The 72,089-nt window shown below is 40.4% G+C and overlaps 1 protein-coding gene across 3 annotated transcripts; it reads right to left on the bottom strand.

Moving 5' to 3' along the window:
- Positions 1-18,259: 18,259 nt before the first annotated feature.
- Positions 18,260-48,225, bottom strand: IWS1 (interacts with SUPT6H, CTD assembly factor 1). Of its 3 annotated transcripts, XM_080920029.1 has the most exons (15): positions 47,978-48,225; positions 45,718-45,833; positions 37,615-38,518; positions 34,648-34,840; positions 34,059-34,116; positions 33,547-33,644; positions 32,098-32,248; positions 31,470-31,552; positions 30,181-30,310; positions 29,264-29,381; positions 28,423-28,534; positions 27,767-27,823; positions 25,762-25,873; positions 25,288-25,447; positions 20,144-20,264 (listed from the first exon to the last, which is right to left on the bottom strand). In XM_080920029.1, exons 1-14 carry the CDS (start codon positions 48,009-48,011, stop codon positions 25,319-25,321), a joined length of 2,295 nt encoding a protein of 764 aa, XP_080776155.1. In that variant the 5' UTR covers positions 48,012-48,225; the 3' UTR covers positions 20,144-20,264; positions 25,288-25,318. The 3 variants fall into 3 exon arrangements, with proteins under 3 accessions (XP_080776154.1, XP_080776156.1, XP_080776155.1); XM_080920028.1 differs by lacking the exon at positions 25,288-25,447 and having other exon boundaries at positions 18,260-20,264; XM_080920030.1 differs by lacking the exon at positions 25,288-25,447 and having other exon boundaries at positions 18,260-20,264; positions 34,648-34,837.
- Between the last annotated feature and the right edge of the window lie 23,864 nt (positions 48,226-72,089).

Genomic DNA, 72,089 nt, shown 5'->3' with positions numbered 1-72,089 from the left:
GTCTATGCCCTCTGGTTAGTCTGGCTAAGGGTTTATCTATCTTGTTGATTTTCTCAAAGAACCAGCTCCTGGTTTTGTTGATTCTTTGTATAGTGGTTTTTGTTTGTTTGTTTGTTTGTTTGTTTCTACTTGGTTGATTTCAGCCCTGAGTTTGATTATTTCCTGACCACTACTCCTCTTGGGGCTATTTGTCTCTTTTTGTTCTAGAGATTTCAGTTGTGCTGCCAAGCTGCTAGTGTATGCTCTCTCCAGTTCCTTTTTGGTGGCACTCTTAGCACTTTCCTTTTAGCATTGCTTTCATTTTGTCCCATAAGTTTTGGATTGATCTCCTGGGAGTCAAGCTTCCTCTGTGATCCTGTTGTCCTTTGATCCTGGGCATTTCAGAGCACCAAGGGGTCAGGCTCGCTCTGGGTATTGTAAGAGTGGATGCAGAGCTAGCACCCCAGGTCTGTTCTGGGTGCAGGTTCAGACCAGAAGGAACCCATGTGACTGGCTGGGTGAGAGTTGCTGGATCCTGGGGCACCCAGTTACTCCAGGTGTTGGGGTAGATGTTGTGGCCTCCTCACCTGTGATCCTGGGCATGTTAGAGCACCTAGGAGCCAGGCTTCCTCTGGGTATTGTGGGAATGGGGGTTCAGAGCCAGTGCCCAAGGTCTGCTCAGGGCACATGTTCAGACCAGAACGCAGGGTTCTATTTTGAAAGACCAAGACCAACACTCAAGTTGTTTCTGGAAGAGGCAGATTCTAGGTCTACCTGGAGGAGACCTGTAGGACAGGACCATCGGTCATAGCTTGCTAAGCACCAGGTAGGAAAGATATCTTGCCAGAAGATTCTATTCTATTCTATTCTATTCTATTCTATTCTATTCTATTCTATTCTATTCTATTCTATTCTATTCTATTCTATTCATAATATAAGGGTCAAAGTTAACCTCTAAGGCCTACTTACCCAGGAACAAAATAACTTCCCAGAATGCTGGGAGCTAGTTCTTGGGAAATAACAAGCCATGTTTTCACCCTAAACGAATTTGTTTGAATCAACTACACTGAATGTACTTGATCATATGTAGGGGAGAGAAGATTGATGTTGGCTCAGGGTTTCAGGCTATTTCACTCCACCATGATGGGAAAGGTATGACATTATTTATGACAGTAAGAGCATGTGGCAGAGGCTCCTCACATCACAACAGACCAAAATTCAGAGGACAGTGGAACCAGAGGACAGTCTGTAACTTTCCAAGTCATACTTCTAGTGAGTCACTTCCACCACTGAGGCCCCATCTCTCAAATAGTGCAACAGCTCAGGAATTGTTTGAGATGTGAGTTATAGAGCAGGCACTCAACTGTGTGACTGTATCATATTCTTCTATAGTTGTCCTCTGTGTGTTGAGCAATGTGTGAGATTCTCAGGTCATCAGTGTGCCTATTTTACTTTGGCATACATAGTTAGGACTCCTGAGAATTCTGCCTGACATCCTTGACAGCCTAACCTTTGGTTTAGTTGTATGCAGTATTACTCTTAGGTCTTATCTGCATAACCCTGATGGTCCATCAAGATGTGTATCTCACTGGGCTTGATGCTTAATGATGTATTCCTTTAAAACCAGGATTTAGGAGGCAGCAGCAAACAGATCTCTGTGATTTCAAGGCTACCCTGCTCTACCTACACATTGAGTTTCAGAACAGCAAGGGCTATGTAAATAGCATCTGTCTCAGAAAACTTAAAAAAAAAAGTTATGGGTCTGGGCTCACTCAGAGATTCACCAAGAATAGAAATAAATTTTAGTAAGAGGAAGCTTTTTGTTTTTAGATACTGGCACTCTGAATGATTTGGGCCAGGTCTTCCCCTGAAAGCACTCCCAAGTCTTAGCCACAAGCTATACTTGATTACCCAGTGTCACCTACTGTCATGGCAACAGACCCGAATTGACAGCAGCATCCACTGCTGTCATGGCAACGGACCTGAACATTCTATTACCCAGAGTTCCCTGTTGTAGCAACAGAGCAGAAGACTCTATTGCTGTAACAGCAAGAGATCTGATGTACTCCCTAGTAAATCATTAGTCCAAGGCTTATAAAGTAAAACTCATGGGACTCCATTTTTTTCTGCCTACATGTTTTTAACATATATGTCTTGCAGTTATCCTAGTCATTTAGCAGAGTAAGCAAATTTAATTACAAAAGTAGACATTATGACCTATTATCTTGCAAAAACAGCAAAAATTTTAATATAGTCAGTTTAAGAATAGTTTTCTTGGGGCTGGAGAGATGGCTCAGCAGTTTAGAGCACTGTCTGCTCTTCTAGAAGCCCTGAGTTCAGTTTCAATATCTATCTTGGGCAGGTCTTTAGTGCCTCTAACACTGGTTTCAGAGGATTTTATGTCCTCTTCTGGTTTCCATGAGCACTTGCATTCACAGCACAGATATACACATAATTTAATAAAACCTTTTAAAATAGAATTAGCCAGTCATAGTGGCACATCCTTGTAATCCCAGCACTCAGGAGGTAGGAGGAGGACAAGGAGTTCAAGCCCAGCCTCGGCTACATAGAAAGCTAAAGGCCAGCCTTGGCTAATGAAAACCAGCTACAAAACCAAACAAATGCAAAATTATTCTAACTAGATATTCATACCTAGGAAGGCCATTGTTATGCTTTTGTCACAGGAACCTCCTGCTGGGTTTCATCAAAAGCTTTATTTATTTATTTATTTATTTATTTATTTATATCAGACAGGCCTATCTCCCTAGAGCAGGGATTGAGAAAATAGCATCAAACATTGAGGTAGGGTTTACATTCATGAAGGCTATGGGGTTTTCAAGGGTTTTTGGTTATGTAGGAACTTGGCACAATATTTCAAAATAAACTTCAGAATATTGCTTATCAGGATGGAGGTTAGGGTATAGGATGTGGAAGACATCAAATTCCAGAAAATTAGTCAAGATGTGGTAAAACTCAAGTTTTATAGGAAACAGGAATGAACTTATTTTGACCTTGTAAGCAGGTGGCTTTTAACCTTAAGATGGAGTCAGGCTTGTCCATCAATTTCAGCTCAACTCTGTTCTGCAAGGTGGTCAGGTATGTTGTCAAAACTGGACAAAATCTTTTTCTAGCAGACAGGCAAGTTTTTCCTCTGGCCAGTACCTAACTAGAGTTTTAGCTTTTCCCATTCTTCACTATGGGACTTCTGAGGAAACTGTATTTCTTTGTAATCCACTGTTTCAATAGTTCAATAGCAAAGGGAACAGTACTTCTGAGTGTGCATGTGTGTAGAATATGTATGGGCGCACACATGCCACTGTGTGCATTTTTATGCAAGGCCAGAGGTTAATGTCAGGTATTCCAGCTACAAATGGAGCTGAACTCTGAACTTTGGCCCTCACCCTTGTACAGCAACTGGTTGTTTTATCTATTAGGCTACTTCTTCAGCCCTTTCTTGATAAAATAGGCCCTTTCATTAGCTGGCTTGATCATATACATTTTTAATTACAGCACCCAGGAGGCAAAGAAAGATGAGTTCAAGCTTATCCTGACCCTGGCATGATGAATTCCAGGTCAGCCAGGACTCTAGAGTGAGGCCCTGTCTCATACAACAAACTTCAAGGCCTGAGAGATGCTTCAGTTACTCAAAAGTGCTTGTCATTAAGCCTAACGGAGTTTACTCTCCAGAACCCAAGGGTGGAATCAGCTTTCTGACTGCACATATGCATCATATATTCATACAGCAGTACGGTTTTTTGTTTTTAGGTTTCAGCAAAGTATGATGGAGCATGCCTTTAATTTCAACACTCAAGAGGCAAAGGCTGCTAGAACACTTTGAGCTGAAGAGCAGCTAAATGTACACAGCAAGTTGCAGGCTACTAGGGTGACATAGTGAGACCCTGAATTAAACAAAAAAGGATAAAAAGACTTGTGTGTGTGTGTGAATACAAATATGAGTGAGCATATGCCAATGGAATTGTCTTTAAATTGGATTTTCAGGGAGTCTTGTGCTGCCAGATATGGGTGCAGAAATTCAGGTTTTTGGCATGAACAATAAACAATTTTGACCACTTTCCAACCCAATAATTCTTTTCAGATATGTGTATATGTGAGGGGCTGCACCTAAGTCTGTGTATTACATATGTCTCTGGTGCTTGCAGAGGTCAGAAGAGGGAATAGGGTGCCTTAGAACTGAACTACAGGTAATTGTTGAGCTACCATGTGGGTACTAGGATCCCAACTAGGGTTCTCTGTAAGAGCAAGTGCTCCTAACTGCTGAGCCATGTATGTTTTTAGCCCCTTGTCCCTGTTCTTTAAAGCATTTGAATCTGACCACCATGCCTGTCTTACTTCATTCAGGCATTTCTATCCCCTCCTCTTCCTGTAGCCTAGATGAAAGGAGCATAGACCATCTGACACTCAGGTTCAGCTTGGAGACATGGAAAGGCAGCATGGAACTGTGAGTGAATGACAGAGTAGTTCTCATGGATACTGGGGATATGCAAAGGCCCTGGAGAGTTGCTATCACCTTGAGTCTCTTTATAGCAGTGTTAGGGAAAGAAAAGGTCTCTCTGGGGAATCGACAGAAGCAGGCACACAGAGGCTGAATGATATACAGAAGGAACAAAGGTTTGGAAGGGAGGGAGACCCTGCTCAATATATCCTTATCTGTGCCCACTGGCTTAGCAACAGCTGCTTTTTCTCCCACTTAGAGATATCAAGATGGATCAATTCTCCTATGCTTCAGTATAGTGAAAGGGTTTCATATTTGTCAGCCCCCGAATCCAAACAGAAAACAGACACCCCCCAACTAGAAAAAGTGGGGTAAATATACTTTATTAATTAAAAAAATAAAACAAACAAATCAGGTTTAAAGCCAGAGCAACATGTTTATTTTTTTCAGCCTTTCTTCATTTGAATATAATCATTCTTTCCCAATTGGTACAGGTTAGTTGTCAAGATTAACTAGTGCATGGGCATGTGTCTCTTCCTTTCAGTTCCTGAGACAAGGCTAAAGGAACCAAGAATACAGGAATAATGAGAACCACTTTGGTACCTCCCTCCAGAAAATGGTGAAGAAAATTGAAGTCAGCCAGCCCACCAAGGCCAAGTACTCTTGCTTCTTTGGCAAGATCAAGATGAAGAGCTGCTAGCATCTAGCACTGTAGTTCCTCCATGAAGAGTGGCTGGCAGGGCCTGGACCTGCAACACCATTCTGCATCACAATGAAGTCTGCCATCAGAAGACTCAAGGAACTGAAAGACCAGTAAAGTGCTACCATCTGAGACTTGCCCCATATACAATAAATGGGCTAATTTACATAAAAAATATTACCAATCTTTGTGACCTGGAAGTGATTTTGTCTGGTACTGGTATATTGGCTGGCATTTGTCTTGTGGTAAGTGAATAAAAAATAAATAAATAAAAAGGAAAGGTCAAGGCGCTCCTGGTACAGTGGAGGAGAAAGTTTATTATAGACATGTGAGAGAGCACAGCCAGAGGCAGACACAGCTGGGAGAGTCCAGAGTGGTCACAACTGTGAACCACGTGGTAAAGAGGGAGAGAAAGGGAAGAGGGGAACCAAGAACAGAAGCCAGGAGGCCAAAGGTACAAAAAAAGTAAAAGAGAAGAGTGGGCAACTAAGATGTCTGAATTATATAGGAGAACAGCCTCCGGGAGAGAGTTCAGGGTAGATGGTGGAGTATGTCAGCCATATCCTGTAACAGGTATGGACTAAGGGATGCTGGGAGAACCTGCAGTCCAGGCCTGCTTTAAAATGTTAAATAGGCACTCCACTCGCTTGTCCTGGGTTTGAAACTTAACATCACAGCCTTTTCTTGAAATAAACAAGGGACTACATAATAATTTGATTACTTTTCCCCACATTGAGACACTGTTGTTGTGTTGGAAAGTTGGCCAAGTTCAGGAAGAGTAGGTTGTTTCCCTTGCTGTCTAGGCTGCAGGACCGTCTGGGGTTAGGGACATGAAGACCACAGTTGGAACATTTACACTCTTCTACTGATTGAAAAATCTGCTGGAACAGATATATATTAGGAACAGAAAGTATAATTAAGGAGTTTGGGGGAGGGGCTGAAGAGATGGCTCAGTGGTTAAGAGCACTGACTGCTCTTCCAGGGGTCCTAAGTTCACTTCCCAGCAACCACATGGTGGCTCACAAAAATCTGTAATGGGATCTGATGACCTCTTCTGGTGTGTCTGAAGAGAGCCACTATTTATTCAAATATATAAAAATAAATAAATCTTTTAAAAAAAGTTTGGGGGAAATTTTTCTTAGGTTTATATTTAAGACTTTTAGGTCTATAGTCCTGGTAGTTGGAGGAAGGGAGTCCCAAAACCAGAGAAAGGGGAAGAGATTCTACCCTCAGAAATGGACAGGTAGGGAAACAGGCTGTTGGTTAATAGTACTTATCTGAAATTCATTTATCTGTGCGAAGTGGATCCATGTCCATATCCTGAAGCTTACAAGAATTTTTTAACTTTACAAAAGAGGATTAGTTTTAGATATATTCGCATTACTGCTGTTTGCAATCTGAACTGAAATCCACATTGTAGAAAGAGCAGCAGATTCACATGTTTGAGACAGTGGAAAAGCTTGGAACCCCAAAATGATCTTTAGGAAGCATTAACACTCTTCCTTTATCCAGAATATAGGGTATATATAGATTAAATAGATTTTTAAAATAATACAATGAGAGGCACTTTTAAGTCTCTAATTAGAAGACAACTAAAGAAAATTTAAAAGTCTTGAGCTTGTGACTATAATACCAGTGTTTATAAGAGTTGGATTAGTAGCTTATCAAACTCCATTGATTAATATTAAAACTCTAAACTTTTGAAGTCTCAATATAAAAATAACATAGAGAGGGAAAGAAATTTGAAGTATTTTTTTCATTTTTACATGTTTCTTAAATGCTTTCTTATACCTTTACAAATTACATTTACACACACTTTCTTAGACCTTCATGACTTACATTTACACATCTTAAAACAATTTCTAGACCTTACAAGTTACTGAAGCTTTCATATCGTCAGACAGACCTTACATAAACTTTACATTTTTTTTGCCCAGTTACCATGAGAAACAGATTATTGACAGCTGTCATTGTAAAGTAGGTTCCTTTAAATAAAGGAATAGTAAAAAGTTACTTTAAAACCTGTTTTGTAAGTTTATTTTTTTTTTAGAGTCTAGTAGCAAGGTTCTCAGATGGAAGTCTAGGACAGTAAGGCCTTAGGCCTAATTTTTACATATAAAGAGAACTGAGAAGACAACTGAAGGCTTGGCTGCTGTCATAAAACTAACAAATCTGTCACTAGCCCAGTCATCAACTCCATCAGAAACCTGAGAAGGATAAATAATCTCACAGGAGTAAGCAGGAAGTACAGAGCAAATAGTTCCTGAATCCTGAATTAAAAATGACAAGTTTACCAGCTACCTAGGCAATCACCCTACAGCTCCTCCGTAATAATCTTGACTTCACTGGGGCAGAGGTCCCAGGGGCAGCATCAGTCTTTGGCTACCACACCCAGAAGACAGACTTCCCTGTGGAATAGGAACTTGGGGGACTGGCCTGTTTTGTCAAGGCTAAAAGGGGAGATCAGTTCTCCAGTGTCCTGCTTGTCCACCGTTTGGACAGGGTGAAGTAAAGAACAGCTTTTCACCCAGTGTCTGGCTTTGGCACATTTAAAGCAAGCTCCAGATGCAGTTCTTCTGTGCCCCGTCATCTTGCCTGGAAACCTTGGAGCTGGAAACCTTGGTGGGAGCTGGGGTCTCTGTCTGTCATAGTATGTCTTTTCCATTAAACATTTTAAATGCTATATTCAGCTGATTCCTGAAAGTTTTGAGGACTATTCTTTATCAAGTATATAACTAACAAACTTTGCTTGTTTCTAGCTACTTGTTTGAGGCTTAACTTTGAAAACATGTACAGGAGGCTAACTAAAACTTATTCCAGAAATTATTTACATTAGTACTTAGAATGACTACTGTACTGTGAACCTGAAAAAACCATAGAAATTTAAAAATGTTATCAAATATACATTATTTATCAAACATATTTTGCTAATTTATCTAAATTTTCTAGAAGCTTGAACAGTTAAACACATAAGTAGTCAAATACACATCATAAATCAGTTTTTGTTAATCTGAGTTAATCTGAGACTTTTATAACCTTAAATTTTTAGCATTATACAAAAATCCCTAAAATATTTGGAGACTTCTTGTTACTTCCTTAGTCTAAAAATATACATAATGCTAAACTAAGGGATCAGCAGGACTGAGAAATTTTATAATTGTTGCTTTATGCCAAGTGGTCATCTTAAAAATAGTGAAGTCACACAGCATGTACCTTTTAACCTTAGTAAAAATGACTGCTAGTCACGTGGCTGCTTACATCTTAATGAGGTCATCAGACAAGATGGAGGCAAGTCATACAGCTGCTATTTGAATCATGTTTCCTAGTAAATCTATTATTTTAAAGCAAGAGTTGAATCCAAGTTACAAGTACAGTATATTCCACACCAGCATTGAGTCACTTATAGTATAACAAATTAAAATTCCTGTGTATAGGTTAGTTATAAGCCTCTTATTGCAAGTTTTAAGCCAAAATTTCCTACAGAATTTATAAATATGGTGTTTATTAAAATGGAACGAGACTAGAAGAGCGGGGAAGTAAAAAAGATAAAGGTGAATATAAGCAAATACATTATGTACATACATAAAATGTAATAAAAACAATTATGTGTAACTAATATATGCTAATAAAATCACCAAATGCTTTAAATTAATTCTCAAGTGGAATTTATTAGTACTACCAAGACACTGACAGTTTAAATGTTTTTATTACTTATAAGAACTTGCATACATTCTTTTGCTAACTATGTTATAAAAACTGCTGGGCTAAGGGAAACTGTAAGTTGAACTGCCCAAATAGCTTCATTTTGTACTAGTTTTAGCTAACTCCATCTCAAGCTTCACCCTACTGTTCCCCAACCAAGGCAAAGCACACCCTGATGAACAAAACACTCTTATACAGCCCTATCTGTAGCTTTAGAAAGTCCACAACAATAAACAAACTCTCTTTTTTTCATTTTTCAAGGCAGGGTTTTTCTGTGTAGCTCTGGCTATCTTGGAACTCACTTCTATAGACTGGCCTAGAATTCAGAGATCTAACTGCCTCTGCCTCCCTAGTACTGGGATTAAAAGCATGAACCACCACCAATAGGCTAAAACAAACTCCTTCCTCTCCCCCTACCCAGACAGGGTTTCTCTGTATAGCCCTGGCTGTCCTGGTCTCACTTTGCAGTCCAGGCTGGCCTTGAACTCACAGAGGTCCACCTGCCTCTGCCTTCTGAGTGCTGGAATTGGTGCATGCCACCATGACAAGCTTAAAACAAACTTTTAGTTACACCTGTTTTATACAGTGCTTGGGATCAAACTTAGGGGTTTGTACTGCTGGGTCTGGTGATACAGGCTATAGTCTTATAAGAAATAGGTTTTCAAATATGAATTGTCTGTCACACTGTGTGTTGTTGTACATGCCTTTAATTCTAGCACCCAGGAGGCTGAAGCAGAAGGATCTGAGTTTGAGGCCAGCCTGGTCTATACAGTCTGTTCCAAGACAGCCAGGAGCTCACTCTTTTGTCCTGGCCTTGCTTCTTCCCTGACTTGGCTTTCAAAAGTCTTAGCATCGTTTTGTATGACTACATACATCCAAAAGACTAGTGCTAATGGACCCACTAGCATCTGATGGTCTTAATAATATAAAACTTCTCTGAAGAAACTCTATTTCCACATTATTTCTAGTCAAAACCCTTCTTACTGCTTATGAAATGTACACCAACGAGAATTAAAATCATGCTTCCTGCAAACTCAAAGGGCAGGTGATTATCCCTCTCTTGACTCTCAAATCAGAAGAATGAATTCTGTATCATGAGAAATCCTCATTGTTAACTGACAACTGGTGTCTATATTATCACTTTTTATCAATGTGATGAAGGCCAAGAGTTTATTTTGGGGCTTACGGCTCCAGAGGGTTAGAGTCCATAGTGGCACAGTAAAAGTAGCAGGTGGCAAACAGGAACAGCAGCTGAGGGCTCACATCTTCATCTGCAAGCAGGAAACAGAGAGAGCTAATTCAGTAGCATGAATCTTTTGATACTTCAAAGTCCACCCCCACCACCCAGTGTTATATTTCTTCCAGGAAGGCCACATTTCCTAACCATCTAGAGACAGGCACCATCTGGGGACCAATTTTTCAAATGCCTTAAACTTAGGGGAAGCGGGGGGGGGGGGGGGACATCTTATTCAAAGCACCACATTCCCTGGCTCACATAGGCTTAGGACCATATCATAAAATACAAAAGGCATTTACTCCAACTTCAAAAGCCCCCACTGTCTTCCAGTCTCAAAACAGCTTAACAGAATCCAAACTTTCTGACACTCAAGGCAATCTTTTAGTTGAAAAGCCTGTAAAGTCAAAAGCAAGTTACATACTTCCAACATACAAGGGCACAGAATATATATTGCCATTTCAAAGTTGGGAATCAAAGTATAGTGAGTCAATACTGCACCAAAGTCAAAACACAGCAGGGCAAACCTCCAAATCCTGTAGCTCTATGTCTGATGCCAAAGGGCTTAGATTGCCCTCTCCTTTTGGCTTTACTGCAAGATAGATTGATCACTCTCTCTCTCTCTGAGTGGTTCCATTTCTTGTATGCAGCTGTCCTTGGCAGATATCCCATGACTCTGGCACCTCTTATATCTTGGAGGATTTAATGGAACCCAGAATCTACTTCCACATGCCTGGTCTCCATAACTGTAGAGGAAGATTCCACAATCTCCTTACATATGCATCGATTAGGACTCTAAAGTCAAAACTGGTTGAATGATATTGTCAAGGTACAGCTACCAATTGGCCATGAATCCTGCTTCTCTGGAGTCATTTTTTTCCTAGCAGTTTTGTTAACTCCTTAGGTCTTTTCCTTTCCCTTTTCACACGCTGGAAGCTCAGCTGGGTGGACTCTTGCCCCAAGGGCACACTCATCTGATTTCAGTGCAGATCTGGCCTCTCTTAACAGTTTTAGTCTCTCTTCCAGCACAAACCTTGGCTTTAACATTAACCCTGCCAGTGTTTTTTTCCTTCCAAACTCTACATTTTGAATTTCTTTCTACCCTGTTTGCTTTTCTTCAATGTTAACCTGCAGAAATAAAATAAAATGAATAATTCTTAATAACTACAAAACAGAGTATTAGGCTGGCTTGAAATCTCCTTCACCAGAGAAGTTAGCCTACTATTTTTAAATTTAACATCAGGCAAATTCTTAAGGGCAAAAAGTCACCATATTCTCTGCCAAATATTATAACAATGGTCTTTAGGGCATTTGCTCATATTGTTTCTCTCTCAAAACTCTTTTGAGTTGGGCCCCTATAGTTCATGCTGCTCTCAGCACCATCTTGCAAGATCCTATTAGAACGGCCCATTAAGCTCTGCTTACAGCATTCAACAGCTTTTCTAGTTCAAAGTTCCAAAGTCTTCTACATTGTTCCCCAAAACCACATGGTCAGGTCTGTCACAGCTAATAACCCACTGGTGGTAGCAACTTCTATATTAGTTACTTTTCTATTGTTGTAGAAACACCATAACCAGAGCAACTTATAAGAGGTTTATTTGGGGCTTACGGTTTCAGAGGGTTGGAGTCCACGATGGCATAGTGAAGGCAGCAGGTAGCAAACAGGATCAGCAGCTGAAAGTGCACATCTTGAACCACAAGCAGGAAACTGATGGTGGTAACTCCAAATGGCTGAATATTTTGAACTCTCTAAGCCCACCTCCAGTAATATATTTCCAGCAAAGTCACAATCCTTAATCTTGTACCAACAGCCACCAACTGCAGACCAAGTATTTAAATGCCCCAGATTTAATGGGTATAGTGTATTGGTTTCCTCTGAGATTGATACATTCCATCTCCCAGGGAAGCTCCTTAAAGCAGAAAATAAATAAGTCGAAATTGCTTCAGGAAATCCCTGACATTGACCAGACTCATTAGACCCTCTGTGCTAGACAGAGAGTAGGCTGTGTGTAGCTCTCAGATGAGCAATGTGACTCAGGCAAGCCAAGATACAAACAAGACTCAGACCAAATCAGATGCTTTAAGGAAGGCGTGATTGAACTTCCTGGAAGGGCCTTAGACCAACTGAGGTATCTGGTAATGGCACTCTCTCTAACCAGTTAAGTTTCCAGCTTTTGTGAGCTGTCATCCATGTTAGGGTGGGCCTTGATGGTGCAGCTGTCTTTGAAACATTTCTCCTGCTGTAAGTAACGACAATAACACTCATTGGTTTACTAAGCTGGACTTGAGTGGTATCCATATTTTGGTCTGTCATTGGCTCCCTGTCTGTAGTGAGTAGACATGTATATGTTGCATCTCCACACACAATTCTGTCACACAATAACTGGTCTTCAAAATTGTATGAGTGGGCTGTTGAAACTACAGTGAAATACTGCTAGGCCGAGCAGGGAATGTGTTTACTGTGCAAGCCTGAAAATAAGTTCAATCCCTAGAATCCATGTAAAGCTATGAGAGAACGATTCTCCAGAGCTGTTCTCTGGCCTTTACATATGCAATGCAGCACCGTTGTGTACACATACATACATAACATAATATGCAATATTTTTTTAATAAGGGAGAAATGAAGAAAGCAGAAGAAGCTAGATCATTAATACCTTAAGAAATATAGAAGGGAATCCTTCAAGTTGTAAAGAAAGGAGATTAGATATCAAAGCCATAAGAATATAAAATTCCCTATAATAATAATTACACAAACAAAAAACCCAGCACTAGTGTAATTTTGGTTCACAACTGTTTTTTATTCAATAGGATTTAAAATAGAAAAGCATAAAAAGTTATAAACTTGTTACTGGAAACATGGTATTTGTGACATTAATAATGTAAAAAAGGGGGGATACAGCTATAAAGAGAAGCTTTGTATGTGACTGAAATTACTAGTTTAGATAGTTGAAACTTTAAGATGTTTCATGTAAGCTTCATAAACACCATATAAACAATATACACAAGAAAATTAAAGTAACTCACACAAATCACTATAAATATCAACCATATGCAAACAATCAGTAAAAGAAGAAACAAAGGACCAAAAACTATAAGACACAGAAAACAACGAAATGGCAACAGTGAGCCCTTTCCTTTAATAGTTACAGTAGTCAACTTTGTCAATGGATTTAATACCCTAATAGAAGATACAGCTTAGAAGAATATATTTAAAACCTAAGGGTCAACTATATATTGTATACAAGAGGCTCACTTTAGAACTAATACTCTAAACTGATAGAATGAAAAACATGTCCCATGCAACTATAGTAATTCAAAGAAGGGAGTAGCACACAGGCAAGAGGCAAAAGATATTAAGCAATGAAATATAAAGGTTAATCCATCAATTAGACACAGCAATTATCAACAAAGATATGCCAACTAAAATTGCTAGGTATATGAAGGAAATACTGACAGGGAACTATGGGAGAAATAAGACTGTTCTAGGGTTACAGATAGAAGTTAGGTAGACCAACAAGGAAAAAGAACACTTGAACACCACCACATACTATTTGGGCCTCATAACACATATACAGAACACAATACCCAATAAGCAGAATATACATTTTTCTCAAGTGTACATGGAACACTTTTGGAGATACACCAGAGCCACAAAATACCCTAATACAATAAGGGAAATTACAAAACCCACAAGTATGTGTAAAATAAATAGGGCATTTTAAAACAACTAATGTTTGAAAGAAGTCACCAGGAAAATCTGAACACTCCCAGAAACAAATGAAAAACCACAGAATAACAGAAGTATTGTGATAAGACAAAAGCAATGCTCAAGTTCACAGCTATGCAGCACAATCCTCAACAGCCTAACTTTATTCAAGGAGTAAGGAAAAGAGCAGGTACACAGATCAGAGCAGGAGGGTGGAGGTGGGGACCACACACAAGAAAAAACCAAAACCAAACAATCAACCAAACAAACAAAACCAAAACCACAAACAAACCCAAAACCCAAAGACTTTGTCTTTCAAATCTCCAAACGGACAAACCTTTAGGTAGATTGGCTAGGAAAGGGGCAAAAAAAAAAAAAAAAAAAATCAAAATGGGAACAATGGGCTGAGGAGATGGCTCAGTAGATAAAGTGCTATCTATGCAAGCAGAAAACCAGAGCTCAGATCCCCAGAACCCCACCTGGAAAGTGAAAAGGCTAGACAGGGGTGGGCTCTCTGTAAATCCCAGGACTTTTATGAGACAGAGATGGGGGATCCCTAGGGCAACACAACTAGCCAGTTAGGAGCTCTGTATCCAACAGAGACTGATTCAATAAATAAAGTAGAGATAAAAGATGAGGCCTTAACTTCATCCCCCCACCCACACATATATGTGCACACAAGTGACTATAAATATACATAGTGATGTACCTTTAAAAGGGTTGGGGACATCAGGGTCAGTTTTCCAAGAATGAAAAATACAAAGCACTCTTAAACTGCATCACATCAATATAATCATTAAGTAATAGACAAAATAGAAACCCACCAACTTTGATTCATGAAGAATTAGAAAACTAAATAGGCAAACTAGTGAGATTACATCAACTATCCAAATCTTCCCAGCAAAGGATAGCCTAGTCCTAGTCCAGGTAGCTTAAACAGTATTTTTTTTTGGGGTGGGGGAGACAGGTTCTCACCATATAGCCTTGGAGCTGCCACACAGACCAGGCTAGTCTGGCCAAATTAAAATTAATTCTGGCAAATTATTCTGAAATCTTATAAAGGAGGGAACATTTCCAAAATACCAGCATTACCCTTCCACCAAAACCAAACAAGCACTACCATAAAAGGTCACATTGCCACAAAAATCCTTAAAAACAAAATAAAACAATAGCAAAATGACAACTAAAAAGCCTAATGTGGGCCAACAGCTCAGCTGCTAAGCCTGACAACCTGAGTTTGACCCTCAAAACTCACAATATATAAACACACTAAATTTAAAATAAAAAAAATTACTAGCAAACAGAATTCAACAACACTTAAAAAGAATTGTGTAGGGTTGGGGAGATGGCTCAGTGGTTAAGAACACTGGTTGTTCTTGCAGAGGATCCTAGGTTCAGTTCCTAGCACCTGCATGGCAGATGGCAACCATCCTGTTAACTCTAGTTCCAGAGGACCAATGCCCTCTGATGGTCTCTATGAGTACCAGGCATACATGTGGTGCACATACATGTATGTAGGTAAACATTTACACATATAAAACAAAAATAAAGCTTTCAAAAGTATCTAATTAAAAAAGTATTAGATACTATACAATGATCAAAAGAGATCTGACAATGTTTGGATGACTTAGCAGAATAACAATGACAAAAATCTGATAGATTGAAGAGAGTTTGGTTAGTAAAAGTAGATTGCCTTGCAAGCAGGAAGATTCGTGTTTGGGTCCCAGGATCTATGCAGTCATATGTGATGGTGCACATTTATAATCCCAATACTAGGGGGGCAGAGATGGTAGGTGCCTGCACCTTACTGGCCAGGCAGTCAAGCCTATTTGGAGAGTTTCAGGACAGAGACACTGACTCTAAAAATAAGGTGGATGATGCCTGAGAATTGAGCCTTAGGGCTGTCCTTTGACAGCCACACTTATATGTATGACTGACACTCATGCATATATACATCCGTATAATTAAAAAATACATACATATATCAGTGAAATATATACTATCAAGATGAAGAAAAAAAGTGATTTCAAATGGTAGAGAAAAATCATCTCAAGATTCAATATTCTGTTATAATAAAAACTCAATAAATTAAAAGTAGGTCAATAATGCAAAAGCCATACATGAAGGTCCCACATTATATTCAGTGAAGAAAGACAACACTTTCTTTAATCCCAAGAAAAGGATGCCCATTTCATTACTAGTATTCAGCCCACTACTAGAGTCTAACCATTAGGCAAGAGGAGGAAGGGAGAAGTATCCAAAAGGAAAGAGTAAAATTACCAGTTGCACTTGTTCATGAACAATGATCCTAAATGGAAATTAAGAAACTAAGACAATTTATAACAATATCATAAGAAACCGATATACTTAGGAATAAATTCAACCAAGGACTCTAAATGCAAAGATATTCCTGTTTAACAACCAGAACACTTAACATTGTTAAAACTTTGTACTTCCCCAAATGGCAGCTCTAACACAATCTCTGTTAAAAATCCACTAATGGCTACAGACAAGTTATACAAAACCTCAAGAAAGCCCAGAGAGCCAAAAAGATGTCAAGTGGAGCAGAGGGGACCAGCAAAATGGTTCTTTGGGTAAGTGTGGGCAGTGCAAGCCTGACAACCAGAGTTCAAGCCACACAACTCAGGGAGAAGAACCTATTCTTGAAAGTTGTCCTCAGACTTCCACACACAGTTGAGGGACATGCATGTACATATTTGTACACACTTTCCCCCTTATTTCAAGGAACCCCAATAGCCAAAACAATATTGAAGTGAATAAATTGTTTGACTTCAAATTTTACTATAAAGCTCCAGTATAAAAAACAGGACTATGATAGAAAAAAACCAAAACAAACAAAAGGAATAGAGCAAAATATAGAAATAAACCCTCATATGGTCAAATAGTTTTGATAAGGGATCCAAGAGCAATGAGAAAGGGTCAGTCTTTTAACAAATGATATAAGGACATCAATATTCACAAGAATAAAAGTAGGCCTTTTACAACATATAATTATCCCAAAAATGGATCAAAGAATACATAGGGACAAAGCTACAAAACTCATTTTAAAAAGTACTGGGCAAAAGTTTTATAATATTGGATTTGGTGATACCAACAGCACAGGAAATAAATCACATTAAAATTAAATTTTGCACTAAAGGACATGTTCAAGAGAGTCAAAAGAATGAAACTACTTGTAAACCATGCATCTGACAAAGCATTAACACCTCCATAGAAACAGGCTGGTGAGACAGCTCAAGTGGTCAAAATTCTTGCCACTAAAGTCTTGCAACCAGTCTTATCCTTAGAATCCAAGTATAAAGGTGGAAGGCAAGAACTACATAAAATTGTGATTTTACATATGCATACCACAGTATGTGCCCCCACCCACAATAAATTAAAAAGTAGGTTCCCAGAATAGTCTAAATTAGAGGCAGAAAGCAGAATAAAATTGTCAAGATCTGACAGGAGCTGTTTATTTTGAGGCAGCATCTATGCAATCTTAGCTGACCAGGAGCTCTCTATATAGACTAGGATGATTTTGAACTCAGAAACTGTCTTGGTTCTGTCTGCTTAGTGCTGGGATTAAAGACATGCACTACTGTGCCTAGTACAGCTAAATTTTCTAAGATGAAGATTTCTCAAGATGGCTTATATGTGAACCTAGCCTATGCACCTACACTGTACAGTTAGAAGTGGTTAAGATACAAATCTTTTGCCAAAATAAAAGCACTTTATAAAAACCAAAAATTCCAAACTTGCATGACTACCCAGCATTCCACTAACAGGTCAAAGTTAATATGGCTGACCCTGAGACAGTGTCTCATGTGGTCCAGGCTGGCTTTGTACTTGCCACGTAGCCAGGCCAGGTTGGCAAGGTGACAGGACAGGTATTTGTGGTACTGGAAATGGAACCCAGGCTTAGTGTATGCTAGGCAAGCATTCTACCAACAGAGCTGCATTATCCAGTTGTTTTGTTTATATTCTCAAACAGGCTTTTTCTGTGTGGCCCTGGTGACTCAAAACTCTTATCAGTAAAGCAGAGTAGCCTCAAACTCAGAGATCCACCTGCCTCTGCTTCCTGAGTGTGGGGACTAAAGAAAGGTGTGCCCTGCCCAGATACAAAACATATTTTTAAGAGAAATATGCTTAGATATGGAGTTTAAGAAGGTTATTGATAAACTATACTCACATACTCTGCAAAGGAAATCATGTATCTAGAACATAAAAAGTGGCACACTGAAAAATGTTGAAGGGTACATGGGAGCTAATTTTAGTATTCTGGAAATCAAAGTACATGGAAATTATGAAGGCAATGGATGGATCAAGCTTGAGATACCCCCCAAAAGTCCAGCAAAGGTAATTTATAAAGAAATTAGCATGCTCCCCTTGAAGCAGTGCGGAACCTCCCACCTCCTTGAACCCCAGTGTATGGGTTTACCTGCTGGTTATATTTACTTGCATAAATAACATGGTACTAAGTAGAGCTCATCCCAAGACACCAAAATGCAAATAACTTTTAAAAACTTGTTCTTTGTATTCAGAACTGTTTTGAGTTCATTAGATGCTTTTATTGTTTTTAGTTAATGAAGTTAAACAAAGCCAGAGGTATACTGCTTAACTGCTGCTTTGTAAGGTCTTTCTGCTTCACATTTCATCTGCTCTTGCTCTTGGGTGCTGAGTGTACTCATGGGCTTTAAGAGGCTCTTTTCTTTCTCTCTCTCTTTTAAAGACAGGGTTTCTCTGTGTATCCCTGGCTGTTCTGGAACTCACTCTGTAGACCAGGCTGGCCACAAACTCAGAGATCAGTCTTCTGCTTCTGAAGTGCTGGGATGAAAGGTGTGAGTCACCACACCAGGCTTGAGCGGTTCTTATTGGGTGTTTTAGTCCATGAAATCCACTTTCCTTCAACTGTCCAAAGGCCACTGTGGCCAATAATACTCTATTTTTAAAATCAAGGCTCCAATTTGTACCAGAAAGGGATTTTACTGATACAACTTTCTTGATCTACAGAAATCTCTCATGATTTTTAAGAATTCTCAAAACTAAGTAAGACACTAAACTGTTTCTCCCTTTTCTATTTGTCTAATTGCTATTATTTAACTGAGTAATTTTCAATTACATCTGTATTTCTTTAAGAGTTTAACCTTTTCTCCCCACATCTTAACTTCCCAGATTTAAACAAACATCTCTAATAAGAAAAATATAAGTATGCTTGTTGTATTTCAACCTCAGCTGAAATATCTTTATTTGAACAGGGTCTGAGTAACTTAGGCTGCCGGGGGAGCTTCCAATACTTCTGCCTCGGCCTCCAGAGTGCTGAGATGACAGGCATATACAGTGGTATACAAGCCAATTCTGATACCAAATGCTCAGTGTTAGTGTAAGAACTCACAGTTCTAGGGATCAGATTTCCTCCACAAGACTGTCCCAACTTCAGACATGGGCTGCAGGTGATATCTTTAGACCATGAAAATTCCAGGAGAGCTATAAAGAGGCAAGTTCCCAAGAATTTCTTGGTTTAAACCTTTGCTGAATGACTCACAGAAGCACTATGTCTTTCAATAAAAGATTATAGTTATGACTGGTCTTACTAGAAAAGATACAAATTAGGCCAACCAGGTCAATGAAGTTTCAGTAGTATGGAGGGTGGTGTAGAGTTTCTGTGCCTTTGTTCTCCTGGCACATCAACATAGTTTCAGTCTCCAGAGCATTTAAGAGTCTTGCCATGTAATCCAGGGTAGCCTCAAACTCATGATCCTCTTATTTCAACATGTCTCCTAAATGTTGGGATTATCGGTGTCCAAGGCACCTGGCTTGTCCAGAGTTCTTTTCTTTACTGGGTCTTCAACACAAAGGCATGAATGATTAATCAAACAGACAACGTGACTAGGCCAAGCACGTTTCTGTCGACCAGTCTTAGAGAGAACTTTAGAGCCCTACGATGAACCAAATCAAAAATATAACAAAGATACTTCAAGAACTCTAAAGGTTTGAGATATTCCTTGTCAGGAGCCAGGAACAAAGGCCAAACAAATTCTTCATTATATCATACATAAGTATTGAAAAGGACTGGCTTTTGATCTCACAGAGAACAGTTTCTAAGACAATGATGAGACAACCCCCCAAAACCATAACAAAATTTTATTACGTACAGTTGATAGAAGCAGGAATAGCAAGTACTCTTCTGTACAAAGCAGACAACTGGTCTTAAATACAACGGAAAGAAATGTTAGTCCCACAACAACAGATGATACAAATGGAACCACTTAGAGACACACTAAAACATTTAAAACTATCTTCTTTCTTGATAGTCCACTGTGCATTTTTTAGAGATGGGGACATGTCCCAGGCAAAGTCACAATGGCATTTTATTGCCCTCGATGCTGATTTTCACTGCATGTGCAGATCTGCTTTTTTTCCTGATATCTGTGAATTTTCTCATCTGTTTATCCAGTCGACTGATACCTTTCTTGGAGGATGCCTGAAACTAAGATTGGGGAAAATTGAAGAACAAATTATTGAAATATGTAAATCTAGCAGTCAGAAGTGCCTGAGACGTAACAATAACCAGAACATGCTTTGATGACAAGAACAAAGTGCTAGAAAAAAACTACTGAACTCTCAGTGACAATTAACTGGTTATAGTCTGTGCTTTACTTTTAATTTTGCCACAAGCCATAGAAACTTCCCAAATGACAGAAGGAGGAAATACAGAAACTATAATCTTCCCTATCTCATTACTAACATTTGACTATAGGGCTAATTATCCGGCATACAATTTCAAACCCTTCTGGTATTAAAAAACAAAGACAAGTTATTAGAAAGAAACGCTTTAAACATAACCAACCTAGGCAAACTCTGAGGTGTTGAAGTCCTAGATTCAGCCTTGGGGTGAGTTTCTCTGTTCTGCCTCAGCAATATCAAGAATCCTGTGCAAACTACATAGTGGTTGCTACTACTACCAGAACATTTCCACTTGCTTTTACAGTCAAAGGCTTAGTTGGCCTTGTTGTTGTTATTGTGCTTTGTTAAAAACAAATATTTAAATATATCTAAATAATACATGTCTTACAAAAATGTGGTTTCAGAGGAACTGACAACTTTTATAAAATAAATCTAAAAAACATCTGCTGCTAATGTCAAAGACTAGTTTGAGTTCTTGCTGACTACATTAAGAATGGTGACTGAGATAGCTGAATGAGAATAGCAGCCCCAGCCTCATGTATTTGAATGCTTAGTCACCAGGGAGTGGAACTGTTTGAAATGAGTAGAAGGATTAATTAGGAGGTGTGGCCTTGTTGGAGGTAAGACCTTATTGAAGGAAGTGTGTCACTGTGGGTGGGTTTTAAGGCCCAGGCCAGGTCCAGTCCCTCCCTCTCTCCCTCCCCCCCCCCCCCCCCCGCCTATGAATCAGGATGCAACTCAACTCTTAGCTCCAGTGTCGTGAGTGCCCCATGCTCCCACCATGCCCCCCCCCCCCCAATGATAATGGACTCACTAACCCTCTGAAACTATAAGCAAACCCTTATTTGCTTTCTTTTGTAAGAGTTGCCTGGGCCATGTCTCTTCACTTTACTAGAGCAATAACTAAGATAGTGAGTGACCTTCCCTACTGGCTGCCTGCTATGTAGGCTGCAGTGGGGTAGTGGGTGATGGGGGAAAGGAAAAATAGTCACCGATGATGGTTTTACCCATCATGAACACTGAATACTACAATACTGACTTGCCAAGCAGGATGTGCCCACTGGGGCAATAATGGCATGACTATTATGAAGGTAACCAACCACTGTCTTGTTACATTTGAGTCTTGCTCTACAGGAGAATTTATGCTTGGTACTATAAGCCTGACTAAAAGCCATTAGCTTTAAGCCCTAGGACCCTACTACTATTGTGTTACTATACTGTCATGTGGTCAAAGTGTCTTCAGATATTCATAGTTATGCATTAGTCCTGCTCCCAGCCTTGGTCGGAGAAGCATCTTTCTATAGTGAGTAGCAGTTTGTGTAGTGAGTCATAATTAGTCAAAATACGGAGAATAAGTGTCAGTTGTCAACCATAAATGGGAATCCTGTATCAACACCTCACAAGGCTCAGGGAACACAGAGAAAGAAAAATGTAAGAGACAAAGGATGGGAGAAAAACTGTACACTACTGTAGTTGTGCTCACAAGCTCGCTGCAGCTATGGTTACCTACCCAAAATTAAGCCAACACTCCAGCAGACAGCATAAACAAGATTCAGTGAATTACTATATATATAAACATATATAAAAATAGGAGATAGTGAGATGGTATATATAAAATACATATATATAAATATATATAAAAATAGGAGATAGTGAGATGGTATATATAAAATACATACATAAAAAATATATATAAATAGGCGATAGTGACATGGTTCAGTGGGTAAAGTATTTTCTGCCAAGCCTGACAATCTGAATTTGATTCCCAGAACGTAAGAAGTAGAGCAGAGAACCAACTATCAGTTGTACTCTGACATCCATAGGTGGACTATGGCACACAAGCCCAGAGATATATATAAGCACACGCACAAATACATGTAAATTAAAAACCAAAACCAAGGGGGCTTAATGGTTAAGAGCACTGACTGCTCTTCCAGAGGTCCTGAGTTCAATTCTCAGCGACCACATGGTGGCTCACAACCATCTGTAATGGGATCCGATGCCCTCTTGGATGTGTCTGAAGAACAGTGTACTCATATACATAAAATAAGTCTTTAAAAAAAAAAAAAACCAAAACAAAACCAAGAAACTGCATAGGAGAAAAAATGAAGATAGGAAAAGTACATGGGTATCCACAAGGATAAGGGAGGAGATATTGGGGGTGGGCAGACAGGACCAAGCTACACTATATACACACGTCATTGTCAAAAAATAAATAAAAGGCTAAAAAATAAGTGAAAATGATGACAGCTTAGAGAAGAAAGGTGATTTTCTTTTATTCTCTCCAAATATTTACTACTGAATTACCTTCAAAGTTATAATCTCAGAAACACTAAGAAGGTAAGCAACTCTCTAAAACTGTACTGTGAATCTTCATAGTCCAGTCATAGACTTACCTCACCTTAATATGAAGCTAGCTGATAATAGGCAAGAAACAAACTTTCTACGGCATCCTTCAAGTTCTCTAGAAATACCCCAAATCCAAACTTGGCACTAGTACTCACAGCATAAAAATTCACTGTCAGATGAGAAAAAGTTTTATCATCAGCATACCACTCATTTGTACAAAGAGTTGGTGCTGGCCTTAATGCTCAAATCTCTGACAATTCCCTGGCTTCCTGAAGCCTCATATACCAAGCTGGGTGTCTCTGTTCACTCCCAGAACCTTCCCTTAACAGTCTGAACCCTCCAGGATTTGTTTGGCATTAACACCAGAAACACACACAGGCTAATTAGGCAGACTGCTCCTGATCATGGCACATATCTATCTACAGATTTCTCAATGACTGATGCTTCACTATAGCCACCCAGTACCCAACATGCCAAATCCAATGATCTTCATTTCCTGGTTCATCAACTGGGTAACATTCCTTTGGATATTAGGAAAGCCACAATGTTTTATCAAGAGGGGGAAAACCCTTTAGAAAGCTAGCAAGAAACATTTGCTGAAGTAACGGGGTGGGAGGGTACACAGCTACATTGACAACACACGGTGAATCAGTAAAATGGGAGGCAGATGAAATTTTTCCATATTAAATTAAAACCAAATCTTGAAACTCAAGTTAGAAAACAGTATGATTACATTACAGATTGAAAATTTTTAAAAGGCTAGTGTTCATTGCATGCATAAAAAGGAGCAAAAAGCTATCTATAATCCAAAATGTTAAGCTTATAGCAAGAGTACAAGTTATATGAATTTTATGTGTAATGCCTGTATTTTAAAACTTTCTACAGAAATATGCATTGCCACAACCATTATACTACTTTTTTAAAGCCCCTCATTCACAGGCAGATGGATCTCTGTGAGCGTGAGGCCAATACACTCTACATAGCAAGCTTTGGGCCACCCAAAATATTGTCTCTCAAAATAAGTAAGTTTTTGGGTTTGATTTTTTAAAGATTTATTTACTTATTTTATGTACATGAGTACACTGTAGCTCTCTTCAGACACACCAGAAGAGGGCACTGGATTGATCTCATTACAGATGGTTGTGAGCCACCATATGGTTGCTGGGAGTTGAACTCAGGACCTCTGAAAGAACAGTGCTCTTAACCACTGAGCCATCTCCCCAGCCCCAAAATAAAAAAGTTTTTTTAAAAAAAATCAGAAATAAACAAATAAGTATATATTTACATAAATCACAAAGACTATTACATATCCCTTAAAAATAAATCTCCCATGTAGATTAATGAGGATAAATAAACAAAAGGATATGCAAGTCTGAATGATAAAGATAATTTTGGAAGCCTAGATAAATATCAGTAAATTATGACTGAAAACACAGGAAGGGAGCTCTCCTTCACACTGGAGGAAAAGACCATACAGCACTCCTACTAACTCTGCCAAAAGGTTATGGGCTCATAACAGACGATACAAATATGGGCCCTAGAAACTTGGCCTGTGCTTCCAGAGCAGACTGGCCAGCAAACTTTTATTACATTTTTGTGGCTGTATTGTCACTTCTAACTTTCAAAAATAAAAGTATTAGGAAAGGAAATATAAATAAAGTGGCTAAAATGGGGGAGAATATAGTGAAAAAAGATGAGGTTACAAAAATAAGTATAAGAAGGAATAGCAAGAAGTGGCCATCGACTCAGATTAAAAAAGGAAGCTCGTGTAGAGGAAATAACATCTACATAAAGCCCATCTCCTTTATTTATTGTCAGTAGTTAAGAGCACATCATAGTAGGAACACACAGGAACTGAAGGAAGCTGAGGGAGAAGCACAAAAGGCAGCAAGATACTGTGCCCAGCAGTGAGGAGTTAAGTTCTTGATGAATGCTATCATGTCACTGACTAAAGGAAAAAAGTCACTTCTTGTGCACCAACAAAACACTAAGGCAGCTTGTACACCTGTAATGAAGACTATGATTCTGGGTCCAAATAAAAAGGCTTTTCAGCTGGGCAGTGGTGATAACATACCTTTAATCCCAGCACTCAGATGACAGAGGCAGATGGCTCTCAAGTTCGAGGCCTGCCTGGTCTACACAATGAGTTCCAGGACAGTCAGGCTACACAGAGACGAACCCCTTCTCCCCGGGTTTGGCTGTGCTCCTTTTATAAAAACTGGTAACAGTCAGGACAAACAAAATATTTATTGAGAAAGTAATGACCTATTAGTCTCTATTATTACCCACAAAGAAGGGGACCTCAGGATTCAGAGGCCTTAATGACTCAGGATGCTGGCCAGGATTATTTTTATCAGAAGCTGATGTCAGGCCAAGCTTTTTTTTTTTTTTTTTTTTTTTTGCCTAAGAAGCATATACTTGTTTCCACTCTGCTGCCAACTCAAGCTCATGCACAGCTCATGCTTCCTTGGGAATACCTCTTATATACACATTCTCGAAGGGCCAGGACTACAGGGGCATCCTGTTGCCTTCAATGCTGAACTTGACAGCACGATGCATTTTGCTGAGCCTCTTCTGTTCTGCAAACCGCCTCTTATGCTTTTCCAATCGACTTAGACCCCTTTTAAGAATACCAGGCTAGAAAGAGTGGTTTGATGGGAGAAAAAGATTACCAAGAAACAACATTTGTGTAGTATCTTCACTGATGACAGGGAAAGTGTCTATTGTGACAGTTTCACAACAGAAATGTTTAAGCAGATGGAGAGGAAAGAGGTGAGGATCTGAGAAAGCAGGTGAATTCTATTTCTCATGATTCTTTAAATGAATGAATGAAAACCTAAGAGATCCCAAAACAGATCTCTGTGAATCAAACCCTAACTTCTATAGACATTACTAAACACAAAGAAAGGGAAAACCACTGAAACCGTCATGCTCTTCCTCTGCTCACTCACCCTGGATGACTCCATTTCTACATTCCACTTGGGCCTGACAACATAGTCCTTGTTTGATGGCATTGGGACTCTTGCACGGGCACAAAAGCCAGGATCTCCAGGTCTAAGAGCCCTGAGGAAGGGAACAAAAACCACATATGCTTACTTAGTTGGCCACAGAAGAGGTCAAGTGAGACTTTACCCATTGACTCCTAGACCCACACTATTCAGCTACAATGTTTCATGTCTTATCCCACCTACCTACCCTCATTACACGGCTCCTCAATGGCAATTTCCTCTTTCATTTGAATGAATTCTGTTTCTCCTTGGCTTTATATGTTATCATGCTCTGTCCTTTCCAAGGATAGTCTCAAGAAAACGTTTTCTTAAATTTATGTCTGAGCGTTTGCCTTCATTTATGTTTATGTACCACAAGAAAAAGAAGTCCTATCCATTGGAGCTGGAGTTACAAACAATGTGAGCCACAATGTGAGTGTTGGGAACTGAATGTAGATCCTCTGAAATAATATCAAGTCCTCTTGAGTCATCTCTCCAGCTCCAAAGAACTCTGAATCCTAAGTTTCTAACCAAGTCTTAAAAGTCACCCGATGAGGAAAAAAAATTGGTTGTTAAAATGATCCCCTAAAGCTTCATGTATCCCCATAGTTTCCCAGAGTTCCATGAATGCCAAAAGTTCACAAGGTTTTTGCATATGCGACATACATTTTCATTTGTTTCTTCTTACAGAAAAGTTGTGAGGTCACTAGAAATCCCCTAGCAGCTATATGAAGTAACAGAGATGGATCCCAGTGTCTCTCAATACTGACTTTCCAAACTATAGCATATCACAGCCAGGACACTGACACAACCTCTTCATCTTCTAAGCCTTACTCAGTACAGGTTTTACTTGTGCTTATCTTTAGTTCTAGGTAACTTTGAAAATAACCATGATACACCAAGATCACAATTCTTAGTGAGCCAAGTCCCTCTGTCAGCGTCTGAGCATTAAGTCCTTTGGAACTCCCCCTAAAGGTGTGGTGAGAGTAGACATACATCTCCTGGGAGCAGGGAGCAAACATCTACTCTCATCTCCAGGCTCTGTTCCAGCATGCACAGACATATCTTCACTACTGGGTCCTCAGCTATACTCCTTTGTCAACTTGGTTAGTTTGTTTTTTATTCTAGACTCTAAACTGAACATTTACCCCAGCACTGGATTAACCATCAAGTCTACATGCTCAGCCTGACTAGACTCCATGGTGTTTCTAAGAGTGTCTTAGAAACTTACATGAAAGGGCTAAAAAAATAACTTACTAATTTCTTCAAATCAACTTACTCTTCCTAAGTTTTGGTAGATGGTTATATCACTGTCTATATTATGGTTTGAGTCAACTGAGTTAGCTTCAATTGTAAGCTAACTTCTCCCTAAATATGTCACCCACTCTAAGCAACTATCTCTACAATGTCTTCTCAGTCTTTGCTACCCTCATTTAATTAAAACAGTGCCTTCAGCCCACTGCTCTAGCCTGTACAAACGATGTCCTCAGAGCCAGAATTTTTAATCAAATATGACAGTTTCACATATAAACTAAAAACCTTCTGGTATAATCATAAAGAGAAGCAAAAATTCCATGTTTTGAACTTAGGCTCCTGCTGGTTCACACCTGCATCTCTAGGATCTCCCACTGCCACCGGTTCAGGACATCTGCCATTTTGAAACCAGGATTGCATATGAACCCACACATCTTGGTCTACATCCCTCCATGAAACTACTTGACACCATGGGAAAATTTTAAGGTTTTTTTGTATTCTTTAGGCTTTAGATTTAGAAGCATGCCAACACTTACTAATCAACAACAAAATACTTGTTAAATGAACTGTCCTCTTAATTCTTCAGAGTATACAATATACTGTTTTATAATTATTCAATAAACATTATATTGAAAAAAAATACCTTTTGTACTTATAATAAAGTAAAACACAGAATCTTTTCTATATGCTAAAAAAGATCAAGACAGACTCTTACTTTTCCTCTCCTGTTAGTACCTTCTCCAGGTCTCTTCGTGGTGTCTGACCACCAGTGCTGGAAAAAAAGTAAACTGTCAGATACCAGAAATCTCAAATTCTTACAACTAGGGAGAGCATGTCAAACTATTACATTTATATTATAACTACTGCCTTTATACTGAATCATAAAAGCATTTAAAGGTATGTGTGTGATGGTGTGTGTGTGGCAGTCAGAGGCTAAGTGGAGTTAAGTTTTCCTTCCACCTTTACTTGGGTTCTGGGGATCACTCAGGTTGCCAGACTTGCATTCCAAATGCCTTTACACTCTGAACCATCTTGTTGGCCTGAGAACTTGTCGTTGTTTTAAAGTACTGTTCACTTTAATAGTCATTTGTGCCGGCAGTTTCATTCTAGACAACCTACCCAAACTACACTTATAACTGATAACCCTGCCCTTCCAGGATGTATCCAGAACACTGATAAATTAAACCAATAACATTTTTTTTCCTCCTACAGTTTTGGAACTGGGGCTGAGAAACTGTTTCCTGCAAATGGCTAGGAAAATGTCTCTAGCACTCCAGCCCTGGGATAGCATATTGCATTCAGCTGCCCCAGAAAGGTCTTTTGTAAATGCCATTAAACTTGACTTGTGAACTCATACCTGTTCCCTCATACCTGCTCATTCTTCGTCGTTGTGGCATTTGTTCTAGATCTCTCTGCTCCCTTTCTTCTCTTGTCATTCCTTTATAGTTTGAGGTAAGACCAAATATAGGCCGAGACCACTCATCTGAAAAAAAGAAAAATAATAAGTATTTAGTTCACAAAATAGTATTTTTTCTCACAGGCTTTTTAAATAACTATATTCTAATACTGGGCAGTATTATAGACATTTATAGAATATTTTATTTTTAAATGCGGGACATGAGAAGAATGAAAAACTTAGTTCAAAATCAGTATGTATTTCAATTAGGATCTAGATGTTTGTCATAAACTAGGAAGCACATGAAAAGGTCTTGGAGACTGACAACAGCAACTGTGACTAACTTTATTGAACACAACTCGAGTAGTGCTCTCCACATATTCTCTCATTTAATCTTTATAATAGCCCAAAGAAAACAAAGAATTATTAAATATCTCTTTATTACAGAGGTAGCCATGAAGCCTGAAGCTTAGGTTACTAGCTGAGGATTTGCAGGAAGGTGGAGTCAATACTATAAACTAGGCATGGCTAACTCCAGGGCCTGCATTCTGCCCACTCTCCAGGTTCTTGGTCCACAGCTAGAAGACATGTTTTTAATTGTTGTAGTTAATACAGAAAAACACATTTAAAGTCTTACAAGCATTTTAAGCATAAGAGAAATAAAGTTAATACCTGTGCAAAGGTACTAAAATTCTTCTATTCCACTTTATTGAATCACTTCAATATTGGTAAAAATACAGTTTTTATATATGCACCTCTCTCTCTCTTTCTCTCTCTATATATACATTAAACAAATAAAAAGCAAAATTCACATACTGATTAATTTTCCTGCCATATCCTTGTTGGACCTTGATTCCTTAGGGTGTTTATACAGATACATCACTGCTCGGCCAATCCCACTATGCTTCAGGGTCTCTTGGCTCACACTAGGTAGCTGGGGAACAAAATTACATACATGCATATTTAATTCACGCATAAGCTAGGAGGTATGTTAATCTAGAGATCTTCAAACCCTCTTTCATTCATGTTAGAACTAACACAAAATTCTATTTTCAGGATCTACAAAGACATGGAACATCCTTTGTGCTGACATCCAAAGTTGAAATTTTAGTATTAATGAAGTAAAACCTAACAATGTGAAGAAATATAAACTAAACAATAAGAGGACAGCAGTTCAGTCACCTGCTAGCAGCATGCCTTTGGATAAATCATTTAACTTGTCTTAGTTTCCTCGTCTATAAAATGGAGGTAGTATGCCTAATTTTACAAGTTTTTTGCAAAAGACTAGTAAGCTAATACACAAAGCACCTAGCACAGTACTCTGCTCACAGAGGCTCCTTCCAAGTTTCTTCAGAAGTTAAGCAACTTGCCTAGGGTGCCCTAATCATATCAAAGGGAACCCAGCTAGAGATCCAACTGAAGTTTATCATCTCTAAATGTAATAACACACTTTCTACTTCAAGTGCCTCTCTACAATATGGTTACTACTGGACTGCTCTTCTAAGAAATCACTGGTTGCACTAAAAACTTTCCTTGAAAACTATTATTAATCAAGTTTTAAAAGGTTTTGGTTTTTTGAAAGCTCATTTTATTAGGTAGGGTCATTTTTCCCAAACCCCTTTTCTGGCATGCTGTAGCAGAACAAAATTTCTAAGTAAATGGTACAAAATACAAGTCTTGACTACAGAAAATACATTATATACTTAATAAATTGCAAATTATCTGTGGCAAACCTCTTGCAGAATCTTTAACAATTCCTCCCGAATCTTCAGTGCAGGCAAACTCCTATCTGGTAGAGGTGAGAGCCATTCTTTAATGGCAGACATCACACCACTGTCGATAAATGTTTCTTTAAGGTCCTGCCTACAACAGTAATGATAATAACAATGAACACAAGTAACCACGCCAAGTCTATTGCCCTGACTTTATTTACATAGTGACATCTCAAACTGTTTTAAAAGTTTATTTATACTTATTGTTTATTCAACCTCTATTCTAATTTCAAAATAGTTTCCAGAACTGTACAGACTAGACAAAGGGAATTTGCTAAGATATGCAAGTTTTGCAAAACAGATTAATACAATATTAATGATATAGACAGTAAAAAAAATGAAGCTCAATTATTACTAAAAGAGAAAAAGCATTTATTAGAATAGTTTCATAGTGAGGAAAATATCTCAACTGAACACCAAAAATTGTGGGATAAACTAGAAAATGTAACACATCTATGTGAAATCTGCCAAATAGCTTTGCCTGCTGCAGTGGAGAAAGCAGTTCCAGTGGGCTCACTGGTGTGCTATGGCATTTCTTCAACTAACTAAAATAGGTCATTGCTTTATTCAAAAAGAAAACAGTTCCTCATGACTATAGCAAACTAATGAAGAATTCCCCAGCATGGACTTAGGAAAAGCATTAAGGAAGAGCAAGACTGACGTACAAGATTAAATGAATCTGCATGGCAAAAGCTCTAAGATACATCTCCTAAGATTTGCTGTTTCCAACTACTATGGGAAAAAAATAGGTGAAAATTTACAAAGTCTCAATTGTCTATAAAGAATAAAGTCAGTAAATTTCCAGGTTTTAATATTACTAGTTTTCTGTTTGTTCTGTTTGCAAAATGCATTAAGGTTTAAAAAAAAAAAAAAAAACCTTTTGTGCCAGGCATGGTGGTACATGTCTTTTAATCCCAGCACTTGGTAGGCAGAGAAGCAGGCAGATCTCTGTGAGTTCAAGGCCAGCCTGGAAGTTTCAGGACAGCCAGAACTACACAGAGAAACCTTGTCTTCCAAAAAAACAAAAAAAAAACAAAACAAAAAAAAAACAAACAAAACAAAAAAAAAAAAACAAAAAAAAACAAAAAAAAACCCCCAAAAATGTATGAAGAACAGTAACTAAAGAAAATTTACTCATCCCTGGTTTTTATAGCCCAATAGAAGGACATAATTAATAGTTTCAAAACAGTGTATGGTTTGAATATTATTTTATTAAAAGAAAAATGTTTCCAAGAAAACAAAATACTTACTTTTTAAGGTGCATAACCACAGTAGGCAATAAGGTTAATTTTTTCAGAGCTGGCTTTTTTTGATTATTCAATTGCCTGTCTTCCTATTCAGAAAATAGACACCCCCCCACCAAGAAAAAAAGGTTTAAAATAAAGCAGCATTAACTCTTAATAGGCAATCATAACCACTACAATTATGAACCTTAAAACAGAAATTATGTTCTAAAGATCAAGAATAAGCTATACAAAGCCAAACTCCTTATCTGTTTAGTCAATCAAACCTACAAAGCAGTTACATGGCTTTTTAACCACAATGTCATTTGCAGTACTGACAGGTTTTCAGAGTTTATTCTAGTGACAAAATATAGCTGGGAAATTTTGGTTTCTCTTCAAGAATAATCTTTCTGTGAGAAAGGACAGTATTACCTATTACTAAAAATATTTATAATTTCTTCTTTTTAGTTAAGAGTCTTTAGTTAAGATTATTTATAGCATTAAAGATTAAGATTATTTAGCAAGCACATTCTTTATTACCGAAAGCAAGAAATCTTTTATGGTAGTCTAATATTAAACATTTACAGGAAAAGATGCCACAACATCAATTTGGTGGTGGTGGTGGTGGTGGGGTAACCTAGAAAAGAGATCTTACCTCAGCAGCTTCATTCATCTTGACAATCATGGCGCTTACAACATCATCTGCATCACTAATAAAAGTACCCCCATCTCGATTTCGTCTTCGTTTGCCACACATGCTTTTTTTTCGTTGTAACATCATCTCAAAATCTGACAGAAAGTCCATACTAGGCAGCAACACAAAATTAAGTTCTTTAATCACATACCTTCTTTAATCAAATTAAGAACACCAAATTGGCCAGGCAGTGGTAGCACATACTTTTAATCCCAGCGCTTTGGAGGCCGAGGTGGGTGGATCTCAAGGCCAGTCTGGTCTACAGATTGAATTCTAGGACAGTCAGGGCCACACAGAGAAACCCTGTCTCAAAAAACAAAAAGAAATCTAAATGGTCTAATCTTGAGTCAGAGAAGTACTACTGTTGTTTTGTTTTAAGAGAAAGTTTCTTTGTGTGGTTTTGGATGTCCTGGAGCTCAATACATAGACCAGGCTGGCCTCAAAGTCAGAGATGCACCTGCATCTTCCTTTCTAGTGTTGGGATTAAAAGCAAGACTCACTACCACCCAGCTACATATTCAAAGCTGACATATGCATAACTTCCGACCACAAAAGGAAGACTTTGTCAGTTCTTATTCTACCTACTATAAACATTAATCACAACCAGGCAGGCCTAAGTTTTTCATATGCCACACTCACACCTGTCATCTATTAGCTTGAGAACATCTCAAGTCTTGAGTCAAGAGTACAGTCAATTTAGATGTAATCCCTTTTTAGATAACAACTGACTAGGAAATGTTCTATTATTTGAATATTTCTGTCCTATGAACCATGACTAGAAAAAGCTTAAGTGCTGCTTTTTAGTGCTGAAGAGCACAGCTGAATGCACAGGGGTTATAGGCATACCCAGTGCCTGAGCTTTACACCATCCTCACCTACACCTCATCCTGCCACTAGTCATGCTAATGAATCCAAAACTCTGAAGGCAGCACCCAAATATTGCTGCTTAATTCTTGTACATCATTAAAGAGAAACTCCATTTGCCAAAGCATAATCTTTACATCTGTGGACAGTGTTCAGTTTATGATCCCATCCCGCCTTGTGGCAGCATCTACTTGTGGACACAGTTCAAAACTATCTTAGCAAAAGTAAGCAAAATATAATTAAGAAACATTTTAGTGTTAGCGTTAGATTCATTTCCCCTGCCACCCAAAATGAGCTCCCCCCCATTGTTTTTCCATATTAGGTTATTTTTCAGTAGAGCTTATCCTGTAAAAAAATAAATTAGGAGTGTCTGTAATGGTATAAATTTAAGACAGCAGAGCACAGAGCAAATAAGAGCAAACGATTCACTAATACTATACAGAGGATGTGAAGGGGAAAGAAAAAGAAACATACTCCTCCAAATCTGGAAACCCAGATAAGAATAGTCTCTACCTTCACTTTTCTCATAACAACAAAAGCACTTACTGCTTTCCTCTCTTTATGTTATCATCAGAATCAGAATCTTCTGCTTCTTTTAGCTGTGTTTCGTTTTTCTCTTCCTCCAAATCTTCTTGGTTAAAACCCTAAAGGCACAGTGAGTTAGTCTATCATAACCAAGTTATAGATTTCCTTTTACAAGCAACTCCCAATTTCCCATGTTAAATGATATATTCACAAAAGACGAAAAAATACTGAATAGGTATCAAAGAGGATGTAACAAAAGCTCCCTCCTTACCCCTAATCTGGGGAAATTTTTTTTTCCAGGAAAGTCCACACCTGTATGAGCACTTTCCTGCTATACTGTCTCCTTTTATTATATATAGGCCAGCATACTATTCATAGCAGGTAGGGATACTGTCCTGCACTTTCCAAACTCTACACCCTAAAATAGTTGTATTCTTTGTAAGGCTTTGTACTATTTCACTGTAAACATTACTGAACTGCCGCAAAGAAACAACAATGCACACTTAGAACAAACAGTCCCATCTTATACTTACTGTAAATTCCTCTTCCTCTTCATCACCAGATTCTCCAAATATATCTGCAATAAGATTTCTAGAAAAGCAAATACAAGAAGATTCATCTTCTTTCTTACATTTGCATAGGTATCATTTTTACAAACAAGGTATAGTTTATTGACAATAAATGTGCAGACCAAGGGCATCTCATTCAATGGGCTGCACCAAACATACTCATATAACCAGTGCTCTACTCGAGAAGCCTATTCCCACAGAAGTTTCCTCACAGCTTCTGCTCACTCGGGCAGTGCTGAACCCACAGGTGAAGGTATTTTGTTTTTGTTTCAAATACTGACTGAGTCAATCCCAGCCCTTGACAGCCCTTTTAAACTGGCCTTCTACAACCAAAACCTAGAGGTAATATGATTACTGACCCCAGCACCATGTGTTTCACCAGTTCTTAAACTTCAAGGGAGCCATAACTCCTTGCATCTACTTCAGTCAACGTAATTTTAAGACCCACTTAGGCTGTAGTTTGTGTAGTAGTAAATACTTCAGCTCAAGTCTTAAATGGCCAAAGCCATTTTACTACTGAAGATCCCTTGAAAACCCCCATGCTCTCACTTACTCTTCTTCATTGCCTGATTCACTATCACTCCCAAACAGATCCTTCTCTTCATTCTTCTTTACAGAAGACTCTTCTTTCCCGACTTCTTCTTCACTCTCAGATGCTGCGGTCTTCTCCCTCTTGCCTGACTTGTCTGATACAACATCACTATCAGAGTCATCAGCATCAGAGACAACTCGACTCTTCTTTGCTGCTGTCGGAACATATAGTAATTTGTGGCCAGTTAGAGGCCCCTGATACACAAAAATGGAAAACCAAAGACAACTCTGGTACACATCAGGTACCTGAACAAACCTCAGAACACACATAAAAAAATCCAACTGACCACCTCTGATTCACAGAACTAGCAATCTCCAATTCTGAAAAACTATTCCCATAGCTCAACTTTTTTCTTTTTTATAATTTTCCCCCTATACACTTAAGCACTTTTTTTGTTTTTTAACTGTACTTAAACTGTTTTTTTGATAGAGGGTTTCTCTGTATAAAGGCCTTGGCTATCTTGGAACTTGCTTTGTATTTCACGCTGGCTTTGAACTCACAGAGATCTGCCTGCCTCTGCCTTCTGAGTGCTGGAATTAAAGGCATGCACTACCACTGCCCAATTCTGGATTGAACTTTTAATTTCAGTTATTCTCCTTTATATAATCACCTAATATGTATTTTATTACCATCCTTGAATAATATCTTTCTTTTCCTTAGTTTTATATTTTTCTGTTTGGCCCCTATGTCTCTGTCTTCCCTGCTCCATTAGTATAGCTTTACCTTATTGTCTTTTTAAAAAACTAATTTTTACATTTAACTATTTTTTTAACTTTTTTACTACCTAAGTGATTGTTTTCCTTTTAAATTTTTCTCATAATTTCCTGTTCTTGTCTTCCCCTCTAAAACATCATCAACTTTAATCTCTTATGCCTTGTTTCTCTTTTCTTGCTCTTCCCCTGCCTCCCTTTCCTTCTCTGATTATTTCTACCCCAGCCCTGGGTAATTTCTAACCTCACAGCACACTCTACAGTAGTCCTGCCATTTCCAGTCCTCTTCGTACTGGTGCCTATTAGGTGCAATGGCTAGTTTTAAGCCTTTTTCTAGATCTTGTGTGATGCTGCTGCTCCTACAGCAGTTTGTCTCCTCACTTACTGCATGGATTGAGCCTTTAAGAGTAGACTGCTCAGGAAAACAACTCCCATCCCCAGATTAAGAAAAGATATCTAAACCAAGAGGTATATAAATCACCATACAGAAATACAGAAATGTAAACAGGCAAAGCCACATGACCCCCTCAACAATCGAAATCAAAGGTACTGAAGCAGCTAAAATATAAGACAAAAGTTTCAAAACTTTCCTGGTAAAATAAACAATGACCTGAAAGGCTACAAAGCAGATGAATTTAATCCATACCCCAGAGAGCTGGTGAGCAATAAACAGGGGAAAGGCTACAAAACAGATGAGAATCCTGAATGGAAAAGTCAGCAACACAAAAGAAAAGAAACCAGCAAGAAAACTGAGATTTTTTAGGTGAAGGACATGGGAGAGGAACTGAAATATGACCTAAAGTGTACTGTTGTCTAATGTTAAGAACTATTGTTATAAAAGAATGTAATTTTTCTAAAAAGAACAAGTTGCATAATACGGTATTAAGTAAGACGTATTACCTGTGTCTGAGGCAGTAAAGACTAACACTCTGTAAAGCTATGGTCTCTAAATAGAGCCCTCTAAGCCTTCTTGTATGTGGATCCTCAACAACATTTTAACATTTAACAAAGAGAAGGACTTCTGAAGCTAAGTTTCTGAGTGAAATTCAAATTAGCAGTTGCAGAGAATCCCAGACTACTATAGATATAGACAGGAGTTTTCATGGGATCATATTGGCTTTTCTAGGAAAGAAAAATGAAGTCTTTTATACTGGCAATTAAACCATCATTTCAAGCACACAGAAGTTAATACAGTGAAGTTAGAATAACTCAAAGGAAATTTAGCCAATGATAGCCAAGGAAAATGAGCATTTTCGTTATATTTAAGGATATTGGGCTGAAAAAATGGCTCAGTGGTTAATAGCACTAAGTGATCTTCCAGGGGTCCTGAGTTCAATTCCCAGCAACCACATGGTGGCTCAGAACCATCTGTAACCGGGTCCCATGGACTCTTCTGGTGTGTGTCTGAAGACAGTTGCAGTATACTCATATAAATAAAAATAAATCTTAAAAAAAAAAGAAAAAGATTATCATGCTAGGTGTTGGGATTTAACTCAGTGGTTCAGCACCTGTCTACTACCAAGCACAAGGCCCTTGTTTGAATTTTAGCTTCAGGAAAAAAAAAATTAAAAATAAGGCAATTAGAATATCATGTTTGAAAACAATATAGATCTAACATTAACCGTAGAGATTTAAAGTGAGTAAAAGGGCCGAGAATAAGTGACTACTGAGTGCTCAATCATAAATGGGACATCTCTATCACTCCCTCTAAGTCTCAGAAAATACATGAAAGAACAGGGAGAGCCTAAGAGTCAGAGGAAGTGAGAAGGTGGGAAGGACTGGAAACTTCCAATCATGGCATGGCTGTTGCACCCTTGTCACAACAGCTATGAATACGTGCCTGAGACTGGGACCATCAATATATGGCTCCATCCTCCCTGACGATTTATACTCAGTGAATTGTTGGTAGGGAAAGGAAAATTTTTTCTTTAGTAGTAGAGCCACTGGAAAGGTACATGACTTCCATAAGGTAAACCTAGTAAAATTCATCTGGTTACAAAACAAAAAGTATCCATAAAAAAAGAGAAAGTATAAAAGGACCAGTGGGAGCTGGACAAGATGGGATAATAAGTATGATTAAAACATATACTTATGAAGAAAAGACCATGAAGAAATTAACATTACAATTAATATATGCTAATAAAACATACCAGAGGAGGACCCAATATTTTAGTTATAGAGACAATGAGGAAAATGACATTCCAATAGGATTCCTTACATGCTTTGTCTTCATCCTCACTATCAGAAAGCACAGCAGCCTTCCGCTTTGCTACTTTCTCCTCATCTCCCTCCTTTTCTTCGTCATCATCACTGACAATTTTTTGCCTTTTGGGTCCTTCCTCCTCGCTGTCAGAGCTGTGGAGTCCTTTTCTGTCTGTATGACCATCTGACTCATTCTGAACTTCAGAATCTTCTCTCTTATTCTCCGAATCACTATCATCCGATTCTGGCTTTTCTTTGTGTCTGGAGGCATCCTCAGCTTCAGAATCACTAGCAGGTCCTTTCTGAGGGTCCTCACTTTCCGAGTCGCTGACTCGGGGTTTGGGGAGCTCCTCGCTTTCCGAGTCACTAGCCTGGGGTCTTGGGGGATCCTCACTTTCCGAGTCACTGACTCGGGGTTTGGGGAGCTCCTCACTTTCCGAGTCACTGGCCTGGGGCCTTGGAGGGTCCTCACTTTCTGAGTCACTGATCCGAGGTTTGGGGAGCTCCTCACTTTCTGAATCACTTATCCGAGGTTTGGGAGGCTCCTCATTTTCTGAGTCGCTAGCCTGAGGCCTTGGGGGATCTTCGCTGTCAGACTCGCTGACCTGAGGCTGCAGAGTGTCCTCGGTTTCAGAGTCACTGGCTGCATGCTTTCTAACCTCTTCCTTTTCAGAGTCACTGGCATGCCCATTAAGAAGCTCTTCATTTTCAGAGTCGCTCCCATGTTGGTTGACAGCTTCATTTTCAGAATCACTGGCAGGAGACTCTGCATGTTCCTCGGATTCAGAGTCACTGTCCTTTGGCCTGTGAAGCTCCTCACTTTCAGAGTCACTGGCATTAACATTGGAGGGCTCATCATTCTCAGAGTCTGTTCCATTATGTATCTTGGTCAAGCCGTCTTCTCTATCACTGGTTTCATTCTGAAAAAGATAGAAAAATTAGCAATGTCAAAAAAGGTAGTGGAACTTTAAAATTTTTTTCAGCAATTTCTTTAAATGTAGGAATTTGTGGATACCAGAAAAAGACTTTTTATCCTATACCTATACAGACACATTACTTTAAGTTAAGGCCAGTTTGTGAAATAAACTGTCATAGTTTGGCCCCCAAAGAGAAGTATAATCAACTCTGTATAGAATACTCCCAAATGTAGGGTGTCTCAGTTTTGTAAAACGGAGCCTTAATTCCTCACAAAGACATCACTACAGCCAGTTCAAAAGTGGGATCTTTATAGGACTCAAGAAGAAATCAAGAAAACTAGCATAAAACTTGGATAAAGATAGTTTGGATTTGCCCTTAGAGCACAGCATCTCAAAGAACTGACAATTGCTACATATATTCACCAAAATATAACAAATTTAGGAAACTTTGTAAAATTGCAAGCTTTTTAAAATTCCCAGAGGCATTTTTTCTTGAGCTCTCAGTAAGCACTCAACTTGATTCCTTGTCACTGAGGGAGCAGGCATTTAGTAAGTGTACATGGAGACTGTGGGAAGAACACACAATCTTATGAGCACTGAGGTTTCACCTTAGCACATTTCTTATTTTCCAAGAGTGTAGGTAAAAGTCATCTAAAAAGGCAGGCATTTTAAACTCTGCACAGGTACATACATATTTGGTAAATGAATAATAAAGGGTTATGGGATGATACAAAATTAAATAAAATTAAATAAACATTTATTTAATAAATACTATACTCAAAATTGTGGATGTTTCCTAGGTTCTGGCTTTAAGGAAGTATTTGTCTAAAGAGAAGTCAGGAAAACACAAGAGAATACATAATAATTTGATCCATCACCAAGAAGAATATTTAAAAATGAATGAGTGTGTATACACACACACACATATATATACACATATATTTTGTGGGGGGGGGGGGGGAAGGGGTAATCCAGACACAATTTCTCGTGTAGTTCTAGCTATCCTGGAACTCACTCTGTAGACCAGGCTGGCCTTGAACAGAGAGATCTGCCTGCCTGTCTCTTGAGTGGTAGGGTCAAAAGTGTGCACTACACGAATACCTGGCTCCTATCATTTTTACTTCTTAGACTTTTCCTTCTTCTTTTTATAACCTGGTAACTGAACTCAGGACCTCACACATGCTAGATAAGTTCTACCACTCAGCCCTACCCCAGCACCAGCCCCGTTTTGGGAGGCGTTTCAGTATGTAACCCAGGCTGTTCTGGAACTCGTTCTGTAGACCAGGCTGGCCTCCATCTCAGAGATCCTCCTGCCTCTGTCTCTCAAGTGCCTGAATTAAAGGCACACACCACCACCACTTGTCCTATCATTTTTAAAATGAGCTTTATAAATATCCAGACACCGATCCATTATATGGCATGAAGGGAAGAAACAGAGCAATCACTTCAGTCTAGAAAGAGCTAGTTCTTCTGAGCATGTAGGCACACATCTTTAATCTCAGACCCTGGGAAACAGAACAGATCTCTAGGAGCACAAGGCTAGCTTGGTCTAAATAGTGGAGTCCCAGGTCAACCAGAGCTACACAGTGAGACCCTGTCCCAACACAAACAAAAGCAAAAAGAAAAAAGGAGGAAGAACTAGTCAAGAGACTCAAGCAGGAAGCAAAGACATAGAATTTGAGGAGACTATATTAGAAGTAGAAACTAAAGCTGGAGAGATGGCTCAGTGATTAAGAGCACTGACTGCTTTTCCAGAGGTCCTCAGTTCAATTCCCAGCAATCACATGGTTGCTCACAACTATCTGTAGTGGGATCTGATGCCCTCTTCTGGTGTGTCTGAAGACAGCAACAGTGTACCCACATACATGAAATGAATAAATAAATCTTTTTAAAAAAAGAGAAAGAAAACAAAAAGAGAAAAGAAAGAAAACAAAAGCAGTCCTGATGACTAGAAAACTGATTTTATACAAACCTGCAGGTTCTATGAAAAGGACAACTCCATCTGCCTCCCCTAATTCACACTTCCATCCTGGCACAGACTTGATGTCACGGCTACCTCATGCCCTTCACACATGCTGTGCTCTTTATTTTTTAATCACCTTCTCCTATTCATAAAACTCAGCAGCCATAAAGCTTAGCAAAACTACTCCTCACATGAAGCCTTTCTTTCCCATCTTCCACTCTAGAAAGAATAGATTCTGTGCAATGTGATGTGAAAGTTAAGAACAGAGACTTGAGTCACACAGTATAGCCAGAGGTCAAAACCACAGCCCCGCCACTTTATCCTGTGACCTAGGGAAATTTGTTTAATGTCTCAAAGCCTCTTTCTCCACTGTGTAATAGTCAGAGATAGTAATTATACTTTTTCCCCCTTTCTTCCTTCTGTCTGCCCATCCGTCCATTCATTTGTATTTCCAGACAGGGTTTCTCTGTGTAGCACTGGCTGTCCTGGAACTCACAGCAGCCTGCCTGCTTCTGCCTCCTAAGTGTTAGGACTAAAGCCTGGCTAGTAATTATACTTTAAAGAGCTGCTTTAAATATTAAATGCATGAAAAGCTGCTAATAACAAAACATTACTAGTTATAATTAATCATAAAATCTTTCAAGACACAGCACAAACATATCTTATGACAGCTAGTCATTCCTCTTTCATATCTCTACAGCACCTTCTATTTCTACATCGCCCAAAATGACTACCGCCTCCATCATACATTGACCTTAAGATCAGAGACCACTTTTTCCAATTAAAATATATTCGTATTTACTTTATATAAATGATTGTTTTGCCTGCAGAGAAAATTTTATGTATGTGTGTATGTAAGTACACTGCATGTGTGCCTGGTGCCTGTAGAGCCAAAAAAGAAGGCATCAGATTCTCTGGACCTGAGTTACAGGTGGTTGTGAGCCACCATGTGAATCCTAGGAATTGAACCTGTGTCCTCTCGAAGAGCAACAAGTGCGCTAAATCATTGAGCCATCTCTCTAGCCACTTATTTTTTACATCATGAAACAGTACTTGTAGAAAATTTCACACAAAGGAAGTCAGAAAGATGACTGGCTAGCAGCAATTATTGTTCTTCCAGAGGACTTGCATTCAGTTCCCAATAACCACAAGGTGGCTCATAACTAACTCCAATTTGAGGATATCTGATGCTCTCTTCTGGTCTCACAGAAGCTCAACACAGCCTGATCATAGAGCCAAGTTCCAGGCTAGCCATATTTTAAGACTCTGAACTTTTTTTCTGTACAATAGTAACTCTGGTCTCCATTCTGTGCAAGGTTTGCTCTTACTAGGATGTCAGAAATATACTAAGACTGGACCTACAAGAGGCAAGAGCTGCCAAACACCAGTAACTCATGGTCCTCCTTCATGCTCCAGAATGGGCCAGGGGAGGTTCAATGACCTGAACCTTCAGCAAGGAATCTCCAGATACCTCTCAACCAGGCAAAAACTAAATCTTAGGATGGGGATGGAAACAGGCTATCTTCACAGAAACCTGTGGCCACTCCATTGTGTGGTCAGACCAATCTGGTCACCCTAAGTAGACTGACTGGTTGATTCCTGCTGCTACTAATATGCACTCCTCAGCTCTCAAACTCAAAAGGAAAGTTTTTGGGTCTAACATTGAACAGGGAGAGGCACATGAACATTAATAACACTAAACACTTTATTTTCTCGCAAATGTCTGTAGAAACCATCTTTAATATGGAAAGGTTCTAGCAGCCAGAAAAAATAAAAATAAAGTCAAACAAAGACTTCTAGAAAGTACCAAACTTTGTTGACCTCCTCTCTAGTAAAAGCAGTAGAAAGTCAAATTTAAAGCCCCTGGAAAAGGTCTCCAGGGAAAAGAAAATAGAAAAAATTCTAAATTCAGCAAGAGGCAGTGTCTGTAATATCTATAATATCTGAACCAAGATTACTTTCCTTCCAATCTCACAGCTTAGGATTCTAAGGTAGATCATACTCTAGACCATCCAATCATAAACCCAGGCCCTACTACCCCTATCCCCCTGAGACAGCTTTTTTTTGGAGGAAGCAAGAAATCCTGCCTTAACATGACGAGTGTGCAGGCTAAATCCTGGGTGAATGCATTCCAGATGAGGGCATCCCATCTTCTGTGCCATCCTTAACCAAAGGTTTTACCTTGGACCCTGTCACTCTTCCCCCAGCTTGTTAAGACTATGGTAATGAAGTGCTACCTCATTCCTACTCTGGCTGAGAGCTCAGCTTCTGGAGCATTGGGGAAAAAAGGCTTAAGCTAAATCATTCTTCATCACTCCCCCAAAGAAATGGACTTCATATATAACCAGATTTAAGGAAATTGGCAGAAAGCACTTGGGAAGAGATTCTAGACACAGGCTACACTATAGGCAAGTTAGTTTGCTAGACATCACCAGGGACTAAGACAACTAAGAAGAGATGCTAGACTTTACTTAAGGACCCAAGTTTGGTTCCCAGCATATACACAGTAGTTCAGAACAGCTTTTAACTCTAGTTCCAAGAGATCTGATGCATTTTTCTAGCTCTGCAGATACCAGGGATAAACCTGGTGCCCAGGTACACATACAGGCACATACAGGCAAAACACACAACACACATAAATAATGAACCCAGAGGACCTGGGTTCAATTCCCAGGACCCACAGACCACATATGGTGGGTCATGTGTCTACAACTCCATTCTCAGGACATCTGACATCCTCTTCTGGCCTTTGCAGGTACCAAGCACACACTCAGTACAGACATACATGCAGGCACATCACTCAAAACACACACACACACACACACACACACACACAAGATAAAAAAACTTTACACTATTAATAATTGTTTTAACATTTTACTTTTAGGGAATAGAGATGGTTTAGAGGCTAAGATCATAAGCTGTTCTTCCAAGAGAACTAGGTTCAACTCCTAACACCCACTTGACACTCAGAATTGTCTGCAACTCCAGTTCTAGGGGACTTGATAATCCATTCTGGCCTCTGAAGGTACCAGGCATGCACATGGTGGACGGACATTCATGGAGGCAATACATTCATATAAAATAATATAAAAAATGTTACTTTTATTATTTTTATTTGTGTCTGTGTGTGTGCCTGTATAGGTCAGAAGGAGTGCTAAATTGCTTAAAACTAGAGGTACTCCTGATGAATACTGTATACTAAATGTGGATCCTTTGGAAAAACAGTAGGTACTTTTAACCACTGAGTCATCTTCTCAGTCCCCACCTGTCATTAAGAATAGAATTTAACTTTTTTAAGAGCCTCTAACACTGAGTGACATCAAAACACCTAAACAACAAGCCATTCTAGACTGGCAATTTGCTGACCTCCCATGCCCCTTATAGATTACAATCCCCACACTTGCTCCTAGGTGTCCCTTGAGGACTTCAAACACACTACCACTTGAGGTCACTGGCAATGTTCTTCCTCTACAGACACATGCCTAAATGGCTATTTGGTATCCTTTCTCAACCATTCCCTTTAAAAGTCCCCTTTGTAATAAAGCCTACACTGACCTTACTCAACATGGAACACTAGCTTCCATCTTTGTACCCTACATTTCTCAATTTTCTGTTCTTTCTATTTGTTACTTTCTAATAGACTACTCAATTTAAAATATATATCATATATAATACACATTTATATATGATATATTTTAAACATTAAATATGTATTATACATATTATATAACATAAATATAAATATTTATAGTATAACATATAGTAGTATAAAATAATGTAAATGTTATTGTATTAAATATAATATATATTTAAAATTATATATAGTATGCCTTTCTCGTTCTACTGGAAAATAAGCCCAACAAGTCACAATATGTCCAAAGCACCTTTAAACACAGCATGACACACAGCAAGTGATCAGTAAATAAGTTCAATGTATACAGGAATGATGTGAATATATAGACTAAAAAAATAACATGACTGTAATAACAGAGTCAGTATAATTTTTTTTAAGATTTATTTATTTATTTTGTATATGAATGCTGCTCTATCTGCATGCCAGAAGAGGGTATCAGATTCCATTGTAAATGGCTGTGAGCCACCATGTGCTTGCTGGGAATTGAACTTAGTATCTCTGGAAGAGCAGCAAATGCTCTTGACCATTGAGCCATCTCTATGGTTCAGCATAATTTTCTAAGATATATCTACTACTTAAAATTGGACAATCTTCTATGCTTATGTAATAAAAATGTCAGTCATAAAATACTTAGAAAAATCCATTCACCTTTATCATTCCCATTTGTTTCAGGTTATTATCTATCAAAGACGTATGCTAACTTACTAGGAAATTACAGTTTTATGTTATTAATACTGAAAGGTTATGTGACTATGAAGGCATATTAACTAGCTTAAAAATATTTAGGACAAATGTTAAATGTTAGACTATATACACATTTTACCATTTGGTTATTACACTAAAACAGCTTTTAAAGCTACATTTGCCACAAGTATGATTATACATGCCTATAATCCCAGCTACATAGGAGTCGGCTAAAGCAGAAGAATGAAAAGTTCAAGATTAGCTTCAGTTATATAAAGAGTTCAAGGCTCTAGCCTGGGCAATTTGGCAAAACTCTGCCTTAATGATAAAATTAAGACTGGTAAGATGGCTCTATTGGTAAAAGTATTTGCCACTAAAGCAATCACCTGAATTTGATCCTCAAAAGCCATTTGGTGGAAGGAGAGAACTAATTTCTGCAAGGTGTCCTTTGACCTCCACACTATGGTATGCTCAGCCCTAACCTTCCAATAAATATAATAAAAATAAAAAGTAGCTCAGTAGTAGAGTGTTTGATTCCCTAGCAGATACAAAGCCCTGGGTTTAATCCCAAGTGACACAGTAACAAACCACAACAAACACAGCAAAGCAGTAAGTACATCCTAGACCTTGCTACATCAAACCAGTGTAATTCCTGAAACAAACCTTACTAATGCTATCTCCCTGACTATTTCAAGTGGTATTTCTAATATTATTTAGGGATGGTGAAGCCTGCTAATACACTGAGTAAACAGGAAAAGCTGAAACTGCCTAGTATTTGAAACTTAACCCAAGAGAGCTTTTTTTCTCTGTTATCATCAGTTGCCCAGACTATCCCTACTCATTTTTTTTAAATCTTCTAATTTTTACCCGTTCAGGGTATTGGAAGTGTACGGAAAAGCTTCCCCGAAGACACTGTACCTCTGAATGGCGATCTACACTTCCAGTGTCGGACCCGGAGTGCTGCTCGTTTACATCATCCTCACCATCTGACCCTGAATCCCGCTCGTCCTGTACTGGGGTTGCGCCACCATCATCTGCTTAAAACAAAACAAAACCCCACTTAGGTATAAGGTGGATGACATCTGTAATAATGCTTATGATTACAGTTAAAATGAACATCTACAGCTAAGCTGGGCAAAGGTTCTGGACGATACTTGAATAAATACTAACAACTGCTACCACGTGATGTGGCACACACAACAGTGAGAACATTTCACAAAGGTGAAGCCCAGAGCAAACACTGAATGCCATGTTAGAAATCATCTAAATAGCAGTTCCTATTGCTTTACTGTCTATCTTTTTAAGGCACTTACCACCTTCTAATGCACTATGTGACAAGTTGCTCTGTTTTCTCTGGAGTTTTCTGATTCATAACTGAATCTTTGGAGCCCAAAATATTGTCGTTACATGGTATATAGGAAGTGCTTTTCAGTCCAGTAATAGTGAAAATTCATTGAAGTATATAAACTATAATTTGATAGAATAAATAGTGCTGTCATCTAACCTTAGCCAATACCTTAAAAATAAAACTATCCTCAGGAGGTACTGGGAAGCATAAGACTTGATTAGCAGTTTATGAAACAAATAAGTAAACAAAGGTTAAATAAAAGAGTCAAGTACGCGAAAGTCAAAAAAAGTAGTATAAAAATAGAATTACTTTCATACTGATGAGATATTCAATTCACCTTAAGAATAAAGTTTATACCTTTATTAAAGGTATGATGGTGCATATCTTTAATCCCAGCACTAAGGAAGAGGAGGCAGGAGGATCTTTGTGAGTTCGAGGCCAGCCTGGTCTACAGAATGAGTTCCATGATAGCCAGGGCTGTTACACAGAGAAAAGCTGTCTCAAAATCTAAACAAAGTAAAGTTTATAGAATAACAATAAGAAAAAAAGAGTTTCAGAGAGTCTTAACAATTGTGTTCAAATGGTTAAATGACTGGAGAAACCAGGGCAGATAAGGCATTACTATTCTGGAGTGATGGGAAAACACCAAATGGCAAAAAAAAAAAAAAAAAAAAAAAAAAAAAAAAAACCCCAAAAAAAACAAAAACCAAAAAGAAAATATAACTAGAGAGCCTAAGTTTAAAACACAGATGTAAAAATATTAAAATCAGAAAAGCAACTAAACATGTACCTTTAATCCTAGCATTGGGGAGGTAGCGGCAGTGTGATCTCTGTGGATTCCAGGTCAGCCTGATCTACAAAGTAAGTCTGAGGCCAGCCTGGTCTACAAAGTAAGTCTGAGACCAGACAGGGCTACAAAGTAGACTCTCAAAAAAACCAAACCAAAAACAACCCAAACAATTAAAAGAAGGGTGTGTGTGTGTGTGTGTGTGTGTGTGTGTGTATGTTATGGAACTATCTTTTTGCTACCTCAATTTTTTTTCCTTGTAACATAGCTTACCCATCATTCACACTAATTATTTTTTTAACTTAATTTTAAAATGCCAATGAACTGGAAAAAAAATTTGGTATTCAGGCAAAACAGTAGTTGAGGTTCAGGATAATGAGGTTCAGAGTCGGTTATCAACACTGCTGTCAAAGTCAAAACAGAAAAACAGCTTAATGCTAAACTATCCAGTACAGTACTTTTGATACATAAAGTCCAAAAGAAATCGGTGTACAGCTGTTTTTACCCAGCAGGCCCCTGCCTTGTTCATCTCTTCATCTAGCGCGTCTAGCATAGTGGAGCCGATATAGTGTAGAAGGCACGAAAGTCACTCCAAGTATCAGGGACTCATTCCTTGCTTTTAAAATCCGTGTGTAAATTTAAAAGACCCCGCCCTTTCTTCCCAGGAAACCAGGATTACAGGAGATTAAATACCCCTAACTAGTAAAGAGGAGTCTAAAGACGATTGCTGTCCCCCATGGAACTAGAAAAACTCAACTCCTGACAATCCCCTTTAAGCGTGTAGGTAGAAGAGACAACTTGAGCAAAAAAAAAAAAAAAAAAAAAAAAAAAAAAAAAAAAATCCGTCTGGAACCGGAAGAGGTTCCCTCGCCCAGGCGCCAGTCCCGCCCCTCCGCGCCGGTACACCTGAGGCAGGAGGGGACTTTCCAACAGGGCACGGATAGTGGCAGCGGGCTTTCGTGTGCCGGGCCCTGACTGAGATCTCCTCGCCTTGCGGAAGCGCGAGGCCGAGCCGCAGCGCCGTCCTCCCCGTCCCGACCCACCTGACTGGTCACCGCTGTAGTACTCCGAGTCCATGGCAGGCGGGCTCTCGGCGGGGAGTGTCCGCGCCACGCGCCGCCCCCGTCACGTCCTTCCTGGCGGAGTGACTTCTCTCCACAGCGGCGCGCTTCTGCCTCGCCGGAGAGTCAGAGACGTCGGCAGCGGCGGGCGCCGACGCTTCGACCAGGAAACCCCAGCTACTAAACAGGGCCGTACCTCGGCGACCGGCAAAGTGAAGAACCGCGCTCAACTTCCCAGAAGCACCTCTGGGGCCAAAATGGCGTCTGCCCACCGCCCTCAGAGAAATGCAGTGCGCAGGCGCCGTCACCCTTCCATCGGCCAATCAGAATATGCTATGGTAATAGGACGCCCTGGCACGGTGAGGAAAGAGACTGCCGGGAGAATTGACTAGACGCGGGAAGTTGGGCTTTAGTTAAATACCGGCTTCGGCTCGATTTGGTCTGTCTCCAGTAGGAGTAATGTTACTCGCTTGTCTCTGAGTTCAGGCTTGCGTTGAGAAACATTTTGGTTCCCGGGAAAAGGGAAAACCCGCTAAAATTACATTTTAACATTTGGCCAAATAACTGTAGTTCTAATTCCCGCCCATCGTTTAGAAAGAAAGTATCGTGTTGTTCTCTGGGACTTGTAGTTCAGAGGTTGGATTCCCTTCTCTGAGAAAGTTAAAAATAAGATGACTGGTCCTTATAAAACATTTCATGATCTATCTTTCTTTCTTTACAAAATAACTAAATTGTAACAAATACAGATCTTTGTTTTAAGAGCCCCTGATGGCCAGGAGGTGGTGGATCAGGCCTTTTAATCCCAGTACTCAGGAAACAGGTAAGGGGATCTCTGATCTCTGAGGCCAGCCTGGTCTACAGAGTAAGTTCCATGACAGCCAGGGCTATACAGAGAAACTTGGTTTGGCAAAAACTACTTTTTAAAAAAATGCTACTTATAAAGTTGAAAGCTTAGTTCCCATTCAAAAAGGCTGGCATTGGTGGTACATCAGAGACAGGTGGATTACCATGAGGTGATTTCAGCTTGGTCTACAGAGAGAGTTTCAGGACATTCAGAGCTACACAGAGAAACCCTGTCTTAAAACAGTCCTTGATAAAACCTTGATAAAGGAGTAAGTAACTACATACTCTGAGTAACTGGTTTCTAGTCCTCAGGAAGAGCAGAATGATAGTTTGAGGCAGTAATGGCTTGTACTCTTTGTTGCAACAGATTAGCGGGGAATTTCAAAATACAAGGCTTGAAGATTAGAACGATCACAATAGGGGCTTAATCAAAAGGGTTATTCATGATCCCCAAGTGGAGTATCTGACTTGTGACTTTTTTTCCTAAGCTGTCTGCTGTTCTTAGTTAGACACCTGATAAATTCATGCAGAAACAACATTCCTTCCCCCAACATGGCACAGGTTCCTCCCTTCTCTGCCACAATGAGATCTAGTCCCCATCTATTTTGTAATAATACCATGGCTGCCAGGGAGTTCACCTGAGTCTGGAGTTTTCCAATACTGTCCTGTACCAGTATCAGATCAACCTTGATTTGTTTGCTGTGTTGTATTTGATGGAGACCAATGCCCTTTCCAATGGCCCCACTATTCCCAACAGGGTTGAAATTAAGATATCATCCCTTTTGGTTCAGACAGGGGTAGACTGGTGATTTGGCCCTAGGGATGACTATAAGACCTGAAACTAAATATCCAACTTGGTACATGAAATAACTGATAGGCTACCAAGAGGAGACACCATTGGGACATGTGAAATAGTTGATATTAGGAACTACCAAGTTGGAAATTTACCTGGTGCAGTTGAGGCAGAGTCCACACAATTGGCTATACTCACTATTTTTACAGGCCAGGCCTAGAGTCAGGGCTTGGATGTAGAATCCTTGGTTAAGGGGACTTTAGTTAAGTCAGTGCCCAAGTATGTAAGCTTGTCTTATTCTCCAGCAGATCCAACAGTCTTTTCCTAGGTCAGACTGAAATTTAGAGAGCATTTTGTGGCTACTGTTTATGAGAACAAGCATTTTAAGGAAGGGAGCATTGGAATTCATGGGGTAGCTTAGGGTTTGGCTGGCTTGGTTTTTCTGAGGAGGAATTTTATCATCAGAGAGAGGAATCAAGACTTCATATGGATCCAAACTATGGATGGAGACAGAAATGTCTAGTTTTTATCCCAGGCAGAGGGTGACCTTTGGAAGGAGGTCCTTGCCATTAGCTAGTCATCTGAAGCCAAACTTTTGCTTTCCAGAGTTTGTAAGACCTTTACTTCAATTATTAGTAGTATTTCTTGTCTTTGTCTGTGTTCTGAATGTCCAGGGGATTCTGGCTACTGAGTTTGATGTAATCTGTGGAGGTCAGGGCCTGCCAGGCTCCCAAGGAGACAAAAATTTCACAATGTCAGTCCTGCAGAAAGGGCGAGGACAGTTCTTCACAAACACCATTGTTGAAGCTTGTTCCCTTTAACGCATATGTAGCCATTTTATACTCATTTATACTCACGTTGCTCACAAGGTGAAATTAAGTTCATGATTAATACTTTAACTGGCACTGAAGAATGCTACCAATGAGCCAAAAAGTTATGATTGTGTCTCAGGGTTTTACTGCTATGAACAGACACCATGACCAAGGTAACTCTTATAAAGGACAACATTTAATTGGGGCTGGTTTACAGGTCCAGAGGTTCAGTCCATTATCATCAAGGTGGGAATATGGCAGCATCCAGGCAGGCATGGTGCAGGAGGAGCTGAGAGTTCTATCTCTTTATCTGAAAGAGAAGACTAGCTTCCAGGCAACTAGGAGGTGGGTCTTAAAGCCCACACCCACAATGACATCCTTTCTCCAACAAGGCCACACCTCTAAATAGTACCACACCTTGGGCCAAGCATACTCAAACCACCACAAGTTGAATCACCTGTACCCTGTTATCTTAATCTTCTGAAATCCCCATCTACCACCTGTCCACCATCCTTCTTACCTCCCTCAGGACCAATCAGCTTAAAGTTGGTGATAATACTGTCTCTAGTTAGCCAAAAATGCTCTACCACTTCACTGCTTTGCCTTTGAACTTTTAAGCCTGGTTTTTCATATAAAAAGTCTACTTTTTGTATGATGTCCAAGACCAGATCAGTCAAACAACAGGTTCCCCATGGCAGGAGCAAGGATTAGAAGAAAAAAAGACAGTCAAAATTGTAACATGACTTTGGCCAGTTCTGAGGCTGAAGTGCAGCCTTCTTTATTCAGTCCTCTTTTTAAATCACTTCAATTACAAGCAGAAAGATAACATCAGTTCTTCTGAGTCAAGGAACAAGCAAGTTAATGATCAGAGATCTTGTAAACATCCTTCTGGAGGCTAAGTGGGATGATCAGGGGCAAAGGGGTCCCAAGAGACAAAGAGACTACCACACCTACATCCCCTGAACCTGCCCTGAGCTACAAATGTAAATATTTTTTCTGTGCTTTAAAGTAAAAGTATTACCTTGAGCTTCAATAGTAAATGTTCCTAATCCAGGCCAATTTGCTGAGTAAAGGGCCAGAGTCAGATTTATGCCTTGATGAATGTAAAAACTCCCCACCGTCAGCTGTCCAGTGGCGCCAAAATGTTCTCCACTCTCTGAGAGCAGACTAGTACTGCAGTCGGGCTCCCCAGACCTTTTTATGGTCCTGTACATCCAGTATTATGATGTGCATTTAATAAACTATTCTTGCTTAATGGAGATCTGTGTATGTATGGTCTATATGGCAACTCCCAGACCCCAACAACCAACAGCTGACCCTGGGACCCTACTGCACATAGCTACAGTGTTGCTTGTTTCTATTGAGAACTCATGACAGGATTCAGACACTAGTACAATTAGGTTTTCTGTAGTTGCCAAGACCTTAAAGCGCTATTTCAAAGACCCTAAGCTGACCTTCCTGAATGCAGGCTGTCTTTGTCTCCTCCTCCTCCTCCTCCTCTTCTCTGTGTTGCTCTAGTTGTCCTGGAACTTGCTCTATAGACCATGCTGGCTTTGAATTCATGGAGCTCTACTTGCCTCTGCCTCCCAAATTCTGGATTAAAGCCGTGTGCCAGTTTTTAATAAAAGTAGCCAGACAGTGGTGGCCCATGCCTTTAAAAAATAATTGGGCCATGTTTTTTTAGGATGGGTTAGAACTCGGAGTTAGGACTGTGAGTTAAGGACAGAGAATTTTATAATTGAGAGGACTTTCTGAAGAAGGGATGGCACCAAATAACCCCTAATGTTGTAACAATAATCAGGTGAAAGAGGGACGGGACAGAAAGAGCTTCTCTTCCCATCCCTAGTGGTGTGTGTATGGGGGCATTGTAGACAGCAAGCCCATAAATAAAAGAAAAGTGATAAAATAGTTAAATACAGTTTGCAGACCATCATGGGGGGGGCAGATAGAGAAAAACTGGGTTTGGTTAGAAGTGTACTGGATAAAAGTTCCCTGGAGCCAGAACAACTCAATGGCATCTGGGAGGATTACCAAGACAGGGCAGGTCCCATTATCAAGAAGATCATGGTTATCCTTCAAGAAGGACAGAGGGGAGTCAGTCTCCTTGGCTGTTCTGGGGTTAGTCCTTGGGGGGTCAGTCCCACCTGGCTATTCTGGAATTGAAGGGAACTTACTGAGTTTTACATACAGTTTTCCAGTTGGGACTGCTCTATTATGATGGGAAAGGTTTTTAAAGATGAGGTAGGTGTATCCAGAGTGGGGGGTTTTCTAATTTAGAAGATGTGGGTCCTAGGAAAATAATTTTGTCGGGCAGAGGTGTATAGGTTTTTTGATGGGAGGGAGGGATCAACCTGAGATCAGATGGGCTGCAGATACCCTGGGTAGGGGAACTAAACTTGGACCTCCTCATTATATTAATTCCATGAGTGGGTGTGGGAAGTGGTGTCAAGGACTGGGGCACAGGGAGTCCTGATGGACAATCTGCCTTCGAGTGTCCCCACCGTCTGCATGTGGGGCACTCTCATCTCAGGGGCTGAGGACTGGAGCCCTCATATTAGACACAGAATTGAAGAAGTCCACATACCCAGACCTCATTTCAAAAATATTAATGATTGGGGCTGGAGAGATGGCTCTGCAGTTAAGAGCTCTGGCTTCTCTTCCAGAGGACTCAAATTTAATTCCTAGTGCCCATGTGGCTGCTCCAACTGTCTGTAACGGAGGATCTGACACCCTTATTCAGACATGCATGTAGGCAAGACACTAATGCAGATAAAATAAAAGTAAATACATTTAAATTTTTTGAGAGATCTGCTCCATTCTACCAGTCTTTTGGAAATATTCTCTAATGAGAATTAGCTAGATGAGCCATAGGGCGCAGAATTTAAAATATCATTCTTCATCAGAGAATTCAAGGAGTTTAAAGACGACACAAAGAAACAGATCAAAGACCTCAAGAAGAATTAATGCTGAGTGAATCCCAAGAACACACAAGCGTCAGGCTGGCTAATGGAAATGGCAGTGACAACTGAGGACTTGGAACTGTAATTCAATAAACAGAAACATTGGGCAACTCAAGTGGACATGAACATGGAATTGAGAAACCTAATAACCCAATTAAAAACTCAAGGGAACACCTTGCAATTGTAATGAACCAAGCAGAAGACAGACTATCAAAGAGAAAGTAGAAGGACCAGACCAAATAAGTAAAGAACTTGAAAAGAGAATTAACATGCAGGAAGTGTGGACCCCATGAAAAGACCAAACCTTTCAAACACAGGAATAGATGAAGGAGAATAATCCCAAACCAATAGCACAGTCCGGATTTCCACCAAGATCATGAATGAAAACTTCCCCGACCTAAGGAAGGACACGCCCACACTGTTACAAGAAGCATGCAGTACACCAGACAGACAAGACTAGAAAAGAAAACCATCATGGTGTATCATAGCTAATATACGAAATATGCAGAACAAAGAAAGAGTACAGAAAGCTGCGGCCGAAAACAAATGAACAAAATGACACTCCTCTCTTGTAAAGGAAAGTCCATCAGAATAACATCTGATTCCTCACTGGAAACTTTGAAAGCCAGAAGAGCCCAGGACAGTGCACTCAAAGTTGTAAAAGACCACACCCACCTACCTAGACTAATGCACTCAGCAAAACAGTCTGCCACCATTAAAAAAAAATTTATATGGTTTAAAAAAAAAAAAGTCTTAAAAATTTTATGTTCAATCAGGCTGTGATGGCAAACACCTTTAGTCACAGCACTTAGGAGGCAGAGACTGGCAGATTTCTGAGTTTGAGGCCAGCTTGGTCTACAGAGCAAGTTCTAGGACAGTCGGGGCTACACAGAGAAACCCTGTCTCAAACAAAACAAAACAAAAATTTATATTCAGCAGACCAAAGAAAATATAGGAAACAATTCTTAGGCTGAAGAGAAGAACATGTTCTGTATGTTGAGGCCTCCACCCCCGAGCATAGCTGTAGCATTGTGTTCCCTGCCCGTCACTGATGAAGAAAAATATCTTGACTCAAAGCAGGGTCATACCGTTGTGTTTTGTATGTTCTGAGATTTGACAATCTTAAGAAATCCTACAACCAGTCTCCTGGCGTCTTCACCACCATGGAGAAGGCCGGGGCCCACTTGAAGGGTGGGGTCAAAAGGGTCATCAACTCCGCCCCTTCTGCTGATGCTCCCATGTTTGTGATGGGTGTGAACCATGAGAAATATGACAACTCCCTCAAGATCATCAGCAAAGTGTCCCGCACCACCAACTGTTTAGCCCTCCTGGCTAAGGTCATCCATGACAACTTAGGCATTGTGGAAGGGCTCATGACCACAGTCCATGCCATCACTGCAACACAGAAGACCGTGGATGGCCCCTCTGGAAAACTGTGGTGTGATGGCCGTGGGGCAGCCCAGAACATTATCCCTGCATCCACTGGTGCTGCCAAGGCTGTGGGCAAGGTCATCCCAGAGCTGAATGGGAAACTCACTGGCATGGCCTTCCGTGTTTCTACCCCCAATGTATCTGTTGTGGATATGACATGCCGCCTGGAGAAGCCTGCCAAGTATGATGACATCAAGAAGGTGGTGAAACAGTCAGCTAAGGGCCCACTAGAGGGCATCCTGGGCTACACTGAGGATCACGTTGTCTCCTGTGACTTCAACAGCAACTCCCACTCTTCCACTTTTGACACTGGAGCTGGCATTGCTCTCAATGACAACTTTGTGAAGCTCATTTTCTGGTATGACAATGAATACGGCTACAGCAACAGGGTGGTGGACCTCATGGCCTACATGGCCTCTAAGGAGTAAGAAACCCTGGACCACCCACCCCCCAGCAAGGACACTGAGAGCAAGAGACAGGCCCTCAGTTGCTGAGGAGTCCCATCCCAACTCAGCCCCCAACACTGAGCATCTCCCTCATGATTTCCATCCCAGACCCCCATAATAATGGGGGCCTAGGGAGCCCTCCGTACTCTTTTGAATACCATCAATAAAGGTCTGCTGTACCCCCCCCCCAAAAAAAAAAAAGAAAGAAAAAAGAAATCCCACAATGATAAGCTCCACTTAAGACCAATCAGAATAAAGGTCAGTTACCTTTATTGTTGTGTCCAACTAGCCAAAACAGCCAGGGCTGACCATCTTGCCACAGTATGTATGAGTTCATTGTGGTTTCTTTTCCTTTATAAGCTGGCCCTGAGAAATGTTCTAGATAACGGCTTTCAGCTCCTGAGTTTGAGCAGTCCTGCTTACCTGAGATCAGTTTCTGAGTGATTTATGTGGCGGGTGATTCCTTAATGTGGTGGGTGATTCCTGAACCCCAACATTTAGCACGTTACATTGGCCAGGATGCCACCCTGTCCTCGACCATCACAAAATTACTGATACTGAATGCCACAAAGCCAGCTCCTCCACGAGAAGCTAAGTTTCTTTTTTATGGTTCTTCTTGATTTGGTCTTGTTTCTGGTACCTTTTGGTGACTCAAGGGAGGGCAGCTAGACACTACAGTGCTCTCGAGTCAGGACACTGGGGACAGCCTGCTTCTCCTGTCTAGGAGAAATGGAGTGCAACCCACCCCTTCGGACTTGGATGTGGTCAGGATTCAAAGTGCCCCAAAGCACAGTGATGTCTGTCTTTAAAACTTGCTTTTGTCTGTTTGTCTTCCACTTTCATTTTGTGTTTTTAGAGGGTGCCTTTCTCTACCTAACCTTTAACTCCTTCACTATGTGTTATTTGGGTCTCTTTGGTGGGACACCTGGATCCTTTCCATCTCCTCCCCAACTCTATTGGTTGTCCTTGGAGGGTTGTCTTTGCTTGACGGTTTATCTTTGTAGTTTCCTTTAATTTCTTAGTTGTTGCTTTGTGTTTCATATTCAGAGGGAAAATGGTTAAAACTTCATCTGCTGGTCATTCACCCCTTAACTTAGTTTTAACTCATTTTAAGGATCCTTAGAAAAACTGGGCTAGATTGGGACAGCAAAAACTGATACACTGGTTCTGCCCGTGTAGCCTTGCGCCTGCACTAGGAGTCAGTTTAGCATTGCTGGAGAAGCCCTGCCTCCTGCCTGGATCAAGCTGACTGCAGCCTGGGGCTGCTTGAGATGTACAAGCTACTCTTAAAGAGGCATCCGCAGCTTCTCAGCCTCTCTAGCAAGGAAGCCCAGGGCTGGTTCTGCTACAAAACCTCTGTCCTTGAGAATTGGATTCAGCGGGTAGCAAGGTGCTCCTCCCTTGAAAGTTCAGCTAGAAGAAGTAATGAAAATTTTGTCTATTTCAAATGTATAAATGTATGTGGCCACATCAGCTTTATTTCTGACTGGTCTTAAATGTATACATTCACTATGTTCTGTATGCCTCGGTTATAAATTATTGGCTTATAAGTTATTGGGCATAGTTAAATTTTTGTAATTTCTGTTTTTACAGAAGTTTTCTGAATTTATAGAAAGTAGGCTTAGAACAAGTAACTCAGGGTTAGAGCCATTCTGGGCAACAGCACACAGCATGAGCTGACCAAGCAACAGTCTCTAAAGATACTTTTAAATTGAGATAATATTTTTATGTAATTCCTGTCCTAAAACCCAGACTTATAAAAGATAAGATTTAAAACAACGTTTCTTTAATGAGGTAATAAAACTCCCCCTCCATGCATTTATATACAAGAACTTTTCTTGCTAACAACCGAACCTTAGAACATCAAAATAATGTACTTTATTGATTTTTAGAAACGAACACAAAATTGTTTATGCTGTTAGAAATCAGTTTCGTCTTCTAAAAATTATGGTTATAATTCTTTCCTATAGAGGTACTTTGTTTTGATATTACAAAAACGTGAAAGATTTAAAAAAAAGTTTTAGAGGTCTGTAATATCAAAAAGGTTAAGAATCACCAGCTCTCGAAACCGACCCACCCTTTCTTTCAGTTTGCCTGAGCCCTGGCAAGGTTCCAGCAGCCTCTTCTTTCACTCCAAAGCGCAGCTCCCCCTCCCTTCCTAAAACTGAATTCTACCAAAGAAGCTACAATTTATGATCTTGAATTAACAGCTCCCTTAGCCAAGGTCCTTGCAATTTTTCCCAATTTGTTAACCCTTTCCTGTTCTGAAACTGCTTTAGTCTTATACCTAATCATACAGAAAACTGTCATATTCTATAATGACACACCATATAAAGGTCAGAAAATTTTCCAGTCTTTTTATAATCTATGTTTATGGATTAATTTTTTTTGTTTTGATACTGCAAGAACTTCAACTCAAAACTACGATTTTTTTTTTAAGGCTCAAAACTAATAGGAAGTGATAGTCAGAAATCTTACAGTTAATCGAATCCTTTAATATGTTCAGAAATGTATTTAAAGCCATGCTAAGTACTGATGTAGCTAATTAGAAGATTCTGCTTTATTTAGTCTCCTGTTTCATGTTTGTAAGTTTAGAACAGATAACTAAAAAGAAAGATTGTTTAACTCAAATATAATTGGTAGGTCCTGGCCCTCAGACCTATCAGAGATGTGCTGAATATGGCATTTAATATGTTTAAACTAACCACAACAGAGACCCCCAAATCCTAAAGTGACCCCATCCAAGGTCTCCAAGAAGATAGGATCACAATGACAAAGAACACCATCAGATTATACTGTGATAACCACTGGGCATAACTGTCCCAATGCCTTGCCTGCTGCCAAGTCTGGCCCAAACTATGGACAGAGGACAACTAAAGAGCTGATTGCCACACATTGCTTAAGACAAGGTGAGGTCAGTCTCTCTCTCCAGTGTCCCTCCTCCACAGAAAAAGTCTTTTTTTAATCTTCTGGGCCTAATGGCCAGAGACTGCCTCTGTCCTGCCTTTGGAGGCATGGAAGAAGCTGGGACAACTGATGGTCTTTGTCATTTTAATTGATACATAATCATTTAGATTTACAATGTTTCCTTCTCAGGTCTCTGATCACATTGACAGCTAAGTTAACTGTAGCCCAGCAGCTAGAGAACAGCAGACAACTAGCTCCTTACCCCAAGGTAATCTGCCACTGTGTTGTTTCATTAGTTAATTAAAACTACCAGGTCTCTTATTACAAAGGGCAAACAGGTTTGCCTCATCACGGGCTTCATGTCAAAGGATAAACAGATTTCAGTGTAACTTTTTATTATTCCTTTATTTTACCAACTGTTCTCAGTAATCAACTGCCCATGTCTCATAATAAATAACTGAATAAAGAAATATAAAGTTTATATAAAGTTCTGAGGATCTAAAAAATTTTGAATGTCTAAACAGATGTCTTAAGATTAAGAAATGCAGGTCAGTAAATGCAAATGGGAGGTTTAGAGGATGTTAAGAAAATCTTGACGGAGGATAAGAAAATGATGTAAGGTATATGGGAGGAATGAAAAATGCTTTAGATGAAAGATGTTTGAGATCGGTAAATGAAAATGAAAGTGTTAAAAGGTCTAAGAAGATTGTTAAGATTGAAGGCTCTGAGAAAGCATTTTAAGGTATATACATGCAAGATATAGGGGAATATATAAGACAATAGTTTAGGATATATGAAAATGGGACATGCTACTATTATCTTAACATTGATCAGTGGGATTCTGATAAGCTAATGGGACACTGGTTATTTACAATTCAGTCGCAAACTCAAGGTCTTAAAGTCCCATTGGCTGTCTTCTGAATATAGACGAGGTGCTTTGCACCCTGCTGAAGACATTTTGTTGATTCTGTGTATCTAGTCCTCTGGACTGAGCAAAGACTGTCTATACCCTTCAACCCAAACCTATAGCTTTTACTAGGTATCAAAAATGGGCTTTTCCTCCTTGGTCCTGGGTTCTTTACCTTCCCCAGTTACAAGACAATTTAGACAAGTTTAACTTCTGTGCCTAGTCTGTATTTGTCTCAGCAGATTTTCACATGGCAGACGGACTCCATCCGGGGACCACATGTGGACTGCAAGCTGCTGAATTCTGACTGATGTAAACTGGTCCAGCTGATGAAATTGCTCCCTCTCTTTCAGATGAATCGACTAATCAGATGCTTCTAATAGATGCCCCATTGCCCAGTCTTTGAATAGCATTTCAGACTTCCAGGGCTCCAATGACAACATCCTAATGACAGCTGGAAGCACTTAGAGAAGAGAATGTGCCGTGCATGGTTCCACCATCAGGTTGAGGTGCTCAGTCAAAAGGAAAATCTGGTTTTAGAGGGAACTTTTGAGTCAAATATTTGACCCACTGAGTCAACTCAAGGTGGAGGGGTGTTGAGGCCGCCCCCCACCCCAGCATAGCTGTAGCCATTTTGCTCCATGCCTGCCAATCATTGGCAAAGAAAAATAGTTTGACTCAGAACAGGGTCATGCTGACCAAATACCCTGTATGTTCTGTGTGTTCTGAGATTGTGAATCTTAAGAAATTCCACAACCATAAGCTCCGCTTACGATGAATCAGAATAAAGTTCATTTAGAACTGTGCTATCTAGCTAGCCAAAATAGCTCGAGTCAGGGCCAACCACCCTGCCATGCTATGTTGAGCTCACTGTGGTTTTTTTTTTTTTTCCTTTATAAGCTGGCCCTGAGAAATGTTTGAGGTGATAGCTTTCAGCTTCTGAGTCTGAGCTACAGCCCTGATGGATCAGTCTTGGGGTGTGCATTCAATGAACCAGCCCTTTTTATCCGAGATTAGTGTCTGAGTGTTTTGTGTGAGGATTCCTGAACCCTAACATGTATATATCTGTTACATTCATTTGTTGTATTTTGTCAGTTAGGTGATATTTATTTTTCTCCAAAAGATTTGTGTATCGAAGAAACCAGGATAATGAAATAATCTACTTTTTTTTTTTTTTTTTTTTTTTTTTTGAGATAGGGTTTCTCTGTTTAGTCCTGGCTGTCCTGGAACTAGCTCTGTAGACCAGACTGGCCTTGACATCACAGAGATCTGCCTGCTTCTGCCTCCCAAGTGCTGGGATTGAAGGCACATGCCACTACCACCTGGCTGAAATAATATGCTCTTAATGGGTTGATGTAATCTTCATCTTTAATTCCAGTAGTATATATTTAATGAAATCAGATGTACCAGAGTTAGGTATATTCATGTTTATGATAGTAATATCTTCTTGGTTAACTGTTCCCTTGATTAGAATTAAGTGTTCTTATCTCTCCTGATAAATTCCACCCAAATGCCAGCAACACACAGAAATAGCTCCAAAGTATATCACATCCTAGGACACAAAATAAATCTTTAGATATTTAAAAAGATTGGAATAACTGTGTATCCTATCTGACCACCATTCAACAAAATTTAAAATTCACAGCAAACTAATCTTGAGTAGATACAGAAACTTATTATTGACTGGTGAATAGGTCAACGAGGAAATCAAGAAAGAAATAAAAAAAAATTCCTGGAACTAAATAAAAATGAAAACACAACACAACAAAACTTTTGCCATGCATTAAAAATACTCCTCTGAGGGAAATTTATTACTCCAAGTGCAACATTAAAAAATAAATTTAATGATGCATCTTAAAATTGTGGAAAAACCGAAACAAATAAAACATAAATTCAGTAGATGGCAAGAAAAAATAAAAACCAGAGGAGAAATTAATGACATAGAAACAAAGACAAAAAATATTACAAAGAATCAGAGTCTCTAAGAACTGGTTCTTTGAGAAGATAAACAAGATCGACAGATCACTGGCCCAACTAACCTAAGAAAGAAAAAGAGGATCCAAGCTTAACTGAGGCTGCAGAAGTCAGAGCTTTAAGTCTGACCCCAATTCTTGTATTGAACCACTAGGTGGTGCTATATGAGAAGAAACAAACGAAGCCCCTGCTTTCTAAGATTTTTTTTTTTTTTAATTATTATGTATAAGTACACTGTAGCTGTCTTCAGACACACCAGAAGAGACATCAGATCTCATTATAGATGATTGTGCGCCACCGTGTGGCTGCTGGGATTTGAGCTCAGGACCTCTGGAAGAGCAGTCAGTGCTCTTAACCACTGAGCCAGAAGCTCCTGCTTTCTAAGCCTTGGCCTGCCTCTGCTTTTCCTCGGGTGCTGCTACCAACTTGGGTAAGCTATCATCTCAGTCTTTTGTAGCAGCTTACGTAGGGGGATGTCTCAGAAATATTGGCAAGTGTCAAAACAGAGGCTTAGAGTGTGACAGACCTAACACTGACCTCTACCCTGAACCATGCACATTCTATTTCAAGCCATTTTACATGTCAACTGAATCTTTAGTGCCCTGTTAGGACCTTCTCTGAGCATGCTTTCTGGAGAGCATTATCATATGACTGGAGGGGTCTAAAGGGGGAGTATCTGCTGTCCATGTGGGCGAGCTCCATCAAATTGGCCGGAGACACAGAAAGAGCAAATGCCAGTGAGCAGATCTGTTCCATGGCACCTGGGGTAGAATTTTTCTGCTGCCTTGAACATCAGACTTTCAAGGTGACATGTCTTTGACTCTAAGATTTGCATTAAGAGTCCTCAAGTGTCCCAGGTTTTACCTTAGAGTGAATATTATACCATCAGCTTCTCTGGTTCCGAGGTCTCTGGATGTAGCATAAGCCATCTTATAAGCACCCGAGGGTCTCTAGTTGGTAGATGGGTTGAGATGTATCTCAGCTTTCATCAGTTTCTTTAAAAAAAAAAAAAATAGCTGGACACTGGTGGCACAGGCCTTTAATCCCAGCTCTAGGGAGGCAGAGGCAGGGGAATATCTGTGTTGGAGGCCAGCCTGATCTCCAGAGCAAGTTCCAGGATGGTCAGGTCTACATAGAGAAACCCTGTCTTGAAAACAAAAGAACAATAAAAACTTGTTACTTATTTTTCCATTTCGCATGAATGTTCTGCCTGCCTGGATATCTGTTTGCCACATATGTGCCTGGTGTCTCTGGAGGTCAGAGAAGGCAGAAGGTCATTTGGGACTGAAGTTACGGATGGCTGTTGGCTGCCATGTGTGTCCTCTGCAAGGGCAGCCAACATTCTTAACTGATGAGCCATCGCTCCGACCCCTCATCAGCTTCCGTAATCACGTGATCCAATTCTCTGAGTAAATCCCATATCATAGCAAAATTGACAAAAACTTAGTCAAAAAAAAGAAAGAGTGAATGAAATTTGAGATGGAAGAGGATATTATAATAAATGTTACTGAAATACAGAGGCTCACTAAAGAATACTTTAAAAGTGCATATTTCAATATATTTGAAGTTTACAAAAAAATAGACATATTTGTAGACACATGTGCCCTAGCAAGGACGACATAAATAACATAAAGGATCTATAACAAGCAATGAAGTTAAGGCCATAATAAGGAGTCCTCTACCTAAAACATCAGGGCCCAGGACAGGGTGGATTTACTGCTTAATTTTAAATATTTAAAATTCAACAGCTGAGCCTGGTGGTACATGCCTTTGATCCCAGCACTCAGGAGGCAGCTGTGGGCAGATCTCTGAGTCTGAGGTTAGCCTGGTCTACAAAGAAAGTTCAAGGACAGCCAGAAAGAAGTATACAGAGAAACCCTTTCTCAAAACCAAAACCAAACCAAACAAACAAATCAACAAACCAATAAAAGAACTAATCTCATTTTTTTTTCAAGCTGAAAGGAAAGGACCGTTACAAACTCGTTTAACAGACAGCGTTGCCCTCATTTGCAGAACGAATGAAAGCAAATACAGAACAATTTCCCTGATGAACACAGGTGCCAAACTTCTCAAGGAAATGCTTTCAAACCAAAGTGAAAATCACTTGGTTTTGTTTTTTGGTTTTTGGTTTTTGTTTTTGTTTTTTAAATCACACACCATGGCCAAGTTGGCTTTATTCTAGGGAATGTGAGGAAAGCTTAGCACATGAAAATGAAAATTACGGTCAGACTTCACATAAGTACAGAAATCATTGACCAGAAAGTGAAACCAAAATATTGAGCTATAGCTTCGATGAAAGAGACTGTTTCAAAAATGAAGATGAAGAGGCAAGTGAGACAGCTCAGCAGGAAGGGTAGCTGGCCCCAAGCTGACAGCCTGAATTTGATCCCAGAGACCCACACAGTAGAGAAAGAGAAGTGACTCCTCCTACAAGTTATCCACTGAACTTCACGTTCATGCTGTGTCCCATCAATCAATCAATCAATCAATCAACCAATCAATCAATAAATATTCAATTAAAAATAAAAGCATTAATTTTAGTTCTCTGTATATTAACTTCTTTAACTACAAGTCAGGTTATTATTTATCTGACAGACTTGCTGTGATGATTAAGAGCTTATTAATAGATTTATAGGATATAGCATATATTGTCAAAGTTATTTAATTAGGCACAGGGAAAATACAGAAGAATCTAATTCCTGAATCTTTTAAATCTGTTTTCATTTGCTATATCGAAATGCCTGAGGCTGGCTACTTTATGAAGAAAAACTTTGCTTGTTTTTATCCTAGTATAACCTCAATCTTGTTATGTAGCCGAAGATGTCCTTGAACTTCTGGTAATATGCTAAGTGTTAATGCAATGCTGGGTATTGAACCTAGAACTTCATGCATGTCAGGCAAGCACTTTGCCAATGTATGGGAGGTCAGCTACCTGCCCTGTAGTGTGTATCAAAACCATGCTTTTTTCAGGGGCTTGATCTATTAAGAATTTAGTTTCTGCTCTTGTCAGTAGGACTAGCTTCACTGACATGGTGGAAGCTTTGCCTCTAGATAACCAGTCAGGATAACCAGTCAGGATAATCAGCCAGGAGCCCCATTTCTTTCCAGTGCCTCTGCTATGTCACGGAGAATTTGGCTCTACTGCTATCTGCCAGCAGATCACCAAAGGCAGGGTGCAGGCCGGCACAGGCTGGTTCTAAATGAAGCTACTGTGGCTGCAATCTGGTTCCTTCCCTCTGGGAAAGATGCTGGATTCTGATTGTCATGGTGGGAGGGTTAGGAGGTGGAGTCTTTAGACAATATTAGGTCTATAAAAGAGTTGTTAGAAAAGAAAAGCCATGTGAGGACGTGAGGGTGTCCCTGGGACTGACACCCTGCGGTTCCACAGGACTTCCACCTTTGCCCTCACCACAGTGGGTGTCCTTTCTTTCCAGCATGCCTTTAGTTGGAATGCAGACCTGCGCTATGAGCACTTAAACAAAGGGAAGTTTCAAAATATATAAAGCCCAAGTTTTACACACACACACACACACACACACACACACTATTTATACATATAAAGAACTAGAACAATGTCTCCCCTCTCAAGGGCTAGTGAGACAGGTGTATGTGCAGCTCTTTGCCTGGAGCTGGGGCCCCAGGCTGAGTCTAAGTCTCCTGTTACTCCCCATGATGCCCTGTAGCTATGGCAAGCTGAGACTCCTGACAGACTTCTGCTGTGCTTGACTAAAGTTACCAGCAAATAAATGTAAATTGTTTAGATTTTTAAAAAAGGCATGTCCAGGTGCTAGATAGACAGTTCTGTGGGTGAGACCACTATCCGTAAGTGTGAGGACCAGAGTTCGGATCACAGCCCCACATAAAAAGCTGGATGTAAGTGCACATACCTTGCACTGGGACTGGGGGGAGACAGAAGCTTGCTGGAGCCGGCTGGCTGTTAGTGAGGGAATACTGTAAAGAGTAACAGGGTAGGACTTGAAGCCTCCATGCCTGCCTCCCCACGGGAGTGCGCAAACACCACCCAGCCACACCCACGCCCTTCCACACACACATCACGGCAATCCTCATGAATTGCGTGTGATTCATCTCCTCTCATGCTTACTCTGGCTTTAGCCTTCCGCCGTGTTACAAAGCTCTTGCCAGATGTCCTCTGTACGCCCTTGAACGTCCCAACTTCAGAACTGGCGCAGGGCAGTCACGACCAGGAACTTTATGAATTTAGTTACAGAAAATGGAAGATACCAGAGAGTGATGCCTATACGTACTCTATATGTTCTCTCTGCCTATATGTACTCTATGCTTTCTCTATGCCTATATGCACTCTATATGTCTTCTATGCCTATACGTACTCTATATGTTCTCTCTGCCTATATGTACTCTATATGTCCTCTATGCCTATACGTACTCTATATGTTCTCTATGCCTATATGTACTCTATGTGTTCTCTATGCCTATATGTACTCTATATGTTCTCTATGCATATATGTACTCTATATGTCCTCTATGCCTATACATACTCTATATGTTCTCTATGCCTATACGTACTCTATATGTTCTCTATGCCTATATGTACTCTATATGTTCTCTATGCCTATATGTACTCTATATGTTCTCTATGCCTATATGTACTCTATATGTTCTCTATGCCTATATGTTCTCTATATGTTCTCTATGCCTATATGTTCTCTATATGTTCTCTATGCCTATATGTACTCTATATGTTCTCTATGCCTATATGTTCTCTATGCCTGCTCCTAAGCATGCATGAGGCTGGGGAGGGAATTACAGCTGTGGACCACGAGGAAACTGAAATTGATCTTAGTATACAGCCAGTGCTCCAGGGTGGAGTAGCAATTCCATTCCAGGGCTGGGCGGTGACTCAGTGACAGTGCTTGCCTAGCAAGTACCAAGTCTCCGGTCCAATCCCCAGCAGCCCAGATAACCATGGTGACAAGGAAACAAATTACTCACACATAAGCAAAGAGCTCTTAGGGACAAGCAATGTGTGCCGCAGTTGCCTCAAGTGTTGAGTTTCTACACAACCAGGCTTGTTCCTCCCTCCCAAGTCTTTCAGTCTCTCCAGGGCGATCCGATCAGAGGCGGGGAGATGGCTTTGTTACGTGCTTTCTGCATAAGGGTTAGAACCTGAGTTCAGATACCCAGCACCCACACAAGAGCTGGACTCGTGGCAACGGCATTGAGTCCCAGTGCTGGGGAGATGAAGAGGTTCTGAAGGCTCTGTGTAGAAAAGGAAGTGACCTTTTCACTCTGAGCACCTCTCCTCTGCCTTGTGTTGCCTTGGATGACCCTCTAGTGAGCACCCTACAGTTGCTGTGACAATAAACCAGCGTTAGTGAAGGGCACTTTTACCCTGAGCTGGGACTGAGAGTGCTATCTGACCCATCAGGACTTTGGTTCCCTAAGGGTTGTGTCAGAGCTGCTGGCCTAGACAGATAAGCACTGCTCATGAGTACGTCAGTCCCCTAGCCACGGGTGACCCCCACCATTCCCCGTGTCTTCCCTCCTTGCTGACTCTGCCTCCTAGGGTAGCCAAGGGCAGGGTTCAGATTCCAGGAGGACATTTACCTGACTGTGTTAGCTTTCTCCTTATCCTACCTTTTATTGCATTTATGACCCATCCATGGTTCCCGGCTAGATATGTCTGCCTCTGCAATCATGTCTGGAGACACTGTGATTTGTTACCACTGGGTCAGGCACATTACTGGGTTTTCTTGATTGCTTTTCTTGTTGCTGAAACAAAACAACCCGACAAAAAATTTTGACATGATATTTTGGAGACTTTTAGAATAAGATTGTGATGGCAAATATTCAGGGCCAGCTTGATTAGATATGTAGAATCACTTAGATTTACTTATTTATTTTATGTATTTGGGTACTTCAGACACACCAGTAGTAGTAGTGGATCCCACTACAGATGGTCGTGAGCCACCATGTGGTTGCTGGGATTTGAACTCAGGACCTCTGGAAGAGCAGTCAGTGTTCTTAACCACTGAGCCGTCTCTCCAGCCCCAATAGAATCACTTAGAAATCAAGCTGCAGAACATGTGGATGAGGAATTTTGCTTGGTGTTTTGTTGTTGTTTGTCTGTTTTATGACAGGATTTTTACTGTGTAGCCTCGGGCTGTCATGAAACGTGATCTGTAGACCAAGCTGGCCTTGAACTCAGGGACAGAGCATGCAGTCCCTCACAGTGGGAAGCCAGTGGCAGCCGGATCATGAGACGGTGGGTTGGGCTGCATCCTCAGTCAGGAACCTGTACTCCACTTGCTTTTCCCCTTTTAGGAAGTCTGAGACTCCAACCCACAGAATGGTTCTGCCCACATTGAGGGTGAGTCTTCCTCAATTAACCTAACCCAGAAGCTCCCCATAGACCAGCCAAGTTGACAATCACTGTTAGCCATCCCAACTCTCTCTCCGAAAGTCTAAAACAGGATGTCTCAGGCTTCTTTGACCTCAGAGGACCCCAAATAGCACTTTTGGAGCACACTAACCCTGCCATCTGGATGTGGACTCCACGAAGGGCCATAAGGCTTGTTAGCTGGACATACACCTGCTACTTCATTTTCTCTTTCTTTCACTGACCTCTCTCAAGGGGTAGTCAGATCGGGTGTGTTGGGGTAAATATTTTTAAAAAGTGGAACCATTTACCCTCGCTATATCCGGCATCATTTAGCCATATGGTACTAACGGGGTATTTTTATCTCAGCTAGGGCTGCCCTTCTGGCTCTCTCTTTATGGCTACTCTCTGGTCTCAATGGGGAGCTCTCTGTCTCTACCACTAGCTCCATCTATCTCCTGGCTCCTCCACTGTGGACCCTGCTCCCATTCTCAGCGACCCAGTAAAATCAAGATTCTAGAGCTGCAGACTCTGCTCACACTCTCTGCCATTGCCCCCTGTGGTCACTGTCACAACTCCCACCAGCCTGACAAAATCAAAGCTCTAGAAACTTGCAGTTTAACAATCAGGTTTATCTCAGTAATTTATCTCAGTAAATTCTTACTCCACAAAACATCCACACAATAAACTCAGATCCAATTGATATAATTTGCCCACCTAGATAAGACAAACTGTCCTATAATAATCTATCCCTTATAAGATATTCATAGCTACCTGTGGCTAATTAAAACCACATGAGGATTGATCCTCCTTGTCCTCCTCCATCTTGCCTTCTCCCCTCTCTTAGCTTCTTTCCTCTTTCTAAAACTCTGTCCCTGTCTATCTTTTTCACTGTCCAATCACAGACCTTGTCTTATCTTGTGCCTGCCCTCCCTGAATATTAAAGACAACACAGGGGTGTGCTCTGAATGGAGTCCTGGTTGGCGGGAGCAGGTGATAGCTTTCTCCAGGTACCCGGTTACCTCCCAGTTTCCTATTCTGACTGAGGAAGGCTGTCTGGTGGAAAGGCCTAGACACACTTCTGAAATAGAAACACTTTTTGTTTTGTTTTTATGGGTCTATTTGTTATTTTGTTTGGTTGAGGTAGGGTCTCACATACTTCAAACTGGTCTCACACATGCTTTGTAGCCAAGGATGACTTGCAATTCCCAATCTTCTTGCCTCTACATATTGGTTCAGACTCCAGAAATGAGCCAATATGTCCTGTTTATACAGGGCTTCATGCTTGATAGGCCTGCCGTCTCTACCTGCTGAGCTACATCCCTAGTCCTTAAACAGGAACATTTAGAAAAAGCAGGCTAGAGTCTGCCCTAAGGCAAGTCTCCACCCTGTGGCCCATCCTTTTCCCCTTTTTTTTCCTACCAGTGCAGAGTCTATGTTTCTAGTAAAGGCTAATGATTCTACCACCCTGCCTTGACCTCAGTTTAATCTCAACTGGCAGTTCAGCTCATTTCCAGGGTTGTGCCTGCAGGGTCAGGCACCTCCCAGATTCAGAGGTGCGAGGGCAGAATGTCTCTAGTTCAACTACCATGACTGTTGAGGCCTCTTGTCATGCTTTTATATCGCCGGCCTGATTTTGTGAGGACAGCCGCTTCTACATGCGGCCAGTCCTCTATTTTGGCCCCTCTCAGAAAACATTTATAGCTCTCTGATATTACCCGAGATGATGCTCCAGTTCTGGAGTTCAGAGGGCCTCGGAATGGTACCAGTCACCAGAACGGCTACTTAAGTGGAGAGTTGAAACGTTCCACCCCCACTGACCTCTGGGGAGGTGAAACTTTTGGATAAGACTGCAGTAGCTTTCACACACTCCACACACTTAAGGCATGCTAGACTTTTACAAGTTCTGTGACACAAACTAGGAATAAAGATACTCAAAAGAGACAGTCGGGTCCCATTTTGGCTATCAGAGTTTGAGACACAGCTGCCCAGGAAATAGAACTGTCTCAGGAATCTTGTGCTGGGAGAAGGCTGAAGCCCAGCACCAGTCAGAAGAGGAACTTGTCTCCCTGGAGAGATTTCACACTTCTGATAATGCGTTAGACCACTTGCTAGGCAGATGAGCTGAAACAATGGTGGGTTAGTGGTGGGCAGTACCATACCCTTGACCAGGAGTGCTTAGCCACACCCACCTCTTACCCTCTGCTTAAACCTAGACTCCATATAAGAATCCAGAAGGTGGACTTGGGAGGGTCACTTTGTCCCTCTGCACAATGTGGCTATAAAGAAGGTAGTGTTTTCAATGATATTGGCTCCCATAGACTCATAGATTTGAATACTTGGCGACTAGGGGAGTGGCACTATTTGAAAGGATTAGGAGGTGTGGCCTTGTTGGTAGAAGTGTATACTGGGGATGGGCTTTGAGGTTTCAAGAAGCCCATTCTAAATCCAGAGTCTCTCTCTTCCTGCTGTCTGCAGATCCAGATGTAGAGCTCTCAGCTACCTCTCCAGCACCAAGTCTGCAGCACGGTGCCACATGCCCCGCCATGATGACAACGGAAACTATAAGCCAGCCCCAGTTAAATGCTTCCCTTTACAAGAGTTGTTGTGGTCATGGTGTTTCCTCAGACCAATAGAACACCGACTAAGACAATGAATAAACCTCATTTTTCTGTTTTTGATTATTACTTTTTAAAAATCTGTCCTATTGATGATGGGTGGCTTAGTCGAGCCAGCTTTGGCTGCCAGGGCCCACCCAGGTTCTGATTCTTCTAACTCCAATATCTACACTGTCTCTCAGCCCTAGCCAGTACTCAGATGCCTGAGAGCATAGCTCCTGACTAGCATCCTTGGAGCCTCTACCACCCTTTGAAGACACTGAACTGTCTGGACAGTCAGCTGATTGTCACCCAGGGCTTGGCGGGTGATGAGCAGAGCTTTTCAGGGCATAGACCCTGAGGCCTCTAGGGAGTGATTATCCACTGCTCGGCTGAAGAGTGGACAGTTTCCAGGCTACCAGCTGGGGCTGCAGGAGGGCCTGTGGGAGTGGATATTCCTGAGACAGAGGACAAAGTCCTGTCATAAATTACGTATGCCCACAGTTCTTGGCCACTTCCGCTTGGAGCCTTTCCTGTTCTTTTTCTCCCATACTGCCAGGAGCTCTGAAACTGTCTCCCAACCTGGATCTTTCAGGGTGCCCAGGGCGGAGGCAATAGGGCCGCTATACTCTGATCCTGACAAGGTAAGAGAACCCTGGAGTATATGGAAGGAGGGGTTCCAGGCAGGAAGTGGGCCTGGAGGCACAGATCTGGGAAACAGGATGGGGGCAGGCCTGTGGAGCAGAGGGCTGGAGGTGCCCCTCCAGACCTAGGAAACCTAAAACCTCAGTTCAGCAGTTGATTTGGGCAGCAGGCTTACTCCGGGAGGTTAAAGGGGCTATTAAGCCTCACGCTGCTGGAGGGTCGGCACCACTCAAGGAAGTGCCCATTTACTGCCTCTCCTCTAACCCTGCTGTAAGGCCTCCCATGAAATCCGAGGGAGCGAGGACAGCCCAGGTACCATGCTGAGGTCATGTTGTACCAAACAAAGAGGCTCACTGCATTTTCGAAACCCTATAGTGATTCCGTCCCCATTTTATAGGCAGAAGATTGAGGTCTGGGGCTGAGGCGCTTCCGCAACAAGTGCAGCCGGTTCTTGAGTTCCTCTTAGGCTCATCCACTTGATGCATGGAGGCACGTTACTGTGTTTCCTGGGCACTGGTTTGAGGCAAAACAGACACTCGCTGGCCTCAGAGCCTTCTCAGGATTCGAGTGTGGGGTAGATGAGATGGTAAAAGAGAGAGATACCCGGCTGTGGGCTTGATGTGTACTATCCCGACTCATGGGGGAGACTCATGCAGACAGAAGTCAGCAGAGACCTGCTGAGGTTTGGTAGCTGGTAGTGTGGGGGCCCCATCCTAAGTCTCCTAAAATGGGTAAACACGTTTCCTCTTGTTCAGTCTCTACTCAGAATCAACTTTATATCTGTGGGTGTCAGCTTTGCTCTGATTCACAGGACCCCTGAGCTCTGTTTATGATTGCAGCTTAAAAAACAAAAGAGAACCGCGAGGACTGTGATGTTCACGTGCTACACAGTGAGCGATTTATTGACAGGGCCGTCTTCCCAGCCCTCCCTTGTGCTCGAGCCTTGATAAAGGCTCATTCAGTTGGTATTGCTTGCTCGTTATGATTTCTATCTCAAGCTCAGGGTCAGTTGGCAGCAGGTATACTAATACATGCCAGTCTCTTCTGCCACACACTGGTTCATTCTCTGAACCCCCAGAACTGTCTTTAGAGTTCAAACTCTAGAGTCTCAGAACAAAGCAGAGACTCAAGCAGGAACCATGAAAATACATAAATAAATAAGGTTTTCTGGTAATCTCCCATTAACTTAATCTGAGCCCAGAAGGAATCAACCAAGATTTCCAGGTTCTGCATCCCAGAACGAAGAACTGGGCTAATAAAGAAACAAATACTGTATTCACAGCTCTTGAACTAAAAACTCCATAACATCTCATGGGTAATGATAGAAATAGAGATCATTTACTAAGAAAGACAAAGACGTTCTTTCATACAAACACCTGCCTTATTGAACGAGGAAGCAAAATAGTATCGTTATTAGCTCA

This window comes from Micromys minutus (assembly GCF_963924665.1).
Source record: "Micromys minutus genome assembly, chromosome: 8".
NCBI classification, from domain to species: Eukaryota; Metazoa; Chordata; class Mammalia; order Rodentia; family Muridae; genus Micromys; species Micromys minutus.
The sequence above is the reverse complement of the archived record's forward strand: the minus strand, read 5'-3'. Positions and strand labels throughout refer to the sequence as shown.

What these genes read in the sequence shown, in the direction of transcription:
- IWS1 (XM_080920028.1), bottom strand. Translation starts at nt 48,011, where the DNA reads ATGGACTCGGAGTACTACAGCGGTGACCAGTCAG. An exon ending in TATGGCAGGAAAATTAATCA is followed by an intron (nt 28,535 to 29,263) that starts GTATGTGAATTT and finishes TCTTTTTTTCAG; the next exon opens with ATGAGTGGTCTCGGCCTATA. An exon ending in TAGAAATGGAGTCATCCAGG is followed by an intron (nt 20,265 to 25,761) that starts GTGAGTGAGCAG and finishes CCCCAATCTTAG; the next exon opens with TTTCAGGCATCCTCCAAGAA.